The sequence below is a fragment of the Pelophylax lessonae genome (genome assembly GCF_965119305.1).
Source record: "Pelophylax lessonae genome assembly, chromosome: 9".
Taxonomy (NCBI): Eukaryota; Metazoa; Chordata; class Amphibia; order Anura; family Ranidae; genus Pelophylax; species Pelophylax lessonae.
The window spans coordinates 206817758-206889846 of record NC_138776.1 but is presented as its reverse complement, the minus strand read 5'-3'; positions in this window follow the sequence as shown (position 1 = coordinate 206889846).

The following is a 72089-nucleotide window of genomic DNA, read 5'->3' as shown; positions in this document are numbered from 1 at the left end:
TATTACTCCAAACTATATAATCTGTCTTCCAACACCACCCCTCCTCCCTCGATAGCAGACCGAAACCGAGATATCACATTGTTCCTAGAAAAATACTGCCCTAAAGCTTTACATTCAAAATTACTAAATGACTTAGAACTTCCAATTAGCCTTGAGGAATGATGTCTTGGCCCCCGTATGCTTGGATTTGTTAGGGCACTATATGTGAATCCAAAGGCCAGGGTACGACTGAACAATACCCTGTTGGGTGCTTTCCCCATTTCAGTATGCTTAGAATTCCTCTGAAATTACAACAAACCCAGATTAAGCTATGCAACTCTCACTCTCCCCAAAACCTTGGGGGGAATTGCACTCCCAGATTTACTGAACTACTATAAGACCTGTCATCTAGCCAGAATAGTAGATTAAAATGTACATGGACGCTTCAAAGAATGGGTCTGTTTGGAGGACTCGTTCTCCCACCTTAACTTGGCCTCCATTCCATGGCTACTAGATTCCCATATTGAATGGAATTTACGCTCCCATCCCCTGATCAATCCTTCCCTACTGTGCTTTCGCTTAGCTTGTAAAACAAATTTCATATCCTCCACACAAGGGCCATTAACACCAATCAGACTAAACCCATATTTTCCTCCTGGGATGCATCTCAGTTTTCTTTCAAATAACTGGTCCTCACAGAAGGATTTTCCTATGCATTCTTCAAAGGAACATAACTACTATCAGTGTCAGCAATGGCAACTCTTATGGAGAAGCCTCCTATACCCACATTGACATACCTTTTAATTTCTCAATTTCTCTCTTCCCTCAACCACACATCAGCCTGTACTAGGCCCACCTCTGCTTTTGAAAATCAATGTCTCAAACAGGGCCCTCAATGTAATCTAATTTCCCTACTATATGCTATGCTATATGACTCTTTACCCATCAAACTCAGCACTACATGGGAAAAAGACCTCTCAATTTTACTTTCCCACGAAACATGGGCTAAAATATATCTCAATATTCACAAGGGCTCCGTTAATGTTTCCACCCAAGAGAATGGTTACAAAATACTGACAAGATGGTACCGTACACCAACTATATTACACAAAATTCCCCCTGAGATACCGAACACTTGTTGGCGCTGTCAGTCAGATGTAGGTTTCCTCTTACACATTTGGTGGTCCTGTCCAAAGATTCAACCCTACTGGCAATCAGTCATAAACATTATCTTCAAAATCACAGACCTAGATCTGGAGTTCTCTCCGACACAATGTCTTCTACACCATTCGTCCCTCCCACATAAGACTTAACACAAGTCATTGGCCATGCACATGGTCAACGCAGCCAAACTATGCCTACCTAGACACTGGAACTCCCTTTGTCCACCTAGCATTCCGAAGAGGTTTCAATGCCTTAACAAAGTAACAGTACTATCCGTATAATTTTCGGTTGTTTTGAAGTGGATCCATCTGGCCCACTTCTGGAAGAAAGTTTGCTGTGAGTCTAAGAGGCTGTGATAACTGCCTTCTTAACTTCAGCTACCAACACATACACACAAACTCTTACTTTCCCTGACTTGAATTTCATCCTGCAGCGCATACAACCATACACCTCCCCGAAATTAATATTCTACAAATATCAACATTAGCACATAAGCATATGTATATATATATTTTTTCCTCCCTTTCCCTCTATTCCCACCTTTTCCTTTATTTTCCTTATCCCCTCCTATTCCCTTTCTACTTTAGAAGCCCTTCCTGAGCTCCACCCTACACCCTTCAAACCATATGCTTCATTGTGCATAAGCCTAATATGGATACAACAACTCTTCACATGCCCATTACTTTCTGCCATCAGAGGTGATCATTATCTGGCCTTCCACATCTCAGACATGTTCAATGGCCTCAATGGATCTCTTTCTCCACTTGCTTCGAAAATCATTGACCATAGTTAACCTAATTATCTCGTATTCCACAAGCTGTATTTCCCGTATACCGATGAATAAGCTTTGGTTATATTCATGACGAGTCTCTGAGTTCCATTACAATGTTAAAGTTACCGTTATTGTATTGAAGAACATAATACCTGTTCCACATTACTGTACTTATATTATAAAAATGAACGTTCAGTCATTCAACCAACAGCACCATCACCCCTAGACTGAAAGTACAAAAAATTAGTTGAAAAACTAGTAATTGGGGCTATAGCGGTGCTGTATACTCCCGTCCCTGGAGACAAAGGATAGCAAGACAATATTATTATAAAAAGTCGCTTTATTTCAAATTACAAACATTAAAATGACAATTAACATATAAACATAAATACAACCCCCAACACATATCAACCAGACCATAAGTGTGGGCCTCTATAGGTCACCTTACTCACACCCAACTCCACATATAGATAAAGCTAGCCTATAGTGGTGCAGGGTACGGGTTACCAATGCATTTCGCCTCAAATGGCTTCTTCAGGGCAAAATAGGTGCCAGAGACTCGTTGAGGTTCATGGGGCTGTTAGTACTGATATGCAAAAAACATACAAAAAAAGAAAATCAATATATTATAGATAATGTACTTTTTGTCTTGCATTTACAAAGTCTTTTTGCAATACATGCATCTATCAAATCAATCGTAAATATGATTTCTATTATGTAAAGGATAATTCCACATGTTTATATATCCAAGCATTCACCCAGAATTTACAAAAATATATATCAATACTCACAAATCAACTCAAAGTGTTGTCACATAGATACAAGGGCCAATGGGGCGTCCAAAAACGATTGTAGGTTGAATCATCCACAGATGGAGTCCAAATATCTCAGAAGGACTTAATGTATGTCACCAGAATTATAGTAAGTTTAAATCCATGGCTGCCCAAAATAGCAAGGGGAAATATAGAGAGATGGCCGGGGTTAGTTAGGTCAAAATGAATTGATCCACAGAAAAGAGCAGAACCCCAATCCTTCTGAGGACAGCAATGTCACTGGAAGGTCCCTGCAAGTTTGAAAAAAGAGAACATTGAGTGCAATACTGCTATTGGCCACATGGTGCCAGCAGAGGTTGCTCGTTTAATATTATGTAAAAAAGGGTATAGCCTACCAGTTCAGACTATCATAGGGTAATGGGATTGCTAGTGTGGATAGGAATGTCCCATGTAGCAAGTCATTCCAGCCAGTCCAATAATCAACGACACATAAGAGTTCTAAAAGGAGATAATGTTAGGGGAGCATGTTAGTTAAACGTGCCCATTCTCACCTCCGAATAATCCATTCAGGAGGACAGAGAAAGCCTTACATATATGTACTCACTTTAAAGCCCGTCTGGTCCGCTTGCACAGCAATCTCGCTGTGCTCACAGATCCTCAGGCTATTTGAATGACTGGGTTTGGCGCCAAAACGGCAGCCGCCACCAGCCTTCTCTCATTTCCCCCTGATTGCTGACATCTCCGGCCAGAAGCCAGGAGAACGTCAGACAAGAGGATGCTGCCGCGCATGCGCGAAAAAGCCGCACATGCGCAGTAATGGCGGGACGTGCGATATGCCATCCACTCCATAAAAACTCCCCGTTGGTGAGAGGGAGGGAGAGTGAAGGGAAAGAGCAATCGCCACGTCCCACCACAAGATGCATGGGAGTACTGTCGGCCGACTGAGATGCCCCAATAGGGGCTAAATCACCCAAATTGATTTACATCTCAGTATTCACTAAGGCGGAAGTACCTGCTACTAATGCCCGGGGACATACATCATTGATCTCCAGCGGTCCCTTGTGGTCAAATAAAGCTATAGCATGCATAAAAGGGCACAAGTACTTTCTTATCAAGTCATCAATAGACTATATATTTTAGATAAAGAAGGAAATCCTAAAATTATGCTTGATACCGAGTTTATGGCCCAGGTGACTAGACAGAAAGTCCCATTTTATCTTACACCCTCAAAATTTAGGCAGTCAGAGATTTTTCTTAATTGGGTTAATATATAAATGAATCATTAATTCTGAGAGCATATAATAAAAATAAAAATAAAAAATGAATAGCAGACAGCTTCAGACGCATATATCACTGTCTACATATTATATCTCTAAGATAGCTTATAGCATAATTTTTGTCAAAAGTCCCTTGGATGTGTGACCAAACATTGACTCGTGATAACAAAGTATACTAGTTACCTATTAATACATATACATTTATTTAAAAAAAATATATATCTTTTTTATATCCATGTGGCATTATTAAGAGCACATTGCTGTTAATACCCTCACTAAAAAGCAAAAATCCTAGTAAACATACTTTGGATAGTAGGTCGGGATAGCAAACCCCAAAAGTGGGTTAAACAGGACAGAATCCAGAAGAACAAGTTCTATAGAAAACATTTGTAACTGATATATTCGTTTAACCCAGGTGACCTTGTCGCATCAAGCAAGAAGATCCACTGTGTTTCCAACTGTAAAAGTCTCCTGTCTATATCACCCCCTCTTGGTGATTCCTTAACATGTTCAAGGGCAAAGAAGCTCATACAATCCAAGTTGTAACCATGATAGAGGCCAACATGCCTACTAATGGCCGACACCAGTTTACCCGTATTGACCTCATATACATAGTCTCGTATCCGATTGTGAAAGGGTCTTTTAGTTTTCCCTATGTAGAAAGCTCTACATAGGGAACATTTCATATAGTAAACCACCCCTACTGTGCGGCAGTTTATTAGTTCTCGTGGAGACCATTTCTGGCCATTAGGCAACCGAATGCTCTCTCCAACCCAGATCCATCTGCAAAAATTGCAATCTCCACATCTGGTATTGCCTCTGGGGTTATTTCCCTCGGCGATTGCCACTGGCCAAAGATGGCTATGGGTGAGATGGTCCCTCAGTGACCTAGCTCTACGATACGTGATCTGTGGTCTCTCACCTATATATTTAGCCACAATGGAGTCGTCCCTTAGCAGGTGCCAATGCTGTGCCAATATTTGTTCAACCTGTTTGTATCTGCTCGAGTAGCGTGTGATGATACGGGTGGGTTCCTTTTTAGTTTGTTTTCTTTGATCATATAAGAGGGAATCTCGTGATCTAAGTTTGGTTTTATTGAACGCTTTTTTCAAGCATTTTTTGCTATACCCTCTTTCCAAAAAGCGCTGCTGCAATAATTTAGCTTGGCGATAATAGTCCTCCTCTTTACTGCAATTTCTCTTGAGTCTGAGATATTGCCCATAAGGTATACTCTTTTTCAGACTATGTGGATGTGCACTCGAGGAATGTAAAACCGTATTTGCTGCTGACGATTTGCGAAATAAATCGGTGCTCAAATTGCCCCCAGTGTCCTTCATGATTGATATATCCAGGAAATTGACTTTAGATTGACTACATTCCATAGTGAATTTCAAATTATAGGTATTCTCTCCCAATCTTTCCATAAAGGAATCCAATCCCTCCTTGGTGCCCGTCCATATGAGTAGGATGTCGTCTATGTACCTGTGCCACGCAAGAATGTGGCACAGGTACATAGACGAGTCCCCTCCATAGAAGACAGCACGTTCCCACCCCCCCAGGTACAGGTTTGCGTACGATGGGGCACATTTCGTCCCCATCGCCACTCCCTGCACCTGGAGGTAGTGGGAATCGTTGAATATGAAGACATTCCTAGACAGGATATATTCCAGAATTTCAAGAATAAATGTATTGTATTTCCAGGTCGATCGATCCCTTTCTCTCAGGAATTCTGCTATTGTTGCAACCCCCCTCGAGTGGGGTATGGAACAATACAGGGCTTCCACATCAATGGTTACCAACCAAGCGTTTTCAGGTATATTTTTGTCCTCTAATACTCTTAGGAGATCTCTAGTATCCTGTATGTGGGAGGGTAGGGATTTCACAAAGGGCCTGAGATAATCATCAATTATTTTGCTGGCCTGTTCAGAGATACAGCCAATCCCTGACACAATGGGGCGGCCCGGGGGTTTCTTCATGCATTTATGCACTTTAGGTAAAGAATAGAATGTAGGCGTGACCGGATTCTTTACATTCAGAAATTCATAAGTGCTTTTCGTTATTATGGCATTATTAAATGCTCTAAGGATGATTTCTCTATATTCCTGGTAAAACTTAGATATTGTCTTCTCTGGGATACGCCTATACCACGCTTTGTTGTTCAGAATGTCTAAACACATGTTAACATAGTCTTCCCTTCCCATCACTACTACGTTACCCCCTTTATCAGACGGCTTTATAATTATTTCTATGTTATTTTTTAATTTGTTGAGGGCCATTGTTTGTTGGGGGGATAGATTACCATCTAGATGTATATTTTCTGGTAACTGTCTCAAATCATACATGGCCTTTTGAACAAATGACCAAATATGCAGGTTGCGTTGCAGTGATGGAAAATTGGAAGACTTGTTTCCATATTCTGGGATAAGATCTCTAATTACTTCCATGGATGTGTTGTCAAGCTCATCTAAAGCTGCATTTTCCCCTGTATTACCCTCCTCCCAAAGTTGCATCAGGTCTTTCAGTGCTTTGAAATCCCTAATTGTGAATTCCTTCCATAGTTCCATATCCTTAGCTTTTTGTGCTTGAGGAGTGGGGGTTTTGTCATAAATGGTGTGTAATGTCAGCTTCCTGGCAAAAAGTATAATATCCTTTGCTACCTCAAATTTATCCAATGGTGGCGAGGGGCAGAAATTTAAACCTAACCCCAAAACAGTGATTTCGTCCTTTGTAAGTTTATAGGATGAGAGATTAACAATTTTCAAATCACTGTTACATTCTTTCATTTCTTGACCAGATGGGGTTCTAGACTCCCTTGTTTCTTGGCTATCGCTCCTAAAGGGGATGGGTTAGGTTGATTAACAGTCATATTGGGGTTTCTCTGGGTGCTTTCAATTGCCCTTCCTTCCTGATGTTCTGCCCCCTGTCCTAATCCCAGATTGAGGGTTTTGGGGGCATTTTTGCCTCCAAATGAAAAACCTGATGACGACGGTAGATGTAACTGTGAAAAAGAAAAGGATGGAGGCGAGGGATGAGACATACCAAGATTGCTACCTTGATTACTGTTATTCTCCACCAAATTAAATCCTCCCTTGTTCATATTTGGTCTTTTATTGCGTTGGTTGCTGGTCCCCCTCCCAGCACTCTTGGATTTCTTGTTACGGAATCTCATCGGAGAGTTTGATATAACGGATTCCGTTTGCCTAGAGGATCTGGATGATGAGGAGACAGACGATGATCGGTCGGTCTCGTCACCCCCCTCCCGTTCCACCCCTACCCTCCTGTGATTATTTGAAGGTCTGAGGGGGCGTCCCGGTCTCCCCCCCTGACTCGGTTGCCACCGATATGCTTTGCCAGTATCATAAGCTAATCTGTCCCTAAGGAATTTTTTGTTTTTATTCATGACTAATTTTTTATTGTGTTGTTCCATTAGGTCATTTAGTTCACTTTGTTTGGGCCCATAGCTTGGATCGGATATGATGTCTTGATGTACTGTACTTAGTGCTTGTATCTGTGCATCTATCTCCGTAATTTCATTCTGATAGTGATTTCTAAGAATTCTCATCATTTGCGTAGAGCATTGATGGAGATTATTCTCCCATATATTTTTCATTTCTTCACTCACAGTTGGAATTGTTGGGAAAATTTGAATTCTCAATCCAAAAGGGACAAGTTGTTGTTCTATGTATAAATCAAAATACTTCATATGCCAATAAAGTGAGGACTTTTTAATCAATAGTTGCCTAATCTTTTGTGAAAAAACGTCCACATCCCGATGCCCATCCGTAGTGCCTACCGTTTCTGATCTAATCCTAGAGGTAAAACCCTCCCAATCTTGTCCACAGAAGTTCATATCTAAAATATAAAATATAATTCAGATATAACTTCTCAGAGATAGATTAAAAAATAAAGGGGAAAGAGGAAAGAAAAAAATGATGGATTTGATCAAAGAAAATCAAAAGGGTATACCGATGTACTCTTGGTCATTACAATAGTATATTCACATAGTTTAGTTCAACAATGTAATCATATAATTACTCAAATTTGTCTAGAGGTTTTACCTCTAGGATTAGATCAGAAACGGTAGGCACTACGGATGGGCATCGGGATGTGGACGTTTTTTCACAAAAGATTAGGCAACTATTGATTAAAAAGTCCTCACTTTATTGGCATATGAAGTATTTTGATTTATACATAGAACAACAACTTGTCCCTTTTGGATTGAGAATTCAAATTTTCCCAACAATTCCAACTGTGAGTGAAGAAATGAAAAATATATGGGAGAATAATCTCCATCAATGCTCTACGCAAATGATGAGAATTCTTAGAAATCACTATCAGAATGAAATTACGGAGATAGATGCACAGATACAAGCACTAAGTACAGTACATCAAGACATCATATCCGATCCAAGCTATGGGCCCAAACAAAGTGAACTAAATGACCTAATGGAACAACACAATAAAAAATTAGTCATGAATAAAAACAAAAAATTCCTTAGGGACAGATTAGCTTATGATACTGGCAAAGCATATCGGTGGCAACCGAGTCAGGGGGGGAGACCGGGACGCCCCCTCAGACCTTCAAATAATCACAGGAGGGTAGGGGTGGAACGGGAGGGGGGTGACGAGACCGACCGATCATCGTCTGTCTCCTCATCATCCAGATCCTCTAGGCAAACGGAATCCGTTATATCAAACTCTCCGATGAGATTCCGTAACAAGAAATCCAAGAGTGCTGGGAGGGGGACCAGCAACCAACGCAATAAAAGACCAAATATGAACAAGGGAGGATTTAATTTGGTGGAGAATAACAGTAATCAAGGTAGCAATCTTGGTATGTCTCATCCCTCGCCTCCATCCTTTTCTTTTTCACAGTTACATCTACCGTCGTCATCAGGTTTTTCATTTGGAGGCAAAAATGCCCCCAAAACCCTCAATCTGGGATTAGGACAGGGGGCAGAACATCAGGAAGGAAGGGCAATTGAAAGCACCCAGAGAAACCCCAATATGACTGTTAATCAACCTAACCCATCCCCTTTAGGAGCGATAGCCAAGAAACAAGGGAGTCTAGAACCCCATCTGGTCAAGAAATGAAAGAATGTAACAGTGATTTGAAAATTGTTAATCTCTCATCCTATAAACTTACAAAGGACGAAATCACTGTTTTGGGGTTAGGTTTAAATTTCTGCCCCTCGCCACCATTGGATAAATTTGAGGTAGCAAAGGATATTATACTTTTTGCCAGGAAGCTGACATTACACACCATTTATGACAAAACCCCCACTCCTCAAGCACAAAAAGCTAAGGATATGGAACTATGGAAGGAATTCACAATTAGGGATTTCAAAGCACTGAAAGACCTGATGCAACTTTGGGAGGAGGGTAATACAGGGGAAAATGCAGCTTTAGATGAGCTTGACAACACATCCATGGAAGTAATTAGAGATCTTATCCCAGAATATGGAAACAAGTCTTCCAATTTTCCATCACTGCAACGCAACCTGCATATTTGGTCATTTGTTCAAAAGGCCATGTATGATTTGAGACAGTTACCAGAAAATATACATCTAGATGGTAATCTATCCCCCCAACAAACAATGGCCCTCAACAAATTAAAAAATAACATAGAAATAATTATAAAGCCGTCTGATAAAGGGGGTAACGTAGTAGTGATGGGAAGGGAAGACTATGTTAACATGTGTTTAGACATTCTGAACAACAAAGCGTGGTATAGGCGTATCCCAGAGAAGACAATATCTAAGTTTTACCAGGAATATAGAGAAATCATCCTTAGAGCATTTAATAATGCCATAATAACGAAAAGCACTTATGAATTTCTGAATGTAAAGAATCCGGTCACGCCTACATTCTATTCTTTACCTAAAGTGCATAAATGCATGAAGAAACCCCCGGGCCGCCCCATTGTGTCAGGGATTGGCTGTATCTCTGAACAGGCCAGCAAAATAATTGATGATTATCTCAGGCCCTTTGTGAAATCCCTACCCTCCCACATACAGGATACTAGAGATCTCCTAAGAGTATTAGAGGACAAAAATATACCTGAAAACGCTTGGTTGGTAACCATTGATGTGGAAGCCCTGTATTGTTCCATACCCCACTCGAGGGGGGTTGCAACAATAGCAGAATTCCTGAGAGAAAGGGATCAATCGACCTGGAAATACAATACATTTATTCTTGAAATTCTGGAATATATCCTGTCTAGGAATGTCTTCATATTCAACGATTCCCACTACCTCCAGGTGCAGGGAGTGGCGATGGGGACGAAATGTGCCCCATCGTACGCAAACCTGTACCTGGGGGGGTGGGAACGTGCTGTCTTCTATGGAGGGGACTCGTCTATGTACCTGTGCCACATTCTTGCGTGGCACAGGTACATAGACGACATCCTACTCATATGGACGGGCACCAAGGAGGGATTGGATTCCTTTATGGAAAGATTGGGAGAGAATACCTATAATTTGAAATTCACTATGGAATGTAGTCAATCTAAAGTCAATTTCCTGGATATATCAATCATGAAGGACACTGGGGGCAATTTGAGCACCGATTTATTTCGCAAATCGTCAGCAGCAAATACGGTTTTACATTCCTCGAGTGCACATCCACATAGTCTGAAAAAGAGTATACCTTATGGGCAATATCTCAGACTCAAGAGAAATTGCAGTAAAGAGGAGGACTATTATCGCCAAGCTAAATTATTGCAGCAGCGCTTTTTGGAAAGAGGGTATAGCAAAAAATGCTTGAAAAAAGCGTTCAATAAAACCAAACTTAGATCACGAGATTCCCTCTTATATGATCAAAGAAAACAAACTAAAAAGGAACCCACCCGTATCATCACACGCTACTCGAGCAGATACAAACAGGTTGAACAAATATTGGCACAGCATTGGCACCTGCTAAGGGACGACTCCATTGTGGCTAAATATATAGGTGAGAGACCACAGATCACGTATCGTAGAGCTAGGTCACTGAGGGACCATCTCACCCATAGCCATCTTTGGCCAGTGGCAATCGCCGAGGGAAATAACCCCAGAGGCAATACCAGATGTGGAGATTGCAATTTTTGCAGATGGATCTGGGTTGGAGAGAGCATTCGGTTGCCTAATGGCCAGAAATGGTCTCCACGAGAACTAATAAACTGCCGCACAGTAGGGGTGGTTTACTATATGAAATGTTCCCTATGTAGAGCTTTCTACATAGGGAAAACTAAAAGACCCTTTCACAATCGGATACGAGACTATGTATATGAGGTCAATACGGGTAAACTGGTGTCGGCCATTAGTAGGCATGTTGGCCTCTATCATGGTTACAACTTGGATTGTATGAGCTTCTTTGCCCTTGAACATGTTAAGGAATCACCAAGAGGGGGTGATATAGACAGGAGACTTTTACAGTTGGAAACACAGTGGATCTTCTTGCTTGATGCGACAAGGTCACCTGGGTTAAACGAATATATCAGTTACAAATGTTTTCTATAGAACTTGTTCTTCTGGATTCTGTCCTGTTTAACCCACTTTTGGGGTTTGCTATCCCGACCTACTATCCAAAGTATGTTTACTAGGATTTTTGCTTTTTAGTGAGGGTATTAACAGCAATGTGCTCTTAATAATGCCACATGGATATAAAAAAGATATATATTTTTTTTAAATAAATGTATATGTATTAATAGGTAACTAGTATACTTTGTTATCACGAGTCAATGTTTGGTCACACATCCAAGGGACTTTTGACAAAAATTATGCTATAAGCTATCTTAGAGATATAATATGTAGACAGTGATATATGCGTCTGAAGCTGTCTGCTATTCATTTTTTATTTTTATTTTTATTATATGCTCTCAGAATTAATGATTCATTTATATATTAACCCAATTAAGAAAAATCTCTGACTGCCTAAATTTTGAGGGTGTAAGATAAAATGGGACTTTCTGTCTAGTCACCTGGGCCATAAACTCGGTATCAAGCATAATTTTAGGATTTCCTTCTTTATCTAAAATATATAGTCTATTGATGACTTGATAAGAAAGTACTTGTGCCCTTTTATGCATGCTATAGCTTTATTTGACCACAAGGGACCGCTGGAGATCAATGATGTATGTCCCCGGGCATTAGTAGCAGGTACTTCCGCCTTAGTGAATACTGAGATGTAAATCAATTTGGGTGATTTAGCCCCTATTGGGGCATCTCAGTCGGCCGACAGTACTCCCATGCATCTTGTGGTGGGACGTGGCGATTGCTCTTTCCCTTCACTCTCCCTCCCTCTCACCAACGGGGAGTTTTTATGGAGTGGATGGCATATCGCACGTCCCGCCATTACTGCGCATGTGCGGCTTTTTCGCGCATGCGCGGCAGCATCCTCTTGTCTGACGTTCTCCTGGCTTCTGGCCGGAGATGTCAGCAATCAGGGGGAAATGAGAGAAGGCTGGTGGCGGCTGCCGTTTTGGCGCCAAACCCAGTCATTCAAATAGCCTGAGGATCTGTGAGCACAGCGAGATTGCTGTGCAAGCGGACCAGACGGGCTTTAAAGTGAGTACATATATGTAAGGCTTTCTCTGTCCTCCTGAATGGATTATTCGGAGGTGAGAATGGGCACGTTTAACTAACATGCTCCCCTAACATTATCTCCTTTTAGAACTCTTATGTGTCGTTGATTATTGGACTGGCTGGAATGACTTGCTACATGGGACATTCCTATCCACACTAGCAATCCCATTACCCTATGATAGTCTGAACTGGTAGGCTATACCCTTTTTTACATAATATTAAACGAGCAACCTCTGCTGGCACCATGTGGCCAATAGCAGTATTGCACTCAATGTTCTCTTTTTTCAAACTTGCAGGGACCTTCCAGTGACATTGCTGTCCTCAGAAGGATTGGGGTTCTGCTCTTTTCTGTGGATCAATTCATTTTGACCTAACTAACCCCGGCCATCTCTCTATATTTCCCCTTGCTATTTTGGGCAGCCATGGATTTAAACTTACTATAATTCTGGTGACATACATTAAGTCCTTCTGAGATATTTGGACTCCATCTGTGGATGATTCAACCTACAATCGTTTTTGGACGCCCCATTGGCCCTTGTATCTATGTGACAACACTTTGAGTTGATTTGTGAGTATTGATATATATTTTTGTAAATTCTGGGTGAATGCTTGGATATATAAACATGTGGAATTATCCTTTACATAATAGAAATCATATTTACGATTGATTTGATAGATGCATGTATTGCAAAAAGACTTTGTAAATGCAAGACAAAAAGTACATTATCTATAATATATTGATTTTCTTTTTTTGTATGTTTTTTGCATATCAGTACTAACAGCCCCATGAACCTCAACGAGTCTCTGGCACCTATTTTGCCCTGAAGAAGCCATTTGAGGCGAAATGCATTGGTAACCCGTACCCTGCACCACTATAGGCTAGCTTTATCTATATGTGGAGTTGGGTGTGAGTAAGGTGACCTATAGAGGCCCACACTTATGGTCTGGTTGATATGTGTTGGGGGTTGTATTTATGTTTATATGTTAATTGTCATTTTAATGTTTGTAATTTGAAATAAAGCGACTTTTTATAATAATATTGTCTTGCTATCCTTTGTCTCCAGGGACGGGAGTATACAGCACCGCTATAGCCCCAATTACTAGTTTTTCAACTAATTTTTTGTACTTTCAGTCTAGGGGTGATGGTGCTGTTGGTTGAATGACTGAACGTTCATTTTTATAATTTAATCTTTTTGGGGGTTAAACACCCCACCAGGCTACATACGTTCAGCCAATCACCCGCCCAGGGAGACAAATTTGAGTAATTATATGATTACATTGTTGAACTAAACTATGTGAATATACTATTGTAATGACCAAGAGTACATCGGTATACCCTTTTGATTTTCTTTGATCAAATCCATCATTTTTTTCTTTCCTCTTTCCCCTTTATTTTTTAATCTATCTCTGAGAAGTTATATCTGAATTATATTTTATATTTTAGATATGAACTTCTGTGGACAAGATTGGGAGGGTTTTACCTCTAGGATTAGATCAGAAACGGTAGGCACTACGGATGGGCATCGGGATGTGGACGTTTTTTCACAAAAGATTAGGCAACTATTGATTAAAAAGTCCTCACTTTATTGGCATATGAAGTATTTTGATTTATACATAGAACAACAACTTGTCCCTTTTGGATTGAGAATTCAAATTTTCCCAACAATTCCAACTGTGAGTGAAGAAATGAAAAATATATGGGAGAATAATCTCCATCAATGCTCTACGCAAATGATGAGAATTCTTAGAAATCACTATCAGAATGAAATTACGGAGATAGATGCACAGATACAAGCACTAAGTACAGTACATCAAGACATCATATCCGATCCAAGCTATGGGCCCAAACAAAGTGAACTAAATGACCTAATGGAACAACACAATAAAAAATTAGTCATGAATAAAAACAAAAAATTCCTTAGGGACAGATTAGCTTATGATACTGGCAAAGCATATCGGTGGCAACCGAGTCAGGGGGGGAGACCGGGACGCCCCCTCAGACCTTCAAATAATCACAGGAGGGTAGGGGTGGAACGGGAGGGGGGTGACGAGACCGACCGATCATCGTCTGTCTCCTCATCATCCAGATCCTCTAGGCAAACGGAATCCGTTATATCAAACTCTCCGATGAGATTCCGTAACAAGAAATCCAAGAGTGCTGGGAGGGGGACCAGCAACCAACGCAATAAAAGACCAAATATGAACAAGGGAGGATTTAATTTGGTGGAGAATAACAGTAATCAAGGTAGCAATCTTGGTATGTCTCATCCCTCGCCTCCATCCTTTTCTTTTTCACAGTTACATCTACCGTCGTCATCAGGTTTTTCATTTGGAGGCAAAAATGCCCCCAAAACCCTCAATCTGGGATTAGGACAGGGGGCAGAACATCAGGAAGGAAGGGCAATTGAAAGCACCCAGAGAAACCCCAATATGACTGTTAATCAACCTAACCCATCCCCTTTAGGAGCGATAGCCAAGAAACAAGGGAGTCTAGAACCCCATCTGGTCAAGAAATGAAAGAATGTAACAGTGATTTGAAAATTGTTAATCTCTCATCCTATAAACTTACAAAGGACGAAATCACTGTTTTGGGGTTAGGTTTAAATTTCTGCCCCTCGCCACCATTGGATAAATTTGAGGTAGCAAAGGATATTATACTTTTTGCCAGGAAGCTGACATTACACACCATTTATGACAAAACCCCCACTCCTCAAGCACAAAAAGCTAAGGATATGGAACTATGGAAGGAATTCACAATTAGGGATTTCAAAGCACTGAAAGACCTGATGCAACTTTGGGAGGAGGGTAATACAGGGGAAAATGCAGCTTTAGATGAGCTTGACAACACATCCATGGAAGTAATTAGAGATCTTATCCCAGAATATGGAAACAAGTCTTCCAATTTTCCATCACTGCAACGCAACCTGCATATTTGGTCATTTGTTCAAAAGGCCATGTATGATTTGAGACAGTTACCAGAAAATATACATCTAGATGGTAATCTATCCCCCCAACAAACAATGGCCCTCAACAAATTAAAAAATAACATAGAAATAATTATAAAGCCGTCTGATAAAGGGGGTAACGTAGTAGTGATGGGAAGGGAAGACTATGTTAACATGTGTTTAGACATTCTGAACAACAAAGCGTGGTATAGGCGTATCCCAGAGAAGACAATATCTAAGTTTTACCAGGAATATAGAGAAATCATCCTTAGAGCATTTAATAATGCCATAATAACGAAAAGCACTTATGAATTTCTGAATGTAAAGAATCCGGTCACGCCTACATTCTATTCTTTACCTAAAGTGCATAAATGCATGAAGAAACCCCCGGGCCGCCCCATTGTGTCAGGGATTGGCTGTATCTCTGAACAGGCCAGCAAAATAATTGATGACTATCTCAGGCCCTTTGTGAAATCCCTACCCTCCCACATACAGGATACTAGAGATCTCCTAAGAGTATTAGAGGACAAAAATATACCTGAAAACGCTTGGTTGGTAACCATTGATGTGGAAGCCCTGTATTGTTCCATACCCCACTCGAGGGGGGTTGCAACAATAGCAGAATTCCTGAGAGAAAGGGATCGATCGACCTGGAAATACAATACATTTATTCTTGAAATTCTGGAATATATCCTGTCTAGGAATGTCTTCATATTCAACGATTCCCACTACCTCCAGGTGCAGGGAGTGGCGATGGGGACGAAATGTGCCCCATCGTACGCAAACCTGTACCTGGGGGGGTGGGAACGTGCTGTCTTCTATGGAGGGGACTCGTCTATGTACCTGTGCCACATTCTTGCGTGGCACAGGTACATAGACGACATCCTACTCATATGGACGGGCACCAAGGAGGGATTGGATTCCTTTATGGAAAGATTGGGAGAGAATACCTATAATTTGAAATTCACTATGGAATGTAGTCAATCTAAAGTCAATTTCCTGGATATATCAATCATGAAGGACACTGGGGGCAATTTGAGCACCGATTTATTTCGCAAATCGTCAGCAGCAAATACGGTTTTACATTCCTCGAGTGCACATCCACATAGTCTGAAAAAGAGTATACCTTATGGGCAATATCTCAGACTCAAGAGAAATTGCAGTAAAGAGGAGGACTATTATCGCCAAGCTAAATTATTGCAGCAGCGCTTTTTGGAAAGAGGGTATAGCAAAAAATGCTTGAAAAAAGCGTTCAATAAAACCAAACTTAGATCACGAGATTCCCTCTTATATGATCAAAGAAAACAAACTAAAAAGGAACCCACCCGTATCATCACACGCTACTCGAGCAGATACAAACAGGTTGAACAAATATTGGCACAGCATTGGCACCTGCTAAGGGACGACTCCATTGTGGCTAAATATATAGGTGAGAGACCACAGATCACGTATCGTAGAGCTAGGTCACTGAGGGACCATCTCACCCATAGCCATCTTTGGCCAGTGGCAATCGCCGAGGGAAATAACCCCAGAGGCAATACCAGATGTGGAGATTGCAATTTTTGCAGATGGATCTGGGTTGGAGAGAGCATTCGGTTGCCTAATGGCCAGAAATGGTCTCCACGAGAACTAATAAACTGCCGCACAGTAGGGGTGGTTTACTATATGAAATGTTCCCTATGTAGAGCTTTCTACATAGGGAAAACTAAAAGACCCTTTCACAATCGGATACGAGACTATGTATATGAGGTCAATACGGGTAAACTGGTGTCGGCCATTAGTAGGCATGTTGGCCTCTATCATGGTTACAACTTGGATTGTATGAGCTTCTTTGCCCTTGAACATGTTAAGGAATCACCAAGAGGGGGTGATATAGACAGGAGACTTTTACAGTTGGAAACACAGTGGATCTTCTTGCTTGATGCGACAAGGTCACCTGGGTTAAACGAATATATCAGTTACAAATGTTTTCTATAGAACTTGTTCTTCTGGATTCTGTCCTGTTTAACCCACTTTTGGGGTTTGCTATCCCGACCTACTATCCAAAGTATGTTTACTAGGATTTTTGCTTTTTAGTGAGGGTATTAACAGCAATGTGCTCTTAATAATGCCACATGGATATAAAAAAGATATATATTTTTTTTAAATAAATGTATATGTATTAATAGGTAACTAGTATACTTTGTTATCACGAGTCAATGTTTGGTCACACATCCAAGGGACTTTTGACAAAAATTATGCTATAAGCTATCTTAGAGATATAATATGTAGACAGTGATATATGCGTCTGAAGCTGTCTGCTATTCATTTTTTATTTTTATTTTTATTATATGCTCTCAGAATTAATGATTCATTTATATATTAACCCAATTAAGAAAAATCTCTGACTGCCTAAATTTTGAGGGTGTAAGATAAAATGGGACTTTCTGTCTAGTCACCTGGGCCATAAACTCGGTATCAAGCATAATTTTAGGATTTCCTTCTTTATCTAAAATATATAGTCTATTGATGACTTGATAAGAAAGTACTTGTGCCCTTTTATGCATGCTATAGCTTTATTTGACCACAAGGGACCGCTGGAGATCAATGATGTATGTCCCCGGGCATTAGTAGCAGGTACTTCCGCCTTAGTGAATACTGAGATGTAAATCAATTTGGGTGATTTAGCCCCTATTGGGGCATCTCAGTCGGCCGACAGTACTCCCATGCATCTTGTGGTGGGACGTGGCGATTGCTCTTTCCCTTCACTCTCCCTCCCTCTCACCAACGGGGAGTTTTTATGGAGTGGATGGCATATCGCACGTCCCGCCATTACTGCGCATGTGCGGCTTTTTCGCGCATGCGCGGCAGCATCCTCTTGTCTGACGTTCTCCTGGCTTCTGGCCGGAGATGTCAGCAATCAGGGGGAAATGAGAGAAGGCTGGTGGCGGCTGCCGTTTTGGCGCCAAACCCAGTCATTCAAATAGCCTGAGGATCTGTGAGCACAGCGAGATTGCTGTGCAAGCGGACCAGACGGGCTTTAAAGTGAGTACATATATGTAAGGCTTTCTCTGTCCTCCTGAATGGATTATTCGGAGGTGAGAATGGGCACGTTTAACTAACATGCTCCCCTAACATTATCTCCTTTTAGAACTCTTATGTGTCGTTGATTATTGGACTGGCTGGAATGACTTGCTACATGGGACATTCCTATCCACACTAGCAATCCCATTACCCTATGATAGTCTGAACTGGTAGGCTATACCCTTTTTTACATAATATTAAACGAGCAACCTCTGCTGGCACCATGTGGCCAATAGCAGTATTGCACTCAATGTTCTCTTTTTTCAAACTTGCAGGGACCTTCCAGTGACATTGCTGTCCTCAGAAGGATTGGGGTTCTGCTCTTTTCTGTGGATCAATTCATTTTGACCTAACTAACCCCGGCCATCTCTCTATATTTCCCCTTGCTATTTTGGGCAGCCATGGATTTAAACTTACTATAATTCTGGTGACATACATTAAGTCCTTCTGAGATATTTGGACTCCATCTGTGGATGATTCAACCTACAATCGTTTTTGGACGCCCCATTGGCCCTTGTATCTATGTGACAACACTTTGAGTTGATTTGTGAGTATTGATATATATTTTTGTAAATTCTGGGTGAATGCTTGGATATATAAACATGTGGAATTATCCTTTACATAATAGAAATCATATTTACGATTGATTTGATAGATGCATGTATTGCAAAAAGACTTTGTAAATGCAAGACAAAAAGTACATTATCTATAATATATTGATTTTCTTTTTTTGTATGTTTTTTGCATATCAGTACTAACAGCCCCATGAACCTCAACGAGTCTCTGGCACCTATTTTGCCCTGAAGAAGCCATTTGAGGCGAAATGCATTGGTAACCCGTACCCTGCACCACTATAGGCTAGCTTTATCTATATGTGGAGTTGGGTGTGAGTAAGGTGACCTATAGAGGCCCACACTTATGGTCTGGTTGATATGTGTTGGGGGTTGTATTTATGTTTATATGTTAATTGTCATTTTAATGTTTGTAATTTGAAATAAAGCGACTTTTTATAATAATATTGTCTTGCTATCCTTTGTCTCCAGGGACGGGAGTATACAGCACCGCTATAGCCCCAATTACTAGTTTTTCAACTAATTTTTTGTAATTACTGTACTTATACATCATCCTATTATTGTTGTTATCTGTATTTCTCTTGCTAATAAACAATAAAAAAATTGGAAATAAAAAAACGTAGTGCTGCCCACATTGCCTGTGTTGAACAACCAGTGTAGTTCTGCAAAGCACCCTATGTCAGTAGGAAGCGACATTGTGTGGCCTATTGGATCCCACCACCTGACTCTACACCTGCTGACCAGCCCTTTTTTTTTGACATTTGTTGTTTACAAGTAAAACAATCTGTATTTTTTGCTAAAAAATTACTTAGAATCTCCAAATATTTTTATTTTCTTTATTTCTTTTTTTTTTTAGCAGAGACCTTGGCAAAAAAAAACGGACCAAAAAAGACATTTATTTTTGCATAAGGCCATTCCAGCTCTCTACCGTCATGTGGAAGGTAGTGTTTTGGCCTCGTGGGACAGAACAGTCAGAAGGAAGGTTCACATTACTGCTGACTCTTGGTCCAGCAGGCATGGACAGGGACGTTACTTTTCCTTCACAGCGCACTGGGTAACTCTGCTGGCAGCTGGGAAGGATGCAGGACAGGGTTCAGTGTTGCAGCTTGTTTTGCCACCATGCCTCCAAAAAGCTGGTGCTGGTTCTGCCACATCTGGCTACTCCACCAGCTCCTCCTCCTCTTCTTCTTCCTCCATGTCCTCTTCTGCTCAAGTGTCCTCTGAAGCAGCAGTGCTCCTTAAGCGTTCAAGGGGCTACGCAAGCAGTCAGGCTAAAAGATGCCATGTCGTGCTTCAGTTGGTCTGTCTAGGGGATAGGAGTCACACCGGGGAAGAGATTCTGTCAGCTCTGCAGGGGCAGGCTCAGAGATGGTTGACACCACGACAGCTTGAGCCAGGAATGGTTGTATGCGACAATGGCACCAACCTTCTCTCTTCCCTCCGACAGGGACACTTGACACATGTTCCATGCTTGGCACATGTCCTGAATCTGGTGGTGCATGATTTCTTGAGCAGATACCCGAGCTTCCAAGATCTCCTGAGGCAGGCCAGAAAAGTCTGTGGCCATTTCTGGCGTTCATACAATGCCAGTGCTCACTTATCTGACATTCAACGGGAATTCAACATGCCCACCAACCGCCTCATTTTTGACATGCCCACCAGGTGGAACTCAACATTGACAATGCTGAAGCAGCTGCACATGCAGCAGAGGGCCATCAATGAGTACCTGTGTAAGTATGGCACAAGGACAGGCTCAGGGGAGCTTGGCTTTTTTTCCCTACGCCAGTGGCTTTTGATAAAGGATGCATGCACCGTCCTGTCACCATTTGAGGAGGCCACAAGGATAGTGAGCCGGGACAATGCATGCATCAGTGACACTATCCCTGCTGGAGCAGACGCTTCATGGAATCATAGACAGGGCACTTGAGGCAGAACAGCGGGAGGAAGAAGAGGACTTACTTTCCTCCCAAGGCCCCCTTTATGCAGATATTATGCCTGTAGGGACACAAAACACACAGGAGGAAGAGGAGGAGGAGTACTGTAGCAGCATGGATGTAGAGGATAACATACAGCAGTGTTTCTCCACCTTTTTTCAGTTGCGGCACCCTTTAAAATTCTGCACAATCTTGAGGTACCCCATTTTAAAATGTAAAAAAAAAAACCGAAACTAATAGTTTTACATATAGCAGCAACATCCATACACATTGACCATTCAATGTTAGAAGTGATTTATTCCTCCACTATTGCAAACTGGTACTGACCAATATTCTAGTGTTTCTTTTCTCCCTTAGTTTTGCTTCTTCTGCTTGCTAATGTGACCCCCAGTGCTGATGGAGAGGGGAAGAGGAGGAGTAAACAAGGATTCTATTCAAGCACCTGTCCTTCTCCTTATCAACCAGTGATGTCATTGGTTGTCAGGATGCCAGTGGCTTGACCTGCATGGTGCCCAGGATTGTAATGCTGCAATGTAAAAACCTGTTTCAATTTGTTGCAATTTTTTGGCATTTTGCCAAGGCACCCCTGAAGAACTCAGGAGGCACACCAGGGTGCCACAGGACCCTGGTTGAAAAAGGCTGACATACAGCAGTCTTCAAGAAATGGTTTTCATTCCCCAGAAACCCCAGGAGTTGTACGTGGTTGGGGAGAGGTTGCTCCTGACAATGTCATCCTTAGTGACTCAGAGGACTCAGAAGCTCATACCTCTTCAAACTTATGTTGCATGGGCTCCCTGATTCTGCAAAGCCTGCAAAAGAACCTAAGGATTTGTGCTATCAAGGAGAGGGATAATTACTGGTTGGCAACCCTTCTTGATCCACGTTACAAAGGTAAAGTTGCAGAGTTCATCCTGCCTTCGCAGAGGAAGCAGAGGAGGAAACATATTGAGGAGGCCTTGAAAAAAATGAGTGTAACACCTTTCCAGACACTGGGAGGTTAACATTCTCTGGACGTGTTTCTAAGGCATCATTCAGCCAAAGGAGGAGCGGTGGAGAAGGCGGCCGGCTGACCGATGCCTTTAAATAGTTCTTTAGTCCTCAGCAGCACTCGTGGCTGTTAGGTTTAAGCAACCATCCGCATCGTCTCCATCATATGGTGCATGATTATCTAGGGGCAAGAGCAGACTTGGAGACTTTTCCAAGTGAGCATCCACTGGGTTACTGGGTCTTGAGGATGAACCACTGACCAGAACTTGCTCAATATGCAATGGAGCTACTGGCCTGTACTGCTTTCAGTATGCTTTCCGAACGGACGTTCAGTGCTGCTGGAGGTTTTGTGATGGACAAAAGAGTGTGTCTGTCCACAGACTCTGTTGACAAGCTGACTTTTTTTTAAATAATCCAGTCCTGGATAAACAAGAGCTATCAGGCCCCTCATTCTGATGTAACATATTGAATTTGCTAGGGGTCTACCATCCCTTGAAGACTGCATATGCTGCCTATCCTATTCCTTTACCTGGATTCTGCTATTTTCCAACAATGTTTTTGGTTTAGGTCACTACCAACCCCCAAGGCCTAATTTTTCTGCACTTGTATGACAGTTGCATATAATTTAAATGTTGTATGTCATTTTTAACAGCAGGCGCTGTCCCTGTGCCCTGCTAACTGTGAGGGGTTACGGTGTTCAGGCACCACCAACAGCAAAGGCCCAATTTTTGGCACCTGTATAGTACATGCAATTTCAAATTTGTATGGAATTCTTACCAGCAGGTCAAATTCCTGTGCCCAGCAAGAGTAACTGCGAGGGCTTGGTTACGGTGTTCAGGCACCACCAACAGCAAAGGCCCAATTTTTGGCACCTGTATGACAAGTACATGCAATTTTGAATTTCTATGTAATTCTTACCAGCAGGTCCCATTCCTGTGCCCAGCAAGAGTACCTTCAGGGTTTGCATTGTTCAGGCACCACCAACAACCAAGGCCCAATTTCGGTTTCAGTTCCTGCTGATACTAACCTTCCAGGTCCCCATTACTTCAGCCAGTTTGCATAGCCGGCACCCAACCTTGGTCAGGTCAGATGACAGCACAGCGCCCCCACTACATCACTGATAAGAACACATACAACACTTGATTTTTGCCAATTTCAAATTGGCATGGATTTTTTACCAGCAGGGCCCGTTCCTGTGCCCAGCAAGAGTAACTGTGAGGGATTGCGGTCTTCATGCACCAACACCCAAGGCCCAATTTTTCTGCACCTCTATGACAACTGACAAGTACATGCGATTTCAAGTTTGTATGGAATTCTTACCAGCAGGTCCCGTTCCTGCACCCAGCAAGAGTAACTGTCAGGGGTTAGTTCTGGTGTTCAGGCCCCACCAACAGCAAAGGCCCAATTTTTTACACCTGTATAGAACATTCTATTTCAAATTTGTATGTATTTTTTTTCAGCAGCAGGGCCCGTTCCTGCGCTCAGCAAGAGTAACTGCGAGGGGTTACGGTGTTCAGGCACCACCAACAACCAAGGCCCATTTTTTCTGCACCTGTGTGACAAGTACATTTGATTTGAAATTTGTATGTATATTTGTATATGACATTTTTTGCTTTAGAAATGTCAGTATTTCTGCAGCAGGCTAATTACATCGTAGAGATGCACTACTTTACAGGCACATTCAGGGGACCCCCCAGGCACGATATTTGAAGGGATTTTTCATTTTTAACGTTTCACTTTAAGCCTCATTAAAATCAGTAAATCACTGCTACTTTAAAAAAAAATGTTTGTTTGCATTGCTACATGTTACAGAGGTCAGTACTCAGACCCCATACACTTTTTTGGGGCAATAACTTGCATTTAAGCCTTCAAAATGAGGCCGTTTGATTTTCGAGTCCCATAGACTTCAATGGGGTTAGTTTATTTGAAAAAACTTTTCCTTTCTATTCGCAGTGTTCTGGTGCGAACCAAACTCGGGGGGTGTTCAGCTCATCACTAACCACCAACACCAAAGGCCCAATTTCAGTTTCAGTTCCTGCCGATACTAACCTTCCAGGTCCCCATTACTCCAGCAGGTTTGTATAGCCGACACCCAACTCTGGCCAAGTCAGCACAGCGCCCCCACTAGATCACTGAAAAGAACACATACAACAATTATCCCGACATTGACTGGGAAGAGGGGACTACACACTCACAGAAGGCCCGGCTATTCACGGAAACCTTACAGGATAATTACATGTCATAGCTGGTGGACTCTCCTACTAGAGAAAACGCAATCCTGGATCTATTGATCACTAATGACCCAGACATAATCTCGGAGGTAGGGGTCCAGGACAACCTGGGCTCTAGCGATCACAGGATAATCACATTTAGCGTAAATAACAATATAGCAAGGCAAGTGGGGAACATAAGAACCCTTAACTTCAGAAGGGCAGACTTTCCAAAATTGTACTCGTTGATGGAAAGGGTAAACTGGGACCGAACCCTGGGATCCCTGACCACAGAGGAAAAATGGGAATGCTTTAGGAATATATTAAGCAAAGGCATCTTGCAGTGCATTCCTATGGGAAATAAATTTAGAAGAGACAAAGCCAAACCTGGCTGGCTAAACCATAGCGTTAAAAATCTTATTAGGGGAAAAAAATTGGCCTTCAGGAAATATAAATCAGAAGGCACAGTATTGGCTTTCGACCAATACAAGGAGGCAAATAAGAAGTGTAAACACGAAATCAAGATGGCTAAAATAGACTTTGAGAGGCAAATAGCGGAGGATAGTAAAAAAAAACAAAGAAATTCTTTAAGTATATCAACAGCAAAAAAACTAGGGCAGAGCATATTGCACACATAATTAACGATGATGGGAGGATGGTTACAGAAGACACTGAAAAAGCAACCATGCTGAATGCTTTTTTCTCGTCAGTCTTTACACAGGAAAAGGAGGGGTACACTGACCATGACTGTATGGTTAGTAGTAATACACAGGACTTGCCACTATGGCTAACAGAGGATGAAATCAGGGAAAGGCTGGATAAACTTAACACAAACAAATCACCAGGCCCGGATGGCGTACATCCGAGAGTACTCAAGGAACTCAGTAAGGTTATATCCAGACCACTGTTCCTGATCTTTGCGGACAGTATTAGGACAGGAGATGTACCAGGGGAGTGGAGGAAAGCTAACGTGATTCCGATATTCAAAAAGGGTCAGAGGCATATCCCGGGAAATTATAGGCCTGTCAGTCTGACATCAGTAGTATGTAAACTTCTGGAGGGGATGATAAGGGACTATATCGTAGAGTTTGCTAAGGACAACAGCATCATTAGTAGTAACCAGCACGGGTTTACAAATGGGCGTTCTTGTCAAACCAATCTCTTAACATTCTATGAGGAGGTGAGCTGTGAGCTAGATGGGGGCAGACCAGTGGATGTGGTGTACTTGGATTTCGCTAAGGCGTTCGATACAGTTCCCCATAAGCGATTAATTTATAAAATAAGGTCTGCAGGTATCAACGGCAGGGTTTGCTCTTGGATACGGAACTGGCTAAAAGGGCGTGTCCAAAGGGTGGTAATAAACAGCGCATACTCAGACTGGTCTGAGGTAGTAAGCGGGGTCCCCCAAGGCTCAGTCCTAGGACCAACCTTGTTCAATTTATTCATAAACAGCATTGAGGACGGGATCTGTAGTTCAATATCAGTTTTTGCAGATGACACAAAATTAGGCAGGGCAATAACAGCACAGCATGAAGCAGATATCCTACAGAATGACCTGGACAAAATAATGGAGTGGGCAACAACTTGGCAAATGAGGTTTAACGTGGAGAAGTGTAAGGTTTTGCACTTGGGGACTAGCAACATAAAAGCACAATACACGTTAGGAGGGGAACCCCTGGGAGAATCAAAAATGGAGAAGGATCTGGGAGTATTGGTGGATGATAGACTAGGCAACAGCATGCAATGTCAAGCGGCAGCTGCCAAAGCCAGCAGAATATTAGCATGCATAAAGAAAGGGATGTATTCCAGGGATAAGACTATAATCCTTCCACTTTATAAAACTCTAGTCCGACCGCATCTGGAGTATGCTGTCCAGTTCTGGTCACCAGTCCTCAGAAGGGATGTGTTGGAGCTGGAGAGGGTCCAGAGAAGGGCAACTAAACTAATTAGGGGATTGGAGGACCTTGATTATGAGGAGCGTCTGCAATCGCTTGATTTATTCTCCCTGGAGAAGAGACGACTGAGGGGGGACATGATAGCAATTTTTAAATATCTCAATGGGGATCTAGGCTTTGAATAAAAGCTGTTCAGTCGCAGGGATTACATGAGGACTCGGGGCATACAATGCGATTAGAGGAGAAGCGTTTTAACCTCAGGCAACGTGGGGGGTTCTTTACTGTTAGGGCTACAAGATTGTGGAATTCTCTACCACAAGAGGTGGTTTCTGCAGGTAATATGGTGGCTTTCAAAAGACTTCTAGATGTACATCTCAAGGATCAGAACATTCAGGGGTACGCGAGATGATTACAGCCACACACACCTACACAGGTTGAACTGGATGGACTATTGTCTTTATTCAACCTCACCTACTATGTAACTATGTAACTATGTAACACTTGATCTTGCCAGTTTCAAATTGGCATGGAATTTTTACCAGCAGTGCCCATTCATGCGCCCAGCAAGAGTAACTGTGAGGTGTTGCGGTGTTTAGGCACCACCAACAATCAAGGCCCAATTTTTCTGCACCTGTATGACAAGTACATGCAATTTCAAAATTTGTATGGAATTTTTAGCAGCAGGGACCGTTCCTGCGCCCAGCAAGAGTAACTGCGAGGGGTTATTGTGTTTAGGCACCACCAACAACCAAGGCCCAATTTTTCTGCACCTGTATGACAAGTACATGCAATTTGAAATTTGTGTGTATATTTGTATATGACATTTTTTTCTTTAAAAATGTCAGTATTGCTGCAGCAGGCTACATACATCGTACAGATGCACTACTTTACAGGCACATTAAGGGGACCCCCCAGGCACAATATTTGAGGGAATTTTTCATTTTTATAGTTTCACTTTAAGCCTCATTAAAATCAGTAAATCAGTGCTCCTTTAAAAACGATTGTTTTTAAAAAATATTTTTGCATTGCTACATGTTACCCAGGTCAGTACCCAGACTCACATACACTTTTTTTGGGCAATAACTTGCATTTAAGCCTTAAAAATGAGGACATTTGATTTTTGATGTTTGAGTCCCATAGACTTCAATGGAGTTTGTTTGTGCGAACAAACATTTCCCCTGTTCGCTGTGTTCTGGTGTTTGGCTCATCACTAGTGAAGAGATACAGTAAGGTGCTCTAGGGTGTATTAGTGATCTAAATACATAAATTGGTGTGAAGCTGCTGCAGACATCAATGTGTGTTCCCACGCTGAGTGTTAATATAATGAAAATGCGGAAGCTGCGCTGCTCTATTTATGGGCTCAAATAAATACAGTAAAACCTAGAGTCATGAATGATTAGTGCAATTATTTTCACTATATAATAGCCTCTTTTTGGTGATGAAGTCATGGGGCCCGTGACGTAATGCGTAGGGCGAGTAGAGGCAGACAAAGATCGGAAGTGAGGTCATATGCAGAAGTAAAGCCTGGGGATTTTAAATTGAAGCTTGTTTGCATCTTTTAAAATGTAAGTCCATTGCATTTTTAATAAAACTTTTTTAAATAATCACAATACTGCACCATAAGAGGTTATTTGCTATCTCCCAATGCAGTGAGGCATGCGGGCAGCATTAACCGGATGGGTTATTAAAAGTACCATAGCCCAAATATTGGATCCAGGAATGTGTACCATTGGAGGCCCCCCCAGAGGTAGAGGAGAAGGCAGATCCCAATTTAACTGGAAAGGATAATCGTATATGTACTATATGACCTGGGCTGGCCCTACCATGGGTCCTGCTGGGTCCATTGGACCCAGGCGGCACTTTTAGAGGGGTGGCAAATTGACGCCCATGAAGAGTTTGTTTTTGTGATGAGGGTGTCTGTTATGGGGGGGGGGTCTGTGATGGGATGGTCTGCAATTAGGGGAGTCTGTGATGGGATGGTCTGTGATGAGTGGAGTCTGTGATATAGAGTTTGGGGTTTGGAATTGAACATAATGATATGTCATATATATATATATATATATATATATATATATATATATATATATATATATATATATATATATAATATATATATTGTGAGGGATTAGCTCGGTGGTAGGCGTGGATGACCCCTTTGGGGGTGCGTTTTCACAGAGAGATAGCCGATTAGAGGTTGAAAACAAGACTGATTTATTCATGCAATTTACTTAACACAATTGCAAGCATCAAAACAGCCAAAATAAAATAAAAGACAAAATAAATCCTTGCCTCTGTGGGCGGCTACCTTCTCACAGCTGGAACCTACCTAAGAAGTCTTTCCAACCTACTGTTGGGCCGACACTGCTGATCCTACAGCAGACACTCAAATGTCCATTTGTTTGCTTTTCACACAGCACAAACATTGTCCATTGAACATGTCCCTTTGTTTTCTTTCACACAGCACATGTTCATTTATAACAGGATCCTTTACTCTTCAGATTCTTCACATTGAACATAGTTCATTTAACAGGTCCCTTTACTCTTCACACTCTTCACATGGAACACTTTGTCTTCTCACCTTTGAGACGTCTTCACTCGTGGTTACCCTCCTTAGCTTCACATCGCTGTAGGGGGTCTTCTCCCATGCTCACCAGCTTGTCGGGAGGCACACATCCGACTGTCCCCCTCTCCCAGCCCACACGGCGACAGGCGGCAGCAGTCCTTCTCCCATGCCCACACGGCGTCGGGAGGTACACGTATGTCTGTCCTCCTCTTCCCAGCTCACACAGCGACAGGAGGCAGCACTCAATAGATTTTCTCTGGACAAATTATAGAGTCCTTGATCTCCTCATTCTGAACAGCTGAATGGTTTTCAACTTCCTGCTGGCTCTCTCTGCAGCCAACACCCTATAGTATCAGTGAACTTTCAAAGCAGGTGGGAATGTGTCTCCTCTCAGTGACTACATTCCCAGATTTACCTGACTTCCTGTCACATACCCCCCCCTCTTGTTTCAACCCTAGGGTTGGGACACATATTTCCAGGCACGCATGTGTCAGGCACTGCTGACTCACTGATAAGCCTCCTATTATCCTCAAGCTTCCGGATGAAACTGTTTTGTCATCTTCATTGACAGATTTCTCATAACTGCCACACAGTTTGTCTCTCATCTCATATACACATTCTTCAACTGCATTTTTGGCATCATTTTGCTCCTTCTCGTTTCTGTCATCTTCATTGACAGCTTTCTCATAAATGTCAGACAGCTTGTCCCTCATAACCGTCTGTCCAATCCACCATGGAGGACCGTGATCCATAGGCAACTCAATTGGGCTAGTCTTAATGTCTTCAACATTCTTAAGACGCCTCTCTCTGCAATCCATAAATGTTTTCCACAAAACTTTGAGAACCTTTGCTTCACTAAGCTTTGTTCCAAGTAGGGACTCTTGACATCCCTCTGTGACTTGAGTTGCCTCTCCATACATCTGTACACAATCATTGACTTTTTGTTGTAAAAGGGAATGATCTTCCTTCTTGAGCTTTGCTTGCTCTAAGATGCTGTGCAGAGGATTTTCCAATTGAGACAACAGGCTGTCACACATTTCTTCAAAGTGACCCCTGTTCCTTTTCCCAGAGATATCAATATCATTCACCAAACATTTCATATTCATAGGCAGATCGGAAGCATTTGCACTCATCAACTTCTTAAACTTTTCGCCCTCCTGAGCGAGTCGCAGTAAAGGCCTACTATTTGATTTGATATTCAGTTTATATTTCTTGCCAAACTCTTCACAGAAGTAGTCAACCAGAACATCATCAACTTTCCTTACACCAACATAGGGGTTAAAGGCAACAACACAGTTGAACCCAGCGATCTGGGTGGTATCCATTATAGACCTCCTCTCTGCATCAGTGAAGAAGCATGGAACTGCAACACATTCTTTTACAGGTTTCTTCAATGCACTTTCTGCTGAACTATTTGACCGCTCAAGGTCACCTAGTTCTTTTTCTCTATCTGAATTCCACATGGAATGCATCTCAAGATCACGATCAAACTTCTTTTTCACATCTTCAACACACTGTAATGAACCAACGCTTTCTTCCATGCGTTTTTTCATATCCGCTATCTGAGCTTGCAATGTTGCGACTTGCTCTGATAGGTTTTTCTTTGCTTCCGCCTCCTCTTTTAATTGTTCCAGGAAGCCATTTTTCTCATCTTCCATTTGTTTAAGCTTTGTGCTAAAACTCAGCCTTTGACACCTCTCTTCCTGTAAGAGTTCCTGCGTGTCTTGCAGCTGCGATTCCAAGATAGAAAAATCTTCCGCAATTTCTCTAGATTTGCTGTCTGCTTGAGAAAGCTGATTTGTAACATTGTCCAACTCAACCTGCAGTCGGTTTGCCTTCTCTGACAGCTTAGCACACAATCGGTCACCTTCTGACACCTTGACTTGCGATTCCAGAAGCTGTGCCTCTACTTTTTCCCTCTTATGTTCACAATCTTCTTTTCCCTGCATAAGAGCCTTCACCTCATTGGCTAGCATCTGGGAATAAGAATGTAATTCTGCCACACAGGCTTCTTTCTCCTTTAACTGCTGCTGGACACGTTGGGCTTCCCCTTTCCAACTTTCACAGTCCGCACGCCATTCATCTACCACATTGCTTAAAGTAGTGAGCTCATACACAGTACTCAGTAATTTAGCCTCTCTTTCACTTTTCTCTTTGTCGCTGAGAGACAATGTCGCTTTCAGAGCAACATTCTGTTCCTGCGACTCCTGCAGGTCTATTTTTGTAACTTCCAAACACTGAAGACTTTTTTCCAGCTGATTACGCAACTCCAACATATCAGCCATACTTTGCTTCTGCAAAGTCTGAATTTCACTTTCCTTTTCCATGAGGATGGTATCTTTCTCCATTATAGTCTCTCTGCGTTTTTGCAACTCGACCAAAAGAAGAGCAGTGGATTCTTCCCACTGTAACACATGAGACTTGAGTAGTTCATTCATTTCCTGCAAGTTTCTATGCTCCATTTTAAGCAATTCCAAGGCTTGTTCCTTTTCTTCCATTTTCCGTTGCAAGGCATCCAACTCAGCCCTGCACACATACTCGGTTTCTTCCAAACCGATGGCCTCCATTGGCTGCTGGCGTCTCTGTTTCCAGCCTGCCATGCTCTCTTGGTGAGCCTTTTGCTGAGCTGCAAAGCTCCGCTGAAAATCCGCATTTGCCTGCTGTTGAGCTGCATTTGCTTGCTGTTGAGCTGCATTTGATATAATCAGATGTTTCAACATCTCCTCCATTTTGAGTTTACTTTTCATCTGAGCACACTGCGTCTCCATAGCAGTTTCATCAGTGTTGCTAGGGACAACAACCTTCCTCTTTAGTAGACTCTCTTTAGGCATGGATGGGGCTGGTTCAGACGGTAGCATCCCCTCCATCCATAGAATCCGGTCTCTCATTTCATCTATCTTTGCATTCTTCAGGCGTTTTGAACGCCCCATCTTCAATAACTCCACAAACAAATTTTTCACAGTCCAGCAAAAATTTTTCAGACCACTGTCTCTTTAACACATGTAGTTTTTCTCTCTCTCTTGCAAGATCTCTTTTCCTGCACACACAGTTTGTGCAGTCACTTGCACCAGACACAACAAAGTTCATCAAATATTTTGAGACCGCTGTCTCTTTAAAACACTTTTTTTTTTTCTGTCAGGATCTTCTCTCCTGCACACATAGATTGTGCAATCTCATGCACCAGATAAAGTTCATCAAACATTTGCACTTCCTTGCAGGGATCTCTGCTTATGCCCACTGCATACCTCCACCATATGTGAGGGATTAGCTCGGTGGTAGGCGTGGATGACCCCTTTGGGGGTGCGTTTTCACAGAGAGATAGCCGATTAGAGGTTGAAAACAAGACTGATTTATTCATGCAATTTACTTAACACAATTGCAAGCATCAAAACAGCCAAAATAAAATAAAAGACAAAATAAATCCTTGCCTCTGTGGGCGGCTACCTTCTCACAGCTGGAACCTACCTAAGAAGTCTTTCCAACCTACTGTTGGGCCGACACTGCTGATCCTACAGCAGACACTCAAATGTCCATTTGTTTGCTTTTCACACAGCACAAACATTGTCCATTGAACATGTCCCTTTGTTTTCTTTCACACAGCACATGTTCATTTATAACAGGATCCTTTACTCTTCAGATTCTTCACATTGAACATAGTTCATTTAACAGGTCCCTTTACTCTTCACACTCTTCACATGGAACACTTTGTCTTCTCACCTTTGAGACGTCTTCACTCGTGGTTACCCTCCTTAGCTTCACATCGCTGTAGGGGGTCTTCTCCCATGCTCACCAGCTTGTCGGGAGGCACACATCCGACTGTCCCCCTCTCCCAGCCCACACGGCGACAGGCGGCAGCAGTCCTTCTCCCATGCCCACACGGCGTCGGGAGGTACACGTATGTCTGTCCTCCTCTTCCCAGCTCACACAGCGACAGGAGGCAGCACTCAATAGATTTTCTCTGGACAAATTATAGAGTCCTTGATCTCCTCATTCTGAACAGCTGAATGGTTTTCAACTTCCTGCTGGCTCTCTCTGCAGCCAACACCCTATAGTATCAGTGAGCTTTCAAAGCAGGTGGGAATGTGTCTCCTCTCAGTGACTACATTCCCAGATTTACCTGACTTCCTGTCACAATATATATATATATATATATATATATATATATATATATATATATATATATATGATATAAAGAGTGACACAAAGAGATGACTGAAATTCTCATACAATTGGGAAACACGCAATGAGGAGTAATTACCACGATCCCCTTTGGGGCACAATTATCACATAATTTAACACATTAAATCATCAAAGTATTTTTATTCTACTGGACTTTTATGTATAACTGTAGCAAATGGATTTCACTATATGGACTTTACTTGTTTGTAAAATGTTTGAATCATTAATCAGGACAAAAATCTATTGCTGTGAAAATAATTGCACTAATCATTGGTAACTCTAGTTTTTATTTTTTTTTTTTTTATTTCAGCACATAAATAGAGCTGTGCAGTATCCACATTTTTATTGTATTGGTGCTAGAATTATTGCTCTTGCTAAGATGCAATACCTCACATGTGTGGTGCGTATACCATTTACATTTGAGTGTGACCCCGTATGCGTTCACCACTGCGCGTGACCACGTAGGGATGGGGGTGATTTAATTTTTTATTTTATTACTTTTTTATTTTTACACTGTCCATTTAAAAAAATGTGATCACTTTTATTGCTATTGCAAGGAATGTAAACATCTCTTGCAATAACAATACAGCATGAAAGGTCCTCTTTATGGAGAGATCTGGAATCTAAAAGACCCTAAATCTCTCCTCTGCCCTTAAAAGCAAGAGATCAAAATAAAAAAAAAAAATACAGTACAAATTGCCTGGCGTAGTTTTTCATCCACTGATTTTTTCAAAGGGCTTTAAAAATCAGTGGATGAAATGCTGCGTCAGTGCAGCTGCACGGCAATCTGCAGAGGATGTGTGGGACAGCCAATTGCACTTAAAAGTGATCAGCTAAGATATATGATATGCCTTTGACATCTTTATGTTTTGTGCGTGGTTATTGGATTTTTAATAATATTTAATGTTTTTACGGTAATGCAGTATGCGAGATCCCTTTTCTTTTCTTTCACCGGATTATCATTCATACCAGTATACGGTAAGACTCTTCATAAGGAGTGGTGCATTTTAAGCAATTTATGCCAAGCATTTATATGTAAGGCATAACCATTTGGTGAGTAAGACTCAGTTAGGGTGAGCACTTGAGGCAATTGCTTGTGGAGTTGGATAATCACATCATCTTTCTTGCACGATTGGAACACAGCTATGTGCAGTTATATTATGTGTGGGACTTTTTCACTGACTTTTTAATGAACTTTAAAACGTCATGCTTTGAATATTCTGTTATAGCACCTTCTGAAATCTATCAATATTGATTTCAATTAATGGGAGAAATAACAGAAACCTATTTTTTTAGTTTCAATAATTTTTATTAGTTTTTAGTAACAAAATAAACAAACGGTAGTGGCAACAACAGTAGTTGAAAAGTTATACGTGTGAAATGTGTACATTCAATAATAAGTACAGTATAGGATCAGTCCAACACCAACATATTCAGGTGATAAGGGTACAACTCCAAATGTTAGATAGGGTGATGTCCCCAACCCAGGCACCCCATTGGGGCCATACTGTGTCCCGGGGTAGGGGGGGGGACGTCCCCAGTGGAGCATTCAAAGAAACAATAATCTAGGTCAATATGTTCAACTGTCACTCTGAGGGCATTAAGCCCCTTGATACTATAAGGGGGAAGTGAAAAAGACACAAGAGGGGGGAAGGGGAACAAAGAGAGGTGGGGGTGGAGTGAAGGGGCATAGGAGGGTAGAGTGGGGTCAAACTATCCACCGTTGAAAACGTTTTGAGGTGTATTAATACATCATCAAGTATTGACTGTGCACTTAGGATGTGTAAGCCAAATATCAAATTTTTTATAGAAGGATGCAGTGTTTTAGGAGGTACGTGCTAGTATGTGTTCCAGTTCGCATTGTTGGTTCAATAGTAAGGATGGTATCACTTAATGAAGAGGAGTCTGTGGATTTCCAAAGTCTCATAAGTTTAGCTGCCAGTAGGAGATGGACAATTACTGATCTATATTTGGGCAGGAAGTTATGTATATTCAGATGTAAGAGAGCTAGTTCTGGCTCGGGTGCTGTAGGCTGAGCACATATGTCTGATATCAGAGAGAAGACTTTGTTCCAAAATGATCTAAGCGATAGGCAGGACAACATTGTGTGGTATAAAGTTCCTTGTTCTCAGCATTTCTGCCAGCACAGGGCCGGAAGAGATGGGTAGATTTTGGACAGTCTAAATGGGGTTAAATACCAGTGATGCGTTACTTTAAGATATTGTTCCCAGTGGTTGACTCATTTAGTGCCAGAGCAGGTAATGAAAAAGGCCTTCTGCCAAGACGAAGCTGGGAATGTTTTTTGGAGGATGTTTTTTCATTTTATGATGGTGTTAATCTTGGAGAAGGAACCCTGTTGAGTATAGGCTTGGTAAAATAGGGTTATCCCTCTATATGGGCTATGTGGTTCTTGAAAGTACTGTCTTATAGAGGCAGGAAGGTATGCAGGTAGGGGATGTGCTCGGAGGAAAGGTAAGTATGGAACATTTTAGGTGGTAGTCTAAATTTTTTAACTAGGTCTGCAAAGGAGGACAATGATTGTCCCTGGTAAAGGTCATGGGTATGTATTTGTGGGGTACCTATAACTGTCCATAGTCTTAAGTCTAGGTTGGGGATAAAGTGCGTCAGTAGAGCTAGTAGAAGTGGGATTTTATGTCCTGAGTCGGTAAAAGATTTTTGTAATGGAAACTCTTTCCACAATTTGGTGGATATTTGTATAGTAGGGGAGGAAGAAGGAGGGGATGTAGCCCCCAATTTGATGGTGATAAGGGCTAGTTGTAATTTTTATTTTTTTTTTTCCAAAAAAGTTGTAAATTTTTATGCGGGCTCATGGCTGCTTCTATATGGGTCCAGGTTTTGTGGGGTGTGGTCATCCACCAATGTTTAAGTTGGTTGAGGACACACGCCTTATAGTAGGCAAAAATATTGGGCACCCCCATACCGCCCAAATTCCTATGTCTAGTCATAATGTTGAAGGAGCATCTCGAGGGCTTGTGATTCCATATAAATTTAGTAATTATTTTTTGGACTGCCGTGAAAAAGCGCTTTGGTAGGGGAATCAAGGTGCGGAAGAAATATAAATATATAAAAAAGAAAAAAAAAGAAATATAAAAGTTTTGGAAGGATTAACATTTTGAAGGTGACTATTCTGCCTGCCATGGAGAGTTTTTGGTTTTTCAGAGATGTGAGTCGTTGGGGAAAGGAGTCTAACAAGGGTTTAAAGTTATGAGTGTAGGGGAAAGGAGTCTAACAAGGGTTTAAAGTTATGGGTGTAAAGTTGTGAGGTATGCGGAGTCAATTGTATACATAGGAAGCTCAAAGATTGTGAGGCCCATGCACAGGGGAACTTCTTGGACAGTGAGTTTTGAAGAGCCGTAGAGATCTTTAGGCCGAGAATTTGGGATATACTAGCATTTAGTTTATAGTAGGAAACTGCGCTGAATTCCTTCAGTAGCTTGTGGGTTTCTAAGAGGGAAAATGTGAGGTCAGATAATAGAAGCAGAACATCATCCATGAAAGGCTGATCTTATGCTCCATCTACACAGATGCCTTTGATATTGGGGCAAGAGCAAAGGCTTTGGGCCAAAGGCTCCATAAGAAGAGTGAATATGATGGGTGAAAGCGGGCATCCTTGCCGGGTAGGATTTGTAATATGCATAGGTCTTGATTTAATGCCTGATGTAAGGACGGATTGGAATATAGGGACAGTATGGCGGATTGCGTCCAGTTTCAGATACCAAAGGTGTCAAGCACCTTTTGAAGGTAGCCCCAGTGGACCCTGTCGAACGCCTTCTCCGTGTCCAAGCAAGGATGCATGCTCTGAACACGAGCATCCCCCTGCCACTATTGGATGTAAGCCTGGATACTGAACGCTGCCAGAAACACAGGAAGACTCCACCGGCACAGCCAGGACCACGGCCGCCATAGTGTACTTCCCTAACATCCCTGCAGTGTTGCAGATGATCCATCACCATTTGCTGATCAACTATTTTCTCTGTGTAAGTTAGTACGTTGTTTTTATGTAATAAATAACCTTTTAATCTACACTGAGGTGGCGCTGCTTTTCTTCTCCTACCCCTTTTTGTCTGTTGCAGAGTCCTTCTAGCTCTGTATAAAGCCTGCAGCCACCTCCACCATCCATCTCCACTAAACCCAGGGATTGAACTATCCTGCATACCTCCTAAAAAGACTACCTACAGCCACAGTTGAAACTTTTTTCATAAGATCAAATGTACTTGACTCTTTCACTGGCGCAGGTCGAATGTTGTGTATATGTACCAGTCATTGGGTGGAGTTGTCTCTCTCGATGAAGTGGGTCTTAAATGAGGTGGTCTGATCCCTTCTCTCTGTCTGACTTGTTATTTTGGTATTATGCTATTGATTAACATTTTGTGTAATCAATCAATACCTGGCCTGACCACCAGATGTCACCCTAGGGCCAGAAATGCCTATCCTGAGTTTATGTGGGAAATTAATGTTCCAGCAATTAACACTTATATAATAAATTACTCTTTTCTTACACAGCTACAGCTATGTTAGTTTATCTAAAATACAGTATATAGAATGCCTTGAAGGGTTTGGTGATATTCTAAGTTTAGGTAGCAGCTATGATATTGAAAATTTTAACTATAAAGAGGTAGACTTTCATACATAACAATTAGGATATTAGTTATGCACATAGAGAAGAAAAAGGAGGATAGAATAGTTTGCATACTTAAACTACTTATTTGAGTATGGCTACATTATCACACATAACAACAAAGAGCAGAGCCGCTCAGGTGTCAGTTCAATGGGTGGTGCTGGTCAGATCCGCCGTCCAAGCAATGAAGAATCCAAAAAAGTAGACCGCACTCAGGAAAAGTAAGATGAAAACAATCAAAACTCCTTTATTCTTCTTCGGTGCAACAGACAGACAGTACAATGCACATAACAGACGTGCCGGGTTGACGCGTTTCACGAATTGAATCGCTTACTCATAACCATACACTACATTATCACACACACACACACACATATATATTTCTAACAATAATGATAAAGAATCCAACACACCAAATTATAATGGGATTATAACTTCCGTTTTAGTCCTTTTCAGATAATATGATATTTCATCCTGGATATATATATATCTACATCTGGATGCACAAGCAACTTGATCCTTAAAGTTATTTTAGTCTTTGTCAACGTTCAGATATGGGGAGCCCAATAGCAGGGGTACACACCTTGGATAAGGATACTCAGAAGGTGAATTCGGGACAGTTTCCAAAAACATGATACAAAAAGGGAAAGTCCATAATCAAATTCAAATGAAAAATAAGGTCAGGGCAGTCAGCTAAGGATCAGAGTCAATAAACATAGCAAAGGTCAGGTAGCGTAATCTCATGGCAAGCAACAGTTACACAATGTGGACAGCTCTAAAACAACTGAGCACTCTCTCTGGAACCTTTCTGCTTTATAGTTATCCAACAGGAAATTATCTCAGGAGGTGTGGTGGAAGTGATGCAATTGCTGTATATAACAGAAAGTACTTCAGTGCTGCCATTTTGATATGAGGATACCCTCAGACATGTGCTAGAGGCCTCACCATCCTCACACGGGGGTGCTGCAGAACACAGGCCACCAACAAGTGTGCCAAGGACTGACATGCTGTGAGTGCGAGGACCCCTGCGGTTGATACAGGTAGGTTGCAGATTGTGACAGTGCCCCCCACAAGTCGGGCCCTCTGGGAGCGCAAAAGAACAGGACAGCCAGGATGACATCTATGAAAAGAGCATACAAGTGCAGAGCATGCATGTCTGAAGCAGGAACCCAACAACGATCTTAAACACTAAAACCTTTCCAGTGAATCAAATATTCCAGACGACCATGGCATAATCTAGCACCTAGGATGTCCTCAACTTTATCAATTTACAATAATAGAATCACTATGAGGGAAGGAGAGAGAGAGGGACAAGGATCTGGGACAGCAGACTTCAACAGAGAAATGAAAGACTGGATGAACCCTATAGGAATCAGGCAAACTCGATTTTGTTGCAGAGGGAGTAATTACATATTCATTAGCAAAGAGTCCCTCATATCTCGGTCCTAATTTTCAGGTAGGACATTTCAGTTTTAGGAAAAAGGTGGACAACCATACTTGATCACATGGTTGGTACTAAGGGGCAGGATCACGGTGTCTGTCCGCATAGGCCTTATACCTAATCTTGGCACGGGTTATGGTCTTCTTTAGTACTGAAAAGCTCTTCACAATTTCTTCCAAACGTTTTTTAGCAGCAGGTACAGTCTCAGCAACTGGGAATCCAGGCAACATAGTGGGATGGTAGCCATAAGGAGCATAGAATGGAGAGGAGTTAATAGAACTGTGGAATTGATTATTATATGCAAATTCAGCTAAAGACCGATATGAATCCCAGTCGTCTTGAAGATAGGTTGTATAACATCGCAGGTATTGTTTCAAGATTTGGTCGGTACGTTCTGTTTGGCCATTTGTTTGAAGATGAAAAGGGGTTGCAATGAGCATTGGATACAAAGACCTCTACAGAAGGCAGCCCAGAATTTCAAAGTAAATTGAGATCCCCTGTCCGTAACAATGGACTCTGGTAAACTATGAAGATGAAACACTTCTTTTATGAATAAAGTGGCTGTCTGACTGGCAGTGGATAGATTCTTAGTGGCTATGAAATGAGACATTTTACTAAACGATCCACTATTTTCACTATTGTATTGTAACCATGTGCCAAGGGTAACTTAACAATGAATCCATTGAAATGTCAGTCCAGGGCCTGGAAGGAACAGGCAAAGGCAAAAGAAGACCTTGAGGGCGATTGTGGCTGTCTGTAGCACGCATACAAACAGAACAGGTAGAAACGTAAGATGTCAGATCTTTTAATAAGGAAGGCCACCAGAAGGTTCTTTAAATCAGTTCATCTTTCTTATGTATCCCTCCATGACCCCCTATGGGAGTGTCATGGTAATATTGTAGTACTTCATAAAATGCAGCAGGAGGGACGTAAACTCTTCCTTTGTACAATAAAAATCCATTTTGATAGTTCATTGGGGGTTTTGCGGAAGTCTTATCATTCATATTAGTATGAGATCTGACAGTATCCCATAGTGAACTAGTCTTTGTGAACAGCGCTATCCGGATATAGGTGGTAAACATGAGAACCTTCACAGATATAGGGAGCCAGTGATGATTTTAAGTGTTTTTTTTTTTTTAACAAAGAGTCATTGATATAAAAAGTTAAAATAATGATACCAAGCCGGCATGGACAGATGGAGCTAGGCCAATGTCTTCTGGGTCCGGTGGGTGGGATGGAAAAGGTCACTGGAGTGTGGCAACCAGCCTCTGTAGCAGAGCTCTCACATGACATTACCACGACACAGGGGAGGAAATGCCAAAACCGGACCAGGAAGCCGATCCAAACAGCCTGGAACGCAAGGGGGAGTGTTGCTGTGACGATGCGTTCTGCACGCATGCACTTTCTCAAATCACGGAATTGACGGCAACAATGGTATTTAAAGGATGAGAAGGGTGGGAGTGGGCAGAGCCAATTTGCATCCCAGAATGACATTAATCCATCACCATCTGCTCAGGGCTATTGGCTGTATACAGCACTGCTAACATGTATCATGCAAACAATAAACTACATAACAAAAATGATATAATGGTGTGTATCTCTATATATACTGTGTGTGTGTGTGTGTTTATATACATATATGCATACTAAAAAGAAAAGTGAATTAAATGACAATAATATTAAAGAAAAATATAACTGTTTGGTATATATATATAGCTTAAATCATTATAAAAACCATTGGTTAAAAAAATACTTGTGTATAGCAGAATGAGTAAATATTTGTATCAAAAGAAAATAAAATACGGAAGAGAACTTTGCTATCAAGCTATAGTATGACGCACTCTCATGCTGCTTACCTTAATAACTTGATATATAAAAAAAGATTTATTGGAATAAACTAACACCAATAGGGGCACAGTATGCGTAGAGGTAGGCTATGTTTACATGATGGTATGTACTTCAAGGTTCTCATTGAGGCCACAAGGGGACAAAGAACCAAATCTGAAGATGCAGAAAGTCTCCCTCTTACACAGGAAGGAGAATCTTTAATTTGCGGTCAGTGTGCCCTTGGGAATGGCCTCAATTGCCATGACATCCAGGCAACTGATGTCCTTCTTATGTGCCTGTAGGAAACGGCGAGTAGGAAACAGTGAGGAACAGTGTTTATCACTAGTGATGGACAAACATCGACCGGGGCGGTTCGCGAACATCAGTCACAAATTTTCTCAAAATTCCACGAACCTTAATTTCGCGGTGGGTCCCATTTACTTTAATGGGAGGCGAACTTTAACCAATTGCCTACAGTGCACTTTCACCCCCTTCCTGCCCAGACCGATTTTCAGCTTTCAGTGCTCTCACACTTTGAATGACAATTACTCAGTCATGCAACACTGTACCCATAAAAAATGTGTGTCCTTTTCTTCACACCAATATAGCTTTCTTTTGATGGTATTTAATCACTACTGGGTTTTTTTATTTTTTGTGCTATAAATAAAAAAAGACTGAAAATATTGTGAAAAAACACATTTTTCTTTGTTTCTGTCATAAAATTTTGCAAATTAGTCATTTTTCTTCACAAATTTTGGCCAAAATTTATACTGCTACTTATCTTTGGTAAAAATAACCCAAATAAGTGTATATTATTTGGTCTTTGTGAAAGTTATATAGTCCACAAGTTATGGCGCTAATCATTGAAAATTGACCTTACTTGTTCACACCTGATGTACAGAAGGCCTATCTCATTTCTTGAGACACTAAAAAGTCAGGAAAGTACAAATACCCCTCAAATGACCCCCTTTTGGAAAGTAGACATTCCAATGTATTTAATAAGGGGCATGGTGAGTTTTTTGAAGTTGTAATTTTTTCCCACAATTCTTTGCAAAATGAAGATTTTTTTTTTTTTTTTTACAAATTGACGTATTAACAGGTTATTTCTCTCACACAGCATATATATACTTGCAACTACACCCCAAAACACATTCTACTACTCCTCCTGAGTATGGCGATACCACGTGTGAGACTTTTTCACAGACTGGCCACATACAGAGGCCTAACATCCAAGTAGCACCGTCCGGCATTCTAGGAGCATAAATTACACATATAATTTCCTGACAACCTATCGCACTTTTGAAGGCCCTGGAGCACCAGGACAATGGAAACCCCCATAGAATGACCCCATTTTGGAAAGCAAACGCCCCAACGTATAATTTTTGAGGCATAATGAGTTTTTTGAACGTGTCATTTTTTTCCACAAGTTTTTGGAATCTGTGGAAAGAAAATGAAAATGCATTTTTTTTTACACAAAGTTGTCCATTTATGAAATATTTCCAACACATAGCATGTACATAGCAAAAATTGCACCCCAAAATACATTCTGCTATTCCTCCTGAGTATGGCGATACCACATGTGTAACACTTTTACACAGCCTAGCCACATACAGAGGCCTAAAATCCAAGTAGCACTTTACACAAAGTTGTCCATTTATCCACTTTAAGACTGGGCCTATTTTTGACACTTGGTGTTTACAAGCTAAAATCATTTTTTTTGCTAGAAAACTACTTAGAACCCCCAAACATTATATATTTTTTTAGCAGAGACCCTAGAGAATAAAATGGAGATTGTTGCAATATTTTTTATCACACCATATCTGCGCAGCAGTCTTCCAAATGCAATTTTTTTGAAAAAAATTCACTTTTTTTAATTAAAAAATAAGAAAACAGTAAATTTAGCCCAATTTTTTTGTTCCATAATGTGAAAGATAATGTTAAGCCGAGTAATTAGATACCCAACATGTATCCCCATGTATCCCCAATCCCCATAGGCAACATTTTAAAAATTTCTACAGGTTACCAGCTTAGAGTTACAGAGGAGGTCTAGGGCTCAAATTTTTGCTCTTGCTCCAACGATCGCGGCGATACCTCACATGTGTGGTTTGAACACCGTTTACATATGTGGGCGGGACTTGCGTATGCGTTCGCTTCTGCGCGCGAGCTAACGGGGACAGGGCGCTTTAATTTTTTTCTTTTTCCTATTTATTTTATTTATTATTTTTTTATTTTTACACAGTTTAAAAAAAAATGTTTTGATCATTTTTATTCCTATTACAAGGAATGTAAACATCCCTTGTAATAGAAATAGGCATGACAGGTCCTCTTTATTGTGAGATCTGGGGTCAAAAAGACCTCAGACCTGACAACTACACTAAAAAAGGAAAAAAAAAAAAAAAAAAAAGCGGCCCTTTAAACAGGTTGCTAGGCAACAACTTTTGACATAGCTCCGGTCCTCAAAGACCATAGAGTCGAATGAGGGCCATCTTGCCCTCACTCGACTTCCTGTCTCTGAGGATACGGGACCGGATATTTTTCCCCGCTGCCGGCGGGTCCGGTAAGCTGGGAAAACGTCTGGGACACGGCGGGAGGGGGGGCACCTCTTCCCCTGCACCGTAAGGGTAATTCCGCGGAGAATACGCCACTGGGACCACCCTTATCTGAAAGCCGACCGCTCACCATTTAAAAAAATACTGGGGTTATGGCAGCTATCTGCTGCCATAACCCCAGTATTTAGCTTTTAATGGCCGACGTATATAGTCGTTAGGCGGTCAGTAAGTTGTTGCATGTATATAGCAAAAATTGCACCCCAAAATACATTGTATAAAGGAAAGTGTACAGGAATAGTCCGAGTCCATCTCCGATCCGCTACTATTAGCGATTTCAAATTCCGAATCGGATTCGGGATTTGATTTGGATACTGATGAGAGCTCCCCGGTGCTCTCATCAGTCATGGAGAGGACCTGAAGGGCCTCCTCGTTGCTGTACATCCTTTTTGACGTGCTGGCTGTGATGGGCTGTGCGATGGGTAACGGTTGACTGCGGATGATCACTGATGGGTGGCAGGTGACTGATAGGTGGCAGGTGACGGTCACTGATGGGGTGACAGATGACGATGACTGATGGGTTGACAGATGACGATAAATGGTGGGGTGACAGGTGACGATGACTGATGGGGTGACAGATGACAATGACTGATGGGGTGACAGGTAACGATGACTGATGGGGTGACAGGTGACAATGATTGATGGGGTGACAGGTGACGTTGATTGATGGGGTGACAGGTGACGATGGTTGATGGGGTGACAGATGACGATCACTGATGGGGTGACAGCCAGGTGACGATGATTGATGGGGTGACAGATGACGATCACTGATGGGGTGACAAGTGACTATGATTGATGGGGTGACAAGTGACGATCACTGATGGGGTGACAAGTGACGATGAGTGATTGGGTGACAGGTGACGATGACTGATGGGGTGACAGGTGATGGTGATTGATGGGGTGACAGGTGACGGGCGATGGTGCACGGCGGTACTGATGGCAGTCTCTGGTGACAGGTGCACTTTAGGCTACGTTCACATGTGGGCGTAGCGGATCAGGGCAGAATCACTGTGATTCTGCCCGCATTCCGGAAATCATTGCAAATCGCGGGGCGCCTGTGCGTTGCTATGATTTGCAATAGCACCCCAAATGATGTGCGATGTTGCTGCGATTTCCGCCTGCCGAATCAAAGAAACATCACGCAAACAACACATGACGCCCCAAAGAGCTCTTGTACCTTTTTTGGGCGTCATTCGTTGTTTGCGTGATGTTACCTCGATTTGGCAGGCGGAAATCGCAGCAACATCGCACAGCATTTGGGGTGCTATTGCAAATCACGGGCAACGCACAGGCGTCCAGCGATTTGCAATGATTTCCGGATCGCGGGCAGAGTCGCGGTGATTCTGCCCGTGATCGCTACTGTCAGTGACTGTTTACTACTGCCGGTGACTAGCTGTGTTCCTAGGGAACACAGCGCCACCGACATGACCGCGCTGCGTGCTCCCGATCGCGCATGCGCGGTCTTCTTCCGGGCTCCTCTATTGTGATTGGCTGTGTCATTGGAACACAGACGATCACGTGGGAAACAGCCACGCCCATTGGCTGTTTCCCCCCTGCAGGTGACCGGCTGTGTCCCGGGGACACGCCGACACCGGCAGTGCAGGGCGGCGCGCACACGATCGCGCGCCTGCCCTGCTTGAATGTTAAAAACCTTTAAGTCATATTTGCAGCCACAAAATATGTACTAGCTGTGCACAAATAGTCCCAGCACATGGACAATGTCATAACAGAAGTATTGCAATTGGGAAAATTGCCCTAAATTTTTTTTTTTTTTACAACAAACTATTTTTTTTTTTTTCATAAATCAGCCAGAACTGGCAGCAGTCGGTAAATACATGTCAAATACATATAGGGTCCATTCACACATCTGTAAAATGGGTCCGCATCCATTCCACAATTTAGCGGAACCTTTACAGACCCATTGATTTTCAATTCCAGTCTGAAAAATTAGGCATTCACAGGATAAAGAAGTAAGTGTCTGCCATTCCAGCCCCCAAAAAATAGCCCACATGCGTTTACCTGACAGCTAAGAAAGTTATATTCTGTCGCTGAAGGTACATAGGATACAGAAGTAAGTGTCAGCCAGTATTTGCCCCAAAAAATAGCCCACATGGGTTTTTTTGACAGCAAAGAACGTAGTATTTGGTGGCTGGAGGTACATTAGGCATTCACAGGATACAGAAGTAAGTGTCGGCCAGTATTTGCCCCAAAAATTAGCCCACATGGGTTTACCTGACAGCTAAGAATGTAGTATTCTGTGGCTGAAGGTACATTAGGCATTCACAGGATACAGAAGTAAGTGTTGGCCAGTATTTGCCCCAAAAATTAGCCCACATGGGTTTACCTGACAGCTAAGAACGTAGTATTCTGTGGCTGAAGGTACATTAGGCATTCACAGGATACAGAAGTAAGTGTCAGCCAGTATAGGCCCCAAAAAATAGACCACATGGGTTTACCTGACAGCTAAGAACGTAGTATTTGGTGGCCGGAGGTAGGGCATTCACAGGATACAGAAGTAAGTGTCGGCCAGTATAGGCCCCAAAAATTAGACCACATGGGTTTACCTGACAGCAAAGAACGTAGTATTTGGTGGCTGGAGGTACATTAGACATTCACAGGATAGAGAAGTGAGTGTCGGCCAGTATAGGCCCAAAAAATAGACCACATGGGTTTACCTGACAGCTAAGAACGTAGTATTTGGTGGCTGGAGGTACATTAGGCATTCACAGGTAACAGAAGTGTCGGCCAGTATAGGCCCCAAATTAGCAATTAGCCCACATGGGTTTATCTGACAGCAAAGAAAGTTGTATTCTGTGGCTGGAGGTACATTAGGCATTCACAGAAAAAATAATTGTCAGCCCTGAAAGGCCCCAAATTTTGGCATTCAATGGACATGAAATGCCTTTTTTGCCCCTGTATTTAGCGACCAGGAGTTGTTGTGAGTGGATGGCGGTCTGGCGGATATTTGTGTTCGGCATGAGGAATTTCAATGAAACATGGTCTACTGGTCACATGTGTTGAATTCCTCAGAGATCCATGCCTCATTCATTTTTATAAATGTGAGGTAGTCTACACTGTCATGAGCTAGGCGAGTGCTTATCGGTCACAATCCCCCCTGCTGCGCTGAACGTCCTTTCGGACAGGACACTGGACAGGAGGCAAGCCAAAATTTCCATTGCAAATTGTGTAAGATCTGGCCAGAGGTCAAGCCTGCCCACCCAGTAGTCCAGGGGTTCATCACTCCTCAGAGAGTGTCCACATCGGCCGTTAACAGGATGTAGTCGGACACCTGTCAGTCTAGGCGTTCCCTGATGCTGGATCTGGAGTACAGCTGTCAATGGTTCGACTGAAAGAAGGATCTCATATCTGAAGTGACCAAGACATCTTCAAACCGCCCTCTTCTTGCAGGCGCTGTTGTATTGCTACCCGCAACTGTCTCTCTGTGACTGGAAATTCCTCTGCCAGCGCACGCAAAAGCAGAATACAGCATTTCCAGCAGCAAGGCCTGGATGTGCTGCATTCTGACCGCCCTCTGTGATTGTGGTAACATTTCTGCCTTTTTTTTGTTTGTACCGGGGGTCTAAGTACCGTGCCACCCAGTACTGGTCCTTGGCCTTTATGCTTTTTATATGGGGGTCCCCCTTAAAGCACTGGACCATGAAGGCCCCCATTCGCACTAAACTGGAAGTGGTGTAGTGGCCTGCTTCCAGCTCATCATCCAGGATAATGTCATCCTCGTTCTCCTCCCCCTTCCATGGATAACACCAGGGATCCCAGAAAGGTTTAAAGCATGTTCTCCTTGCTCCTCCTCATCCCCCCCCAGCACCATCCTCCTCTGACTCCTCTTCAGACTCCTGCTGTTGACTTTTCTCAGATGGAATAGCACCCACTGGGAATTTATCCAACATTGTGACTTCCTCATCTTCCTGCTCCTGCTCCTCGACGGCTTGATCAATGACACGACGCAATGCACGCTCCAGAAAGAAGGCGTAAGGTACGATGTCACTGATAGAGCCCTGGCTGTGACTGACCAGTTTTGTGATCTCCTTAAATGGCCACAGAAGTCTGCTTGCGTCCCACATGAGCAGCCACTGCCGAGGTGAAAAAAAACCCAAGCTCCCCAGAACCTGTCCTGCCACAGAGTTTGTACAGGTAGTCGTTAACTGCACGTTTCTGCTGGAGCAGCCTATCAAGCATATGCAACGTTTAGTTCCATCACGTCAGGCAGTCACAAATAAGACGCCGGACGGGTAGGTTGTGTCGCCGCTTAATGTCAGCAAGGTGAGCCATGGCTATGTAAGATCTTCTGAAATGGCTCGAGATTTTCCTGGCCTGCCGCAAGACGTCCTGGACCCCAGGGTATTTGGCAACGAATTGCTGCACGACCAAGTTCAGGACGTGTGCCATGCATGGCACGTGTGTTATTTTGCCCTGTTTCAGTGCGCACAGCAGATTGGCACCGTTGTTGCACACCACTTTACCAACTGTCAAATTGTGCTGTGTCAGCCACTGCTCTGCCTTTGAACGCAAAGCTGAAAGGAGTGCAGGACCAGTGTGGCTCTTGGCTTCCAGGCACAACAGACGCAGCACAGCATGGCAACGTCTTACGTGGCATGTGGGATAGGTTCTGGGGATCTTGGGCGGCGCAGCGGAAGAGACGGTAGCAGCAGAAAAGGAGGAGTCAGCTGAGGAGGAGAGGGAGGATGGAGGAGGAGAAGAAGAGGCAGGCCTGCATGCAATCCCTGGGCGGTACAACCAAATCAACATGAGTGCCACGGGTTACATGCTTGACGGCCGTAAGAAGGTTCACCAAGTGGGCAGTAAAAGTGATATACCTTCCCTGCCCATGTTTGCTAGACCATGTGTCTGTGGTCAGATGTATCTTGGCACCAACACTGTGTGCCAGAGATATATTCACTTGCCGCTGAACATGGCCATACAGCTCTGGAATGCCCTTCTGTGAGAAATATTTCCTGCCTGGGACCTTCCATTGTGGTGTTCCAATAGCCACAAATTTCCGAAAGGTCTCCGAGTCCACCAGTTGATATGGCAGTAGTTGGCGGGCTATCAGTTCCGACAAGCCAGCAGTCAAACGTTGGGCAAGAGGGTTATCATCATTTTTTTCCGCTCCAACATTTGGACCACAGAAGCCTGCCTTTTTCCAGAACAACGTGATGACGGCATCATGGAAGGTGGAGTGGAGGGCAAATGTGAGGAGAGAGGAGAAGGAGAAGGAAAAGGGGCTGGACGGTGAGAGCCTGGAGTGTGGCTTTGTGGGTTCTGATGGTGTTGCTCCCACTGGGCTCGGTGATGGGAGTTTGGCACTGTGTGTATCAGAGTTAACACAGCAAAAGAGGCAATATTATTGCAGGACACAAATACACTTATGAAAGTATACTCAGATAACACTCCACTTCAATATGTGGTATTGGGGGGCCACTGGTCTATCACACCAGTTGTTCAAAAAATTGGCCAGTGAGTTTGGCACTGTGTTTCATAATTAACACAGCAAAAGAGGCAATATTGTTGCAGGACACAAATACACTTGTAAAAGTATACTCAGATAACACCCCACTTCAATATGTGGAATTGGGGGGCCACTGGTCTATCACACCAGTTGTTCAAAAAATTGGCCAGGAGCCTTTATTAGAGGAGTGTGTATGCAACAGCAAGCCAGGGCGAGGAGGCAGCGCAACTCCAAACTGAAGAACCTTTTGTGCCAAATTCACCTGCTCGAAGTAGAGAACAAACGGTCCCCCTCGGATGTAAGATCATCTCAATTGTCTCGTTTACGTCACGATCTTAGACTGTTATTTATTGAACAATCTGACAGGCTTCTCAACAGGCTCAGGCAATCTTACTATACACAGGCCAATAAGACGGGTAAACATTTAGCTTCCAGGGTGAAACAAAAACAGGCCAAAACACGTATCCCCTTCTTGCTGAACGCGTCTACCTCACAGAAGGTCACACACCCTCAAGCCATCGCAGACGCATTTGCCGACTTCTATGCCGCTTTGTACAACCTTAAAGATTGCCACAGCAAACGCCAACCTACAGAACATACTATCAAACAATTCTTAGATTCGCTTACACTCCCCACTCTCTCGCCAGCTCAGTTAGAAGCCCTGAATGTCCCCATTACGGCGACAGAAATAGAAACTGTTATCAAATCACTGCCCAAAGGGAAATCACCGGCCCGGATGGGCTTATTAACTAGTATTATCAACAATTTGCACACGTATTGGCTCCCCACTTGGAATCTTTGCGAAAGCTGTATCCATAGGCTCTCTTCCGCAGGACATGCTTAAAGCTTACATGGATTTTTGAAAATATTGCTAGAGATTTAAGACAATGGAAAGCACTGCATCCCTAAAACAAATGGTAACTACAATGGAGGGGGCAAAATGGGACTTTAGAGGTGCAAATGATGGAGAAAAATCTGGATTCTCAAAAAATACACATTTTATTAAACATAAAGGTATAGGACAAGACACAACATTAATTAAAATGTTAAAGAAAATGCACTCGATAATATCAACTCTACATGTTTCGCCATCTTCATAATAGCTTCTTCAGGAGTTTTGATAGATATTTCTCGAGAGTGAACATTTCTAAATTGCAAAGAAAAAACATGAAAATAGAGCACTTATAATTACAATAGGGCATATATCAATGGTCCTATATTGAATGCCCGCATGGATTTCTACTATTTTAGTACTAATGGCAAGGAGTACCTTAGGAAGACCTGAACCTTTTCATTTGCCGGAAGTGGAAGCGACGTAGGTGCAGAGGCAGGGGTGAGTAGGGAGGAGGGGACTGAGACACCTGACCCCTTAGCGTTGACCCATAGAGAAGATGATAGCCAAGCCGAAAATAACACATGAAAGGATGATGAGAGACTGCAATATAGGAATACATTTGAGAAATATAAATTGCATAGATATCCTATGAAGAGCTGGATATCAAATTTAACATCATAAATATATTTACCAGTTCAGTTCAGGGGTATAGGAATACCACAAAGGGCGCCCCAATAGTAATAATGAGAAAAAAGATATCCCACAGTTTCCAAAGAGAGAAATATTCCTTTAAAACAATGGAAAAGAATACTGTAAGCATAACCACCATAAGGAGAGAATTGCCAGCATTCTATTAATTGTAAAAAATATATATACTGTAGAAATACCATTTACCCTGGTGGTCCAGTGTTATATATATATATCCAGAAAAAATGCCGTAGAAATTGGTTAAATCAGAGGAAATTTTTGAATGATGCGCTCCAATGCGAGGCTGCATAGGGGATAACGATAGAATGTACAGAAAAGGGAGAGGTTGAATCGCCATATTCAATAATCGAGAAATGAAAAAAAGCCAATAAAGAGAAATTCCATTACCGCATGTGTCTCTGAAAAAACGTCCTCTTCCCCGGTGGTCTAGTGGAATACTGACCAATGGCGCCGGCATTTATACATCTCCTCCACTACCTCGGCGTCTGACGTCACCGAGGGAGTGAGAGCGAGGCATGCCCACCGGCCAATCGGAACCCAAAAAGGAAGTGCGTCATTACGGCGCGACGGCGTCACATGGTCAGGCCGGAAACCGGAAGTTTAAAGCTTAAAGCTTACATCTCCACACTCCCAAAACCAGGAAAAGACCCAGTCACCCCTGTAAATTTTCGACCGATCTCCCTTCTAAACTCGGACGCCAAACTCTTCGCAAAAATGATTGCCAAGAGAATCCAGACTGTACTGCCTACACTCATTAAGCGTGACCAAATGGGGTTTATGCCTGGCCGTCACACCTCTAATGCCACCAGGAGGATTATAGACATTGTTTCCCATGCGAACATCCATAATACACCTTCGGTCCTGCTGAGTATAGACGCGGAGAAGGCTTTTGATAGGGTACATTGGGGGTATATGCATGCCACCTTTCAAAAGTTTGGATTCTCTGGACCCATTCTATTAGCTGTCTCCGCCCTATACTCAAGCCCATCAGCACAAGTGAACACCTCAGGTGTCCTTTCAAAACCTTTCCCCATAACCAATGGGACCAGGCAAGGGTGCCCATTATCCCCCTCTCTGTTAAATCTTGTTATAGAACCCCTGGCAGAATCTATCAGGTCTAACCCCGCTATCTCGGGTTTCTCTGTGGCAGGCACAACCCACAAAATTAATTTGTTTGCGGATGATGTCATCCGTATGTTGACGGATCCACTGCACTCACTACCAGTAGCGTACGAGACGCTGCTATCCTTTGGCGCTGTCTCCTACTATAAGCTTAATGCAACGAAATCCTCGATCCTCGATTTGGGTGTGAATGCCACAGAAAACCGCCACCTGCAAAAAACTGTCCCAATCCCCTGGACTAAAGATAGTATCCGATATCTGGGAATAGACATCACCCCCAAGCCCCACACGCTACTCTCCACGAATATAACACAGCTACTCAAAAAAACAAATGCCACTTTAAAAAACATACAGAAATCTGAACTGGCCTGGTGTGGGCGCCTAGCGGCCTACAAAATGGTAATTCTCCCCCAAATTCTCTACCTTTTTAGGAATCTACCCGTTCCCTTCTCATATACCAATCTATCCCTATTCACTAAGCAATTGCATCACTTCTAATGGGAAGGTAAGCGTGCAAGATGCGCAGCCTCTACCCTACAAAAAAGCAAACAATCTGGCGGGGCGGGTTTGCCAGATATCCCCTCGTATTACTGAGCAACTGCCCTATCCCAAACCAAACTATGGCTGGAGAACTCCTCCCCTCCTCTTTGGGTAGATTTGGAATCAGCTCTGACTCCCACCAAGGATCTCTGTTCGTTCCTAATTGGGGACAGATGGCTCCACTGGGACCTCATGGCTTTTCCTCTCCCCATCCAAGCCTCCCTACGAGCGTGGAGGAAACCCACTCTTCCACATTACGATACCAATATTCTACCCCAAACTAATATGTCTTTGACACTCCTGGCTTCACATGTCCCGGACTTACCCTTGCAATCCTTTCAAAGATATGGAGTCTCTCACATTTCCCAATTTCTCAAAGGCAGTACTGTGATAAACAGCACCACCTTGCAGAGAACGTACAACCTCCCTGCATCGCTACTTTTTCATGTCACACGTATACATCACTTTCTGACCCAACACCCACTAAAAGATATCTTAATCGACAGGCGAATATGGGAAGCCCTTACTGACTGCCCTGAAAGCCCCAAGCGGCTTTCATACTATTACAACATATTCTTAGATAACACCTCATTCTTGAAAACTCCATCTATGTTCAAATGGGATACTGATCTGGGTACCACGTTCACAATCAAACAATGGAAACTGGCCCTGCAGACAGTCCAAAAACATACTCATTGCGCTACCCACTGGGAAATGGCCATGAAAATTACTAACAGGTGGTAATATACTCCTTACCGTTTAGCAGGATTCTCTCGGGCATATTCCCCCCTCTGCTGGAGGGACTGTGGAAATACGGGAACATTACTGCATGTCCTGTGGGAGTGCCCATCTCTAAAAAGCCTATGTAATAACGTTTTTAAATATATCGCCACACACACCAGTTGTATCATAACCCCTAATCCGGCTTTAGCTCTCTTACACCTAGGAATCGATAATATCCCTCACCGCTTCCATGCATGGATCACACACACTCTGATAGCTACTCGACTATTTCCTACGCAAATGGAAAACAACCACCCCACCCACCATGCAAGAAGTGATTTCACTGTTACAAACAAACCACAGATATGAACGATCTTTGGCCATAAATAATATGGCCCTGAAAATTTTTTATTATCATTGGGACTTCTGGACATCTGCATAATGTATCATATGTAATTGAAAGGGACCCCTTTCCCTCCCACCCCCCTTATCTCCTCCCTATCCTTCTTCCTACGCCCCATTTTCCAATCCCCACCACATACAAGGGCTGGAGACCTAAGGGCAGCTCGTGTATGACCACCCAACCCTCCCCCCCCCTCAGACTCTCCTCCTTGTTCGGTCCCTCCTCCCTGACGTTGCATGCATGCATTAGCACACTCCCATGCAGACCCATTTATCCACATACTGCAAACAATATTATAAACGAGGTAAGATTTCTACGTGTACGTAATACACCCTTATACACCCTAGTGCCTGTGTGAGACTGCCTCTGGGGAGCAAAATATATCTCTCTTCGATTTATGTGCCTATAATGTTAATAATAAGGGTTCAGCGGATATTGATATTTGCTATGGTTCATAAGACAGCTACTAACTCTTGTGATCACATGTGCCGCCTTCTTTGGCTAATCACCCTCCACCACCACTTTGCCTACCCTTCTAGGGATGACGGACCCCCCCCCCCCTCCCCTCCCTTTGTTCAAACCCACATTGTTATTTTCAACAATTTGTTGACACTTTGTTTGAACGTATTGCTTTGTAATGGAATACTGAACGTATACTCCTGTTAGTTACCTTTTTGAAAACTCAATAAAAATTATTTAAAAAAAAAAAAAAAAAAAAGATTGTAAAAGAATGAATACTGAAGGAATACTTTCAGAAAGTTAAAATGTGGAATAGACTCCTTCCAGAGGTGATTTTGGCTAGCTCAGTAGAATGCTTTAAAAAACGCCTGGATATTAAACCATAAAGAAATACACTCACATTTCGTAGTAAAATCAATAGCACTGTCAGCAAACAATTCAAAACGACCGCCGCCGCCCGACTTCCGGATACACCGTGGTGATGTCAGCACGCCTTCCCTTCCCTTTTGGGAAGGCGTGCTGATGTCACCACAGTGTACCCGGAAGTCGGGCGGCAGCGGTCGTTTTGAATTGTTTGCTGACAGTGCTATTGATTTTACTACGAAATGTGAGTGTATTTCTTTATGGTTTAATAAATTGTATCTGCAATCTACACTATTGTGGCCCTTCTCTTGCATACCTTCTTGCTTGATTGACGATCTGGACGAGGTGGCTGGTGTGGTTTTTGCTGGATACTGCGGGTCTCTGTGCATTGAAAGATCCTGTCAGGAGAGGAACTCTGCATTGGGATGTGCCCATAAGATGTCCATATATTACATACGATGCTGATTTCCTTATCAATCTGGTAAGCGCATAGCATACTTTCAGCATGCTTCACTAACGGCGGAAGGAGTGATCTATGGTGGTGGACTCATTTCTTCTTTATTGCACTTTAGACTCTTTTGTATTTTGGACTATCCTATCTGGACCTTTTAGGCACAGGCTGTGCCATATGTTTGGACATTTTTTATTAATTATTTATCAATTGTTCATTTGCTATTTGTCAGTGTGATACAGCTAATATCAGTTATAGCGCAGCTTCTTGTTACCATTTCCATTTATAGTGTTTTCCCACTACAGCTGCTGCTTATTTTCTAGTGCTCAGCGCGGTTATTTATAATTTTATCTATTATCCAAGATTAACAAATTTTTAACTAGATATTCAATTGTAAAATGTGTGAATCTTGTGTGAAGGTTGTGCGAAGTTTGGGTGCAATTTTCTTTCAGAAACCTTTGGCTACTCATTCCTTGGTGGGGAATTTCATCCAGGGGGTGCGGCACCTGGCTCTGCCAGTGCGCGCGCCCTTACCGCCCTGGGATCTTAATTTGGTGTTGTCGGTTCTTCAGAAACCTCCCTTTGAAAATATCAGGGAGATTCCCTTGCTTACGTTATCCCAGAAGGTGGACTTCTTGGTGGCCATTACTTCTGCAGGCAGGGTGTCAGAACTGGCCGCATTATCCTGTCGTTCCCCATATCTGGTGGTACATAGGGATAAGGTTGTTCTTCGTCCGAATCCATCCTTCCTTCCTAAGGTGGTTTCAGAGTTTCATTTGAATAAGGACATTGTATTGTCTTCCCTGTGTCCTAAGCCCAGTCATCCTCGAGAATTCGCGTTGCATTCCTTGGATGTAGTTCGGGTGATTAGGGTATATTTGAATACTACGGATTCATTTCGTAAGACGGATTCACTGTTTGTGATCACGGATGGCCCTAAGAAGGGGTTGCCTGTTTCTGCCGCGACCGTCTCTAGATGGATCAGACAGACGGTGGTATAGGCTTATTCTATCTAAGGGTCGGGATCCCCCGTTCCCTGTTAAGGCGCACTCTACTTGGGCGCTTAGTGCTTCCTGGGCCTTCCGCCATCAGGCGTCAGTGGTTCAGGGTTTAAGGCGACTACTTGGTCGTCGGTTCATACCTTTACAAAGTTGTATAAGGTTGACGTGATGGCATCATCAGATGCCTCTTTTGGCCGCAAGGTTCCTGCAGGCTGCTGTTTGAGGAGACTGTTGGTCTACCTCGAGGGTTTGTTGGGTAGGTCTCATCTTTTTGCTCGATGAGCCCCTTGATGCTTCTGGTTGGCTCCGGTTGGGCCTTCTGGATTTTGATTTCTGTTCCCACCCATCATTTGTGGCACTGCTTTGGGACGTCCCAATTTGATATTAATCAAAGAGGACTACGTCTGTCAATGAGCGACAGAGAAAAATTGATTTTTGTAAGATCTTACCGTAAAATCCTTTTCTCTTAGCTCATTGACAGACGTAGTACCCGCCCCTCTACTTTTGAGTTGGGTTGGGTTAAATTCTCTGACACTGCTTTGTGACATAACTGATTTCCTGTAGCAGAGAGGAAGAGGATATACCCTCTGGGACTGCCCCTAAGGTGGGGCCAGAATGTTTTCCTTTGCCTAGTGTCCTACTCCTGTAGAGGGCAGTATAACCCAATTTGATATTAATCAAAGAGGACTACGTCTGTCAATGAGCTAAGAGAAAAGGATTTTACGGTAAGATCTTACAAAAATCAATTTTTTCACTGCCTTAACCCTCTTGGGCATGGAGTTCACCAGAGCTCCACAGGTTGCCACTGGAGTCCTCTTCCACTCCTCCATTACAACATCATGGAGCTGGTGAATGTTAGAGACCTTGTGCTCCTCCACCTTCCATTTAAGGATGCCCCACAGATGCTCAATAGGGTTTAAGTTTGGAGACATGCTTGGCCAGTCCATTACCTTTACCCTCAGCTTCTTTAGCAAGGCAGTGGTTGCCTTGGAGGTGTATTTGGAGTTGTTATTGTGTTGGAATACTGGCCTGCTGCCCAGTCTCTGAAGGGAGGGGATCATGCTCTACTTCAGTAGGTCACAGTACATGTTGGCATTCATGGTTCCCTCAATGATCTGTAGCTCCCCGGTGCAGGCAGCACTCATGCAGCCCCAAACCATGACACCCCACCACCATGCTTGACTGTAGGCAAGACACACTTGTCTTTGTACTCCTCACCTGGCTGCCGGCACACGCTTGACACCATCTGAACGGAATAAGTTTATCTTGATCTCATCAGACCACAGGACATGGTTCCAGTAATCATTGTCCTTAGTCTTGTCTTCAGCAAACTGTTTGCAGGCTTTCTTGAGCATCATCTTTAGAAGAGGCTTTCTTCTGGGAAGACAGCAATGCAGACCAATTTGATTCAGTGTGCGGCTTATGGTCTGAGCACTGACAGGCTGACCCCCCACCCCTTTAACCTCTGCAGCAATGCTGGCAGCACTCAGACAAAGACAACCTCCGGATATGACGCTGAGGACGTGCACTCAACTTCTTCGGTCGACCATGGCGAGGCCATGACCAGTCCTGGTAAACCACTGTATCTGTATAGTCTTAGCCACCATGCTGCAGCTCAGTTTCAGGGTCTTGGCAATCTTTTTATAGCCTAGTCCATCTTTATGTAGAGTAGCAATTCTTTTTTTCAGATCCTCTGAGAGTTTTTTTGCCATGAGGTGCCATATTGAACTTTCAGTGACCAGTATGAGAGAGAGGGAGCGATAACACCAAATTTAACACACCTGTACCCCATTCACACCTGAGACCTTGTAACACTAATGAGTCACATGACACCGGGAGGGAAAATGGCTAATTGGGTCCAATTTGGCCATTTTCACTCAGGGGTGTACTCACTTTTGTTGCCAGTGATTTAGACATTAATGGCTGTGTGTTGAGTGATTTTGAGGGGACAGCAAATTTACACTGCTAGAATGTAAAGTAGTGAGTGTACAGCTTGTATAGCAAAGTGTACTTTCTTCAGTGTTGTCACATGAAAAGATATAATAACATATTTACAAAAATGTGAGGGTGTACTCACTTTTGTGAGATACTGTGTGTGTATATATAATTATTATTATTTTTTTTTTCTTTCTCTTTCATAAAACCTCTTACAAATCGCATGGCAACTTTACTGCATTTAAAAACTAGAAAGAAGTTTAAATGTTCCCAAATTATCCCAGATTTTGCATTCTCCTGATGTAGTGGCATTTGAAGATACCTGGGTAATATGGATATGAAAGGACATAGTTCAAAGATTTCTTCCTACCCTCAAGTATAACACTCACTGATATCTTTAACGCTAACTTTTTCAATCATTATTAAAGGGGTTCTCTGTATATGACCTTTTGAAGGGATTTGGTATTCCTTTTAAAAGGTTTCTATACGTGTGAAAGTAGCAATGTTATGTATCATTTTAAATTCCCTTGTGGTCTAATTTATATTGTACAGATATCACGGATGGTACATATTCCGCTAAACAAGCATAGAAGTGGTATAAGAATGTACTAGCCTACATGACTAGAAGTCACTGAAGCCTAAATGCTTGAACTAAAGTTATCAGTGTCAGTATGCATTGGTTAGCTATGACTAATTTCATGATTATCTAATGATTGCACTGCTTTTAAGGACAGAAAGTATAAGACTTTTTTTTATAAAATGTTTTCATAAATACCATTCTAGAGGTTTTTAGTAAAAGTTGACAAAGGATAAAAATGTTGTTTAAAAATGCATGTTTATATAACCGCTTGCCGACTGCACCATAGCACATTTACTGTTACAGGGCAACCGCTCTGTGCAGGATCATATATATATATATATATATATATATATATATATATATATATATATATATACGTGATCCTGCACGTTCAGGTATTGGGCGAGAGTGATATGTAAAATCACAGAGGGAGCTGATCAGTGGGTCCCGCTGACTCGATGTCTGCTCGCACCTGCTGATCTTTCAGCGTTCTGCCTATGTAAACAAGTCATTACTTGTAAAAAAAATAAGTAAATAAAAATTCAATAAATATATCCCATAGTTTGTAGACGCTTTAACTTTTGCGCAAACCGATCAAATATACTTATTGGGATTTTTTTTTTTTACCAAACATATGTAGCAGAATACATATTGGCCTAAATTGATAAAGAAATTAGACTTTTTATTTTTGTTATTGTTATTGGATGTGTTTTAGAGCAGAAAGTAAAAAATATGTATATATTTTTTTTTTCAAAATTGTCAGAGGTTTTATGTTTATAGCTCAAAGATAGAAAATGCAGAGGTGATCAAATACCACCAAAAGAAAGCTCTATTTGTGGGGAAAAAAGTACATACATTTTATTTGGGCACGGTGTCGCATGGCCACGCAATTGTCAGTTAAAGTATGAAGTGCCGTTTCGGAAAAAATGGCCTACTCAGGAAGGGGGTTAAATCTTCTGAAGTTGAAGTGGTTAACACATAACCATTTTCAATTAAATTTGCTTCCTACAGAGCACAGGAACAGGTGTAGCCAGAAAAGTTGTTTTAAGGTACACACTCCTAGTGATAAAATTAAAGATATAATTATGCTTGGTTTACACTGCCATGCTGCTGTGGCATTTCTGGCAATGCAACATACACTGGCACATGTTAGGGTATTGCTGCAAGCCCTGTTTTTTAAGAGAAAGCGTTGGGTTGTCATTAGCGTAATGCAGAATACTGTGCACCATGTAAACGCATGTGCATTACTTAAGCTCAACAATGTGAACAGGACGTTAAAGTGATTGTAAAGTCTTGTTTGTTTTACTTTTTAAATAGCAAACATGTTATACTTACCTCTTCTGTGCAGTTGGTTTTGCACAGGGCCGCCCGGATCCTCCTCTTCTCAGGCCCCTCCCTCCTGTCAAGTGCCCCTACATCAAGTAGCTTGCTATGGGAGCACCCGAGCCGAGCTCCAGCTCCGTGTTTCATTTCAGACACAAAGCTGCGGTTTGATCCCCTTTCTATAGCTCCTGAGTAGCTAACTGACTTTGTTTGACAGCCGCAGTATCCAATTGCGCCCGGGCTGTATCTCAGCCAATCAGGAGGAAGAGTCTCGGATGGCCGAGGGACTCATGGACATCGCTGGACAGAGATAGGCTCAGGTAAGTATTAGGGGGTGCTGGGGAGGCTGCACAGAATGCATTAAGATAAAAAACCTTCTCACTTCACAACTCCTTTAGGCTCACCAAATATATTACAATCAGGATAGTGTTTGTGGGTTTTCGACCCACCATCCCCAAGCGTCAGTGTGAAGAACAGAGCCGGCACTAGAGGAAGCAGAGCTGCTGCTTCCTGTATGGCTTCTGTCACAGTCGGAGTACATTTGGTATCCTACAGGAAGCATTGGTTCTGCACACTACTGTAGCTGCATGCTTCCTCTAGTGCCAGCTCCTGTGATACCAAAGCTCAGGGATGGTGGGTAGGGAACCAGCCAGCAGTACCCACCAACAGTACCCACCAGCCAAACCCACCTGCAGTACCAGGCAGCAGAACCCACCAGAAGTTCCAGCCAGCAGTACGAACCCTGGAGGACAGCCAGCAGCAGCCACCAGCCATACCCGCTGGGGGACAACAGCAGACAGTGATACCTGAAGGAATCCTGAGGAAGAAGTAAAGATTGAGGTGCAGGTAAACCACAATGCATTAGTGTCAAAGCAGCCTTAGGCCCCTTTCAAATGATCGATCCAATCGGGTCCGCCTGTCTGTTTTTCAGGTGGACCCAACTGGACCTTCCATTTACCTCTATAGAGCGGCAGATGTAAGCAGATTTGTGTCCGTTTACACCTGCCTACCTCCAATCTGATCTGCCTAAAAAAAAAAATAGAGAGAGAATCCGTCCTTCTCCGTCTGGGTGGATTGGATCGGTGGGCCCATAGAGAAGAGCGGGCCACGTCCATGTCTGCTCTGCATATGCAGAGTGGACATTGACCTGTCATCTGACTCCTCCTCTCATTGTGGCCCGCGACCGCTTACCACGTTGCTAAAGTGGCCCTCACTCCTCAAAAGGTTGGGCACCCCTGCTGTAGGGGTATGAGTCCCAGATGGAGAGGTGGCTGTAGCAGCTTTTCCCCTTAGTATAGCCGCAGTCTTTGGCGGAGGAAAGGAGTCCCAGGTGGAGAGGTGCACTATACTTTAGTACATCAGGAGACCCGCGGGGAAATCACAAAGATCTCCTGTGAAGTTGGTAAAAGTGTTGACTTAAGACCACCGCCACTGTCGCGGCTAACCTTAAAACTTTCATCACTGTGGTTGGCAGGTCTCGCTTTTCTTCTCTACCTCCCCTTCGCTGAGAGGAAGTGGCATCATTTTAAATGTGTTACTGTTTTAAACAAGGTTAGGACTGTATGATACATTAAATACACTTCTGTAAGCAACACCTTATTTTCTGGCAGTGCCCCTCCCGAGTCTAGACTCTAGATCTGCCCCTGCTTATATTATATAGTTGATGGAAGATCGAAATAGTCAGTCGGATTATAACATTATAAAACTTTGGGTGCTGAATCTAAATCTTAACAAAGTCAATGGAAGCCGAATGGTAAAACAGGCTAATAGGCAAGGGATTGTCAATCAATTGGGGTGGACACTGCCCTAAGGAACATGTGTTAACCACTTGCCTACTGGTCACATTCACCCCCTTCCTGCCCAGGCCAATATTCAGCGCTGTCGCACTTTGAATGATAATTGCGTGGTCATGCAACACTGTACCCAAATAATTTTTATCATTTTTTTTTAACACAAATAGAGATTTATTTTGGCGGTATTAAATCACCACTGGGTTTTTTATATTTTGCTGTACAAACAGAAAAAGAAAATTAAAATAAAAAAAAGAACAAAAAAATTTCTATAGTTTGTTATAAAATTTTGCAAACAGGTAATTTTTCTCCTTCACTTATGTGCGCTGATAAGGTTGCACTGATGAGGCGGCACGGATAGGTGGCACTGATGGACACTGATGGGTTCTGATAGGCGGCATTGAAGGGCACTGATAGGTGGCACTAATAGGCAACACTGATAGGCGGCACTGATGAGGAGACACTGATGGTCAGCACTGGTGGACTTTGTTGAGACTGCACTCATAATCAGGTTACTGATAATTAGTACCCTGATTATCAGTGTCGATGTCCCTTTAACACAAGCCATTTATCTGCTCTCTTCTTCTCTCCTAATGCTGTCAGTGTTAGAAAAGATAAGCCAATAACTGCCTTGTCCTTGGACACAGCTGATCAGGTGGTAAAGGGGCTGCTGTAATTGTCCTTTTACCATGATCTGTGAGAAGGGGACGCAAAGGCAGTGCAATCACAGGAGGACGTTAATAGATACCCTCTTGGCAAAGGTAAGCCCGCATTGTAGTCGTCATTCGGCTACAGCGCGGATGGGAAGGGGTAAAAACAAAAGAAATGTAATTGCATTTGGTGGGAAGCAGTGGTTTTAGCAATAATTAATTACTTCAATACCTGTCACTTTCATTACCTTCCTGCCCAGGACAATTTTCAGCTTTCAGCACTGTCACACTTTGAATAACAATTGCACAACTCTGTACTCATATGACATTTTTATCATTTTTTTTTTTTTAGACAAATAGAGTTTTCTTTTGGTGGTATTTAATCACCGCTGTTTTTTTTTTTTTAATTTTGTTTGGGTACAACGTCGCACGACCGTGCAATTGTCTGTTAAAGTAATGCAGTGCCGAATCGCAAAATAGGGCCTGGTCAGGAAGGGGGTAAAATCTTCCGGGGCTGAAGTGGTTAACTGTAACTTCCATGAGTGAGAGAAAAGTTTATGAATAAGTATGTTCTAAACAAATAAATGTGTGTGATAACATTCAGTTTAATGCATAAAATTATCATAAATTAGTGCTATATATTTAGTAGTGATGGTCAATGACTTCTGGAGCTTGGAAAGTTTGCTACTTTGCTTGACTGTGTAAGAGACACATAACGGCTTAAATGAAAAACTATGAAACCTTGACATTTTAATCCTCTATACCTGTCTGTCTTTTGGTAACATAAAACTAAGTCTTGTCTCATTGTTTAATTAAAAATTAAATGGAATTGATATATAACCTGATTCTGAAATCATGTCTGACAACCAATGTTATTTGTCTTCAAATGTCTGCATAACACCCATGGTGCCAAGCCAGATCATTAAGATATTGTTTGTGCTGCTGAGTCAGCAAACCAGCAAAGCTGTACAACAGAGTAAAGAAAATGGCAAACCCCGGAAAGGAAAGTATTAAAAGAAGGACAAAGATTGTTTAAGGCAGTTTAGGGTCAATTAGAGCCTGAAAGCACCAAAGATAGATGGCATAGTAATCAGGGAGGGGGGATAAAAACAAATATATAGGTAAAATACAAGCATAATATTTGCAAATATCCAGATTCTAAATGTAAAACAATGAAACAAATTGTCTATTCCATAACAAGTAATATTATTCAACAGTTTAACCACTTAAGCCCCGGAAGATTTTACCCCCTTCCTGACCAGGGGGTATTTTGCCCCTAGGGGCGTGTTTCTTACTGTCATTGGATGTGGCTGTGTGTGTAACAGCACAGATCAATGGTCCTACATAGCAGGACCGTGTGATCTGTGCTTTTACACAGGGGAGAGTGACAGGCGGCTTTGTTTACATTAGCCACCTGCCTTTTCTCCCTCTCTACCCGATGATCGCGAGTGACCGGCGGACATCGGGTCCGCCAGTCACACGCGCCGGCTTCTTCGGGTACGAGCGGGGGCAGGAGCGCGCCCCTATTGGCTCCCAGGCTAGTGACGTACCGGTGACGTACCGGTACGTCACATTGCCTGGGAGGGGCTGACCGCCGCCGTATATAGTCGGGCGGCGGTCAGCAAGTGGTTAATGACCAGGCCCTATTTTGCGATTTGGCACTGTGTTAATTTAATGGACAATTGCACAGTCGTGCGACACTGTATCCAAACTGTATCCAAATAAAAATTGACATCCTTTTTTTTCCCCACAAATAGAGATTTCTTTTGGTGGTATTTCATCACCTGTGCGATTTTTATTTTTTGCGCTATTAACAAAAAAACAGCGACAATTTTGATAAAAAAAAAAACAATATTTTTCACATTCTGCTATATAACATTCCCCAAAAAATTAAAAATCAGAATTTTTTAACATCTTAGGCCAATTTGTTTTCTGCTACATTTTTTTGGTAAAAAATTGCAATAAGCGTATTTTGATTGGTTTGCGCAAAAGTTATTGCGTCTACTAACTACGGGAAAGATTTATGTCTTTTTTTTTTTTTTTTTACTAGTTATGGTGGCGATCCGCGATTTTTTGCAGTACTGCGACATTGCGGCGGACAGATCGGACCCCTAACTGACATTTTTAACACTTTTGGGGGGACCAGTGACATTACTACAGTAATCGGTGCTAAAAAATATGCACTGTTACTGTAATAATGCCATTGGCAGGGAAGGGGTTAATACTATTAGTGATCAAGGGGTTAAATCTAAGCCTAGGGGAGTGATTCTAACTGTGGAGGAGCGTGGCTTGTGAGATCATCACAGAGACATGTGATTCTATATAGCAGGATCACATAGCCTCTGTGATCACTTCAGGGAGAAGGACAGACGGCTGTGTTTACAACAGTCGTCCGTCCTTCTCTGCCAGCAGGGGGGAAATCGCGAGTGGCCGGTGGCCATCGGAGCCACCTGTCACACGCACTGGCTCCCCAGCTGACGAGCGGGGGAGGGAGCGCTGCCGGCAGCGCACACTCTCCCCCTAGAGTCTCCTGAGCGAGCGACGCAGTACTGCGTTGGTTTGCCCAGGAGCGCCCGCCTGCCGCAGTAAATCTGCGGTGGGCGGTCGTCAAGTGGTTAAAAATTTTAAATTCCTTTAACCACTTCAGCCCTGGAAGGTTTTACCCCCTTTATGACCAGGCGATTTTTTGCGATACGGCACTGTGTTGTTAACTGACAAGTGCACAGTCTTGCGACACTGTACTCAAATAAAATTGATGTATTTTTTAACCACTTGCCGACTGCCGCACGACTATTTACGTCGACAGTCAGAACCTCACAGGCAGAGCGACGTAGGTCTATGTCGCTAGCCTGTGAGGGTCTAGGGAGCGCGCTCCCGTGCGGTCACGGACCCCCCCCGCGCGTGTGACCGGCGGACCCGATGTCCGCCGGTCACTCGCGATCGTCGGGTGGAGAGGGAGAAAGGCAGGCGGCTAATATAAACAAGCCGCCTGTCATTCTCCCTTGTGTATGAATGGTGATCATACGGTTCTACTATGTAGGACCGTTGATCACTGTTCATACACCTCAAGCCACAGCCAATCACAGCTAGAATCACGCCCCTAGGGACACACATAACCCCTCCCTCTCAAAAAAAAGTTAACCCCTTCACTGCCAGTGTCATTTTACAGTAACAGTGCATATGTATAGCACTGTTTACTGCAGTAATGTCACTGGTAACCCCAAAAGTGTCAATAATGTCAGTCAAGGGTCCGATCTGTCCGCCACAATGTCGCAGTACCGCAAAAAAAATTGCAGATCGCTGCCATTACGCATTAAAAAAAAAAACAACAAAAATGACAAAAATCTTTCCCTTAGTAAACGCAATAACTTTTGCGCAAACCAATCAAAATACGCTTTTTGAGATTTTTTTTTACCAAACATATGTAGCAGAAAACAAATTGGCCAAAAATGTTAAAAAATTTAGATTTTTACATTTTTTTGGGAATTTCAAATAAAAAAATGTAAAAAGTATTGTTATTTTTGCAAAATTAACGCTCTTTTTTTGTTTAGAGCGCAAAAAGTAAAAATCGCACAGGTGATCAAATACCACAAAAAGAAAGCTCTGTTTGTGGGGAAAAAAAGGAAGTCAAATTCGTTTGGGTATAGCATTGCACGACCGTGCAATTGTTTGTTAAATTCACGCAGTGCCGAATCACAAAACAGGCCCTGGTCAGAAAGGGGGTAAAATCTTCCGGGGCTTAAGTGGTTAATGTTGTTTGATCAGCTCTATAAACAAAAAAAGACCGTCAATTTTGAAAAAAAACAAAAACAATATTTTTTACTTTCTGATATAAAACATTCCCAATAAAAAAAAATTAAAACATCACATTTTGTCATTGATTTAGGCCAATATGTATTTTGCTAAATATTTTTGATAAAATCCTACCTAATAAGTGTATTTTTATGGATTTGCACAAAAGTTATAGCGTCTACAAACTATGGGATAGATTTATGGACTTTATTTTTTTATTGTTTTTACTAGTAATGGCTGCGATTAGCGATTTTTAGCGGGACTGTGACTGTGACACTAAGGAACACTTTTTAGGGACCAGTGACACCAATACAGTGATCAGTGCTAAAAAAAAAAGTGTGCTGTTACTGTATACATGACACTGTTAGGGAAGGGGTTAACACTAGGGGTGATCAAGTGTGCTCCTAGGGAATGCTTTCTAACTGTGTCGGAGGTGGATGTGCTAGAGGAAAAAAGAGATCTGTGTTTCAGCTTAGATGAAATACAAGATTTCTCTCTTCCTCTGTGACAGACGACAATCTGCCTTGTTTACAAATGGCAAATGGGCATTCTGTCACTCTCCTGCACAATCGCGGGTGGCCTGCGGGCATTACGGCCACCAGACCCGCTGGTTGGCATCCACTGTGTCTGATCACAGCAGGAGTGGTGCTCCAGTGGTATGCGAGCGCCCCCGAGAACCCCTGCACAAAATCACGTACCTATACGTGATTTTGGGCAGCTGGGCCACCCTGCCGCAGTATATGCGATGGGTATCCAGAAGTAGTTTAATATTGTGCTTGGGGGGGTCCCCCATTATGTGCCTGTAAAGTTGCATATCTGTACCATGTATGGAGCCTGCTGCAGCAATACTGATATTTCTAAAGGAAAAAATGTAATTTAACCACTTTTTTTGTATCCCCCCTTAATGACCAGGCCATTTTTTGTGATACGGCACTGCATTATTTTAACTGACACCTGCACTGTCGTGCAATGTTGTATCCAAATAATATTAATGTCCTTTTTCCTACAAATAGAGCTTTTTTTTGGTGGTATTTGATCTCCTCTGCAGTTTTTATGTTTTGCGCTATAAACAAAAAAAAGCGACAATTCTAAAAAAAAAAAAAAAAAAACAATATTTTCATTAATTTAGGCCAATATGTATTCTGCTACATATTTTTGGTAAAAAAAAAATCCAATAAGCGTATATTGATTGGTTTGTTCAAAAGTTATCGGGTCTACAAACTAAGGGAAAGATTTATGTCCAGTGACATTACTACAGTAATCAGTGCTAAAAATATGCAGTTACTGTACTAATGGCACAGGGAAAGGGTTAACACACTAGGGGTGATTAAGGGGTTAAATGTGTGCCTAGGGTGTGCTTTATAACTGTGTGGGGGATTTACTTACTGGATGAACACAGAGACCTGTTTTCCTAAATAGGAGGAACACAGAAGCCCTGTGTTCATCACTGACAGAACAGCTGTCTGCCCTGTTTACATCGGCAGACTGCCGTTCTTTCTCCATGGGGAGCGATTGAGGGTGCCCGGCGGACATCGTGCACCCTCACTATCTGCTACACGAATCAACATACAGGTACGTTGTTTTGTGTAAAAATTTAACTACGGCGGCTGGTCGGCAAGTGGTTAAACTTTCTCGTGGATGTAATGTATTGTCGGCTCCCGGCAATACAAATAAAAAAATAATTTTAAAAATGGCCTGGAGTTCCTCCCAAAATCCATACCAGACCCTTATCTTACCACACAGCTTGGCAGGTCAAGAAAGGGGGGGGACAAGTGAGTGCCCCCCCTTCCTGATCCATACCAGGCCACATGACCTCAACATGGGGGGGTGGGGGTGGGCTCTGCCCCCCCCCCCCAACCAAAAGCACCTTATCCCCATGTTCATAGGGACAAGTGCCTCTTCCTGACAACCCGATACCCATTCACATGGGGGTGGGGATCTGGGGGACCCCTTGTTAAAAGGGACTTCCAGGTTCCAATAAGACCCCCAGCAGACCCCCACAACCACATCCCAGGGTTGTCGGGAAGAGACCTTTTTACCCATCAACATGTTTTATTTTTTTTTAATTTAGCGTGGAGTTCCCCTTAAAATCTATACCAGACTCAAAGGGCCTGGTATGGATTTGGGGGGGGGGGGGCTATACCGTCTTTTTTAAAAAATTCTGTCATGGGGTTCCCCTTAACCTTTTGAATACAGGTCAATTTCACTGCCTTCCTGCCCAGTGCAATTTTCAGCTTTCAGTGCTCATTGGCGTCTATGGGAAATCTTGGTCAGCTTGACATGGCACTGCTCCTTAACCAAGAGTGATAGCGACACCAAACTTAGGGAGCACTGGGAGGGGATCCAGGACTACAACATACGAATACATTTTAAAAGTGGGGTATGCCTGTACACTACATTGACTGCACTAAACTGACTTATCTCACTATCCACTGAAAGCTGAAAATTAGTCTGGGCAGCAGGGGGTGAAAGTGCCCTGTATTTAAGTGGTTAAGGGGAACCCCATGACAGAATTAAAAAAAAAAAAAAAAAAACAACGTGATCCCCAATAATTTATACCAGGCCCTTTGGGTCTTGTAAAAATTTTAAGGGGAACTCCAAGCCTAATTAAAACGAAACCCATGTTGATGGGTAAAAGGGCCTCTTCCTGACAACCCTGGGCTGTGGTTGTGGGGGTCTGCAGGTGGGGGCTTATCGGAATCTGGAAGCTCCCTTTAACAAGGGGTCCCCCAGATCCCATCCCCCCTATGTGAATTGGTATTGGGTTGTTGGGAAGAGGCACTTTTCCCTATCAACATGGGGATAAGGTGCTTTGGGTTGGGTGAGGCAGAGCCCACCCCTCCCATGTTGAGGGCATGTGGCCTGGTATGGTTCCGGAGGGTGGGGGCGCTCGCTCACCCCCTTTCTTGACCAGGCTGCATGCTCAGATAAGGGTCTGGTATGAATTTTGGGGGGACCCTATGCCTTTTTTTTTTCATATTTTGTTATCTGTATTGCTGGGAGCCGACAATACATTAAAGCCACAAGTAAGTTTAAATTAAACATTTTTTTCTGCTCCAGCAGGCTCCATACATCGTACAGATGTGCCACTATACAGGCACATTAAGGGGACCCCCCAGGCACGATATTTAAAGGAATTTTTCATTTTTATTGCTTTACTTTAAGCATCATTAAAATCAATGCTCCTTTAAAAAAGATCCCAGGTCCCCATACACTTTTTATGGCAAAAACTTTCATTTAAGCCTTTAAAATGAGGACTTTTGATTTTCATGTTCATGTCCCATAGACTTTAATAGAGTTTGAATGTTCGCTAGAACTTTTTCCCTGTTCGAGATGTTCTGGTGCAAACCGAACAGATGGGTGTTCAGCCCATCCCTACTAATCACCATTGTCACACACTATACACGGCTGTCATGTAAGCAGCAGCCTTAGATAGTGTGAGGTGTGGACCTAGCCCCTGAGCCATGATTGGTCAAAGGCACACTCTGCCTTTGGCCAATCATGACACTGACGGTACATTGTGCTGTGATTGGCCAAAGCATACAGGTAAGGTGCATGCTTTGGACAATCATCAGCAATCAATACACTGCAAGAGCGCAGTGCATTATGGAGCACTCATTCAGCAAACACACGAACAGCTGATGTTCAGGTCAAACTTACGTTCGACTCGAACACACAACCCATCCCTAATCTTCAAGTAACATCCAAATATTAAAAATAAATATTTAAAAATATCACAGGAAATAAGTGCAATGTTTTGGAACGCTGCAGGACCCCTTTTACAGGCATGTCTGAGATGTGATATTTTTGAAACACTTTGAATGTTACTTGAATATCATTGGTGTGCTGGAAAATACTGTACAGTATGTATGCTGATTTGAACCTGAGAAATTCCCAATAAAATCTGAAGACTATCAAGGAATTTTGGAGCAAAACTTATTATGCCCAGTGTCCAAAATCTCTGCCTTAGTAGCAGGTCATTGGTTCCTCAACTGGATGTTGACTAGCTAAAATCACCCAAGAACAGCTAAGAATAGACATTGTTCTACTCTGAAGTGGCCTTCTATGAGCCATAATCTCAATCTTATTTATGAAATTAGTTGACCCATGCAATCTGGGGATGGCACCAGTGGTGTATCATCCATGTGTGCAGGGTGTTCACTGCACAAGGGCCCCCAAGGAGGGGTGGGGATACTCTGACCCACCCTGCACAAATAGATGATCTACTGTTTGACAGTCAGGGATGATTGGTGCAACAGTTGCTAGCACCGATCTCCCTGTATGACTTTTCAGGTGACAGCCGCTTCTCCTCCTCTCCCTCAAGTGGCTGTCAGCTGAAAAATCATACAGGGAGATCAGCGCTCACAGCTGTCCCCACCACCACACCGATCATCACCGACTGTCCCCCATGTCCTCCTCCTCTTGTCCCCCCTCCATGTCTTCCTCTTTCTTTGGCCCCTCTCCGTGTGCTCCTCCTCCGACAATCCTCATCCCCCGCAGCCAGCTTCCCTGCTTCCCTGTCAGGATGCAGAGCGGAAGAAGGGGCCAGTAAATATGCCAGGGACTTGGGAATCTCTGTTCTCAGTCCCTTTCTCTGTCTCAAGGGGGAGATGTCAGGGGTCTGTTCAGACCCCTGATATCTCACTAAAGCCCACCAACAAGGCTGTAAATAATTAATAAATATTAAAAATAAATACATTGTACATTTATTTTTATAAAATTATAAAAAAATAAAATTGTAAAAAAATAAAATAATAAACTACTGACATCATCTCCCCTGCCTCATCAACACTGTCCACTGCCCTAACCCCCTCACTCCCAAAAAGCATTGTGAAAAAAATGAAAAACAAATTCAACTAAAAAAAAAATAAATACATAAAAATAAAAAACTACTGACACCATCCACTGCTCTACTGATACTGTCCACTGCCCTACTGACACCGTCCATTTCCCCATAACCCCCCCCCCCCTTCTTCCCCAAAAGCACTGTGGAAAAAATATTTAAAAAAATAATAAAAAACAAATTGTAAAAAATAATAGATAATAAAAACAAAAAACGACTGACACTGTCCACTGCCCTACTGACACTGTCCACTACCGACCCCCCCCCCCCATAATACAAAAATAATAAAAATAAAAAACCATTGACACTGTCCAATGCTTCAATTACATAGTCTGCTGCCCTACTGAAACCATCCACTAGCCCCCAAAAAGCATTTTGAAAAGAATGCAAAAATAAAATGCAAAAAAATGTAATTGTAATAAAAAATTACAAAAATAAACTACTGACACCATCCACTGCCATACTGACACCATCCTGCACATACTACCCACTGCCGTACACTCCGCACTCCCTACCTGCACATACTACCCACCTCCAAACTCCTCACCTGCACATACTACCCATTTCCATGCTCTCCACACGTCTCTCCTGCACATACTACCCACCTCCATAAATTCTGTACTCCTCTCCTGTACATACTACCCACCTCCATACACTCCGTATTCCCCTCCCGCATATACTACCCACCTCCACAATCCGCACTCCTCACCTGCACATACTACCCACTTCCATGCACTCGGTACTCCTCAACTGCACATACTACCCATTTCCATACACTCCACATTCCTCTCCTGCACATACTACCCACCACCATACACTCCACACTGTACATTCCCTATTTAACATTACCTAAGGCATCTTAGACTATATTAAACCACACACCCTTTAAGCCACGCCCAATATTTATCACAATTTAAGCCACGCCAGAATTTCCCCACGGTGCGCTATGTGCTCCACTTTTTTTTTTGCCTAGGGCCCACTTTTTACCTTGCACACGGGCCCACTGATTTAATGATACACCCCTTGATGGCACCCTTTAAACCTGAGACAATTAGAGCAGTTTGCTCAAGAAGGATAGGCCAAAACTACCTGTTGGCAGGTGTAGAAGTCTCACTGAGAGCTACGCACATCACTTTTTTGCTGAATAAGAAGTATAAGAAGAAAAGTACTGTATGGGAATTGGAAAAAACCCTACACACTCACCTAGGTGGATGCAACATCTGTCCCCCATGGACCATAAGACCACCAACTGAGCGATCAAACACTGCTGATGGTTCAGTTCTCACTCTTCAGTGAGCAGAGAACATTGACCGTCAGTCACCCACTCTGTTCTCTGCCCTTCCAGTGCTCAATGGAGCTCAGGCCTGTGCAGGTGATGAGAGCAGCTGGCTCCATCTCCCAGTGGTGCACTGAGAATCTGAGCCAGCTGTCAGTCCAGGCATCTGGGTGGATGCCGACATTAAAGTTGGGATCCACCACAATGCCTGGACCGGCATAGTGACTTCAACTGTTAGTGGTTTTTAGCCCGCTGTCAGCTGAAAATGGGTCACTGGAAAAGGAAGGGCACTCCTGTGCACCACAGGAGAAGAAGCGTCAAAAGAGCTCTGTCTCTACTTCTCCTTTAAAGGTCCATGTCATATTTAGTTGTTTGGTATTTTAAAATATTCTGTGTAATCAAAAGTCAAAAGCAAAATCTGATTTGTATTAAATGTGG